The sequence below is a fragment of the Pongo pygmaeus genome, chromosome Y (genome assembly GCF_028885625.2).
Source record: "Pongo pygmaeus isolate AG05252 chromosome Y, NHGRI_mPonPyg2-v2.0_pri, whole genome shotgun sequence".
NCBI lineage: Eukaryota > Metazoa > Chordata > Mammalia > Primates > Hominidae > Pongo > Pongo pygmaeus.
The window spans coordinates 5,369,019-5,441,107 of NC_072397.2; positions in this window are offsets into that span (position 1 = coordinate 5,369,019).

Consider the following 72,089-nt stretch of genomic DNA (forward strand, 5'->3'; position numbering starts at 1 on the left):
CTGTTCAGACAGTTCAAATATCATTTCTGCTGTGAAGGTTTTCCTAAACATCATCTCAAGCACCATGTAGAAGTGACCTCTTCACTGTAACTCCTTGAGGTCAAGGGACATGTCTAGCTTGTCTCTCAGGTCTGAGGGCCTCATGTAGTGTCAGGTCTATAGTAGGCACTCAAGAGATGTCTAATGGATAATATAAATAAAGTTTTGAGTAATTGCGAATCAAATGATAAGGTTCTTATTTGCTCTTCCACAATTAACTCCTTCAGTAAGACCTAAGTGAATATGTTCCACTTTAAATACAAAGCCCATGAGCAGAACTCCCAAAAATAACATAAATAGGAGTTCCCAATAAAGCTGTATTATCTATATCATCTGACACATTTCATATACTAGGACAGAGCATTGTAATCCTGGGACCTTTAGATGAACAATAACTATTCTTAATTTCACTAAGAATAACTAGGCCAGGCGTGGTGGCTCATGCCTGTAATCCCAGCATTTTGGGAAGCCGAGGCAGGTGGATGACAAGGTCAAGAGATTGAGACCATCCTGGCCAACATGGTGAAACCCGGTTTCTACTAAAAATACAAAAATTAGCCAGATGTGGTGGCACGCGCCTGTAGTCCCAGCTACTTGGGAGGCTGAGGCAGAAGAATTGCTTGAGCCCAGGAAGCAGAGGTTGCAGGGAGCCGAGATGGCCCGCTGCTCTCCAGCCTGGTGATAGAGAGAGACTCCGTCTAAATAAATAAATAAATAAATAAATAAATAAATAAATAAATAACTGCTCCACAGCTAGGTGATATTGTTAATTGTTAGGTAACAGTTATTACAGACAAGAAAGCCTAATTTACAGATCCAGGACAAAATTGCATCGTGCCGTTCACGCCTGTAATCCCAGCACTATGGGAGGCTGAGGAGGGTGGATCAGTTGAGCTCAGGAATTCGAAACCAGCCTGGGTTTCAAATACATTTATATTGGAAATGTGTGTATATATATATATATATATATATATATATATATATACACACACACACACACACACACGGAAATTAGCCAGCTGTGGTGGTATGCAACTGTAGTCCCAGCAACCTGGGAGGCTGAGCCTGGAGGATGGCATGAGCCTGCCCAAGAGGTGGAGATTGCAGTGAGCCATAATTGTGCCACTGCCCTCCAGCCTGAGCAACAGAGCAGGACCTAGTCTCAAAACACAAAAACATAACAAAACTGCATTGTCTTCCTACATCATTGAAACTGTTTGAGTTAAAGCTTTGGTCTATTTAGTGAAATGTAACACCGTGGACATTTGGAAAAGAAAATGATCCTACACAGTATCTATTAAAACTTCCTCCCTGAGATTGTTTTTCCAAAAATAAGTAATGTGTGTGGCAAAAAAGTTAAGACAATTTCAGGGTTACAATCTTGTTAACAACAGAATTGGGATTTAAATCTGTTTTGAAACCTAGTTGATATGTCTTGCCCACCTGTCTATGTCATAAACAAAGACAACTATTATTAAAACAACAATACAATGTTTCTTACTTCCAAACACAAATATGTATCCATTCAAAAAACTAGTAATTAAGTATGCACTACACATTAGGCAATGTTCCCCAAATGGCCACTTCCAATTATTGGATTTAATATGTCTGCACCCTATTTTATCCATGTTTAACATTATAACTGTAAGACTGGAAGAAGTGGCTCAGGCCTGTAATCCCAGCACTCTGGGAGGCCAAGGTGGGCAGATCATGAGCTCAAGAGTTCAAGACCATCCTGGCCAGCATGGTGAAACACTACCTCTACTTAAAAAAAAAACAAAAAACAAAGAAACAAAAATTAACTGGGCGTGGTGATGTGCACCTGTAGTCCCAGCTACTTGGGAGGCTGAGGCAGGAGACTCGGTTGAATGTGAGAGGTGGAGGTTGCAGTGAGCTGCGATCATGCCACTGCACTCCAGCCTGGATGACACAGTGAGACTCCGTCTCCAAATAAAGCAATAAATAAATTATAAATGTAGTGCACTGTGGTTATCTGGAAGAATCCAATGAGATAGTACAGCATGTTTTATAAAATGTAAAGCAATATATGCAAATGCAAAGAACTATGTATTTGGAAAACTAAGTGTGAACTGGACCTTGTTCTTTCATAGTCTATGACTGGAACCTGAAACAGATTCAAATATCAGCCAGGACTCTGGCATGAGAGTTGCTGAGTTGCTCAGGATTAACAAGGTCAGATGTAATTGACAAATATTTCACATTGGTTTTTGTTCTAAACCTTTGCAGGAAGGAATTCATGATTAAGTGATGTCATGTGTTTAAACAAGAACAGGAGCGCAAGTTGCTGAAGCTAATAGTTCAGGGGAGGACCTCTGCTGCCTGTGGATAAGATACACATTATTAGTTAATTGGTGCACTGTGGAAAGCCGGAAAACAGGAAATCACCATTCTGTAATACCGTGCTCTGTAAATCAGCTCAAACTCATGGATTTTGGTAACTTTGCTAAGGTCTCACTGTGCTTCTATTTTTTTTTTCTTAGAGGAAGAAATTAAATCTGTATTTGAGATAATATAATTGCCAATGCAAAACAAAACAAACCTAAAGACAAAATAAATCTTTCTATAACTAAGTAAATCTAGCATGATTGCAGAATACAAATTGCATCTATAGTAGCCAGTCTTATCTTTAAATAACAGAAAATAAAAATTAGAATTATATTTGAAATACCGATATGGTTTGCCTGTGCGCCCACCCAATTCTCATCTTGAGTTTATAGCTCCCATAATTCCCATGTGTTGTGGGAGGGAGCCGGTGGCAGATAATTGAATCATGGGGGCAGTTTCCCCATACTGTTCTCATAGTAATAAGTCTCACAAGTTCTGGTGATTTTAAAGTGGTTTCCCCTTTTGCTTGGCTCTCATTCTCTCTTGCCTCATGCCATGTATTAGTGTGTCAGGTTGCCTAGGCTACAGTCTTCTGTCATTCGATCTAGTTGTTGCCGTGAAAGGACTTTGCAGATACAAAGGATGAACAGCTGCTAAAACATTTGCATATTATATCTACCTATCTATGAATTGATTTATTATAAGGAATTCACTTAAGTAATTGTAGACCTTAGTAAGGAGGGGAAGATCACCAACAGGTTTAAACTTCACAGGCACAAGCTGAAACTATTGTCCACAAGTAGAATTTCTTCTTCCTCCTCTTTCTCCTCTTCCCTTTCTCTCTGCTCTCTCATCCTTCTCTCTCTCTTTTTTAGTTTCTTTCCTCAGACTAGCTTTTAAGGCCTTTCAGTGTAAAGTCAGGCCCACCCAGGTTGTACAAGATAATCTCTTTTACTTAAAATATGCTTCTATTTCTAATCAGCTTCCTTTTTTCTTGAATTCAGGTGTCTGTGTTTATTTTCAGAATTTCCTGAGATCCTACAATTAGCAACCACCATATGAATATTTTTGAAACCAGCCCAGCCCACACATTGGGTAAAACTGTACCTGAAAGCATAAATGTTTTCAAAATTGAGTAGAAGATAATCAGGTATTACTATCCTTTTGGAATAAGAAAAGAAGTCATAAAGTGCATTTCTGGCAAGATAAAGCTGTGTGCATAATCCATTGCTATGACCTGTAAAATATTTCATATAGCATAAAATATTCCACTATAGAACGTCCTTACCTAGTTTGGATGTAGCTGTTTTTCCTTAAAGTACAGTTGCTCTTCATGTTTTATTTTGAAGTTCATCTGTCCCCCAAAGTGAAGAATGTTGAACGCTAAAACATCAACTTCTAGTTGTACTTTAAAAAGTGAAAGAAAATAATCCTCTGAGGCACATCAACTGCATAATATTTGCACATTCCAAAATAATTAAATAAAATAAATCCAGCTAGTGTCAATACAAGAGCTGTTTCTGCAACCAATAAGTTAATAATAATTACGCTCAGGCATCTATCTTAGTGGTCTGTGACCCAACATAAGTTTTTAACTTTGCCAAAATCGTGAAGGTCAGAGAAGAGAAAATAAACAGTGAAACAGAGAAAGCTGAATGACAATTGAACAATCTGAATATTGAAAGCATCATAAGTGATCAGTTAAGAAGGTCAGTTTTCCAAAAGCGTTAGGAAACATGAAAAGTACTATACAATGTGAAATGCCTCCAGATACTGCTAAATGCCCCCTGGGAGGGCAAAATCACCTCTGGTTTAGAACCACTAAAGAGTAATCCAGTGGCTGTGAAAATATCACTCATGTAAAACAAAATAGTGATAAGTCAGTTTATCATTAGCATTTATACTTATCCACGTGTATATTTGTTTTCTTTTTTCTTTTTTACTTCCTTGTGTGTTTAAAGACAGATGTTGCTCTGTCACCCATGCTGGAGTACAGTGGTGCAATTAAGACCCACTGCAGCCTTGAACTCCTGGGTTCAAGCAATCCTCCCACTTCAGCCTGTATTGCCCAGGCTGATCTTGAACTCCTACCCTCAAGTGATCCTCCCACCTCAAAGCACTGGGAATACAGGCATGATCCACTTCACCTAGGCTGCTTTCATCGTTTGTTAAGCCATAGTTCCAAAAGGTGGTTATCGATAGCACTTCGGTGAATAATAACTAAATAATGACAGAACAGGTGAACTACTGGCAGAAACTCCATCCCTTGTTCTTTTGCCTCTTGGATCATTAGGCTGCAATAGTAGCCTCACAGAGGTATCAAGAAGGAGAGAAAACAGGCCCTGCACTTTGTACTTTCTATATTCTATTGAAAGCTGCTACATTACCTTTAAGCCACTTGGATTTCAACCTCCTGGCCCTACTCCCACAGAGCTGCTTCCTGACCTCCACGGAAATGGTGCCTTTGGTTAGATTCTTACATAATTATGCTACCTTGGGCAAGTCTCTTTGTCTCTCTAAAAATAAATTTCTTTCCGTATTGGTTCCGTATTTCATACTTTATAACCCTTGGTTTATGTGGCTCAATGAATGTAAACCTCACTTAGAAGTGACTCATTTGCTGTGAGGAGGATAATAGCAGTGATGCAAAGGTCATATTTTGCAAACTTTACTGATGTGCTTCCGTTTTTGCATTTCTGTGAGCATATCCTTCTCGCTAGGCACCCTGAAGCATTCTGAGGTATCCAGAGGCCTAAGGCAGAGAGGGTGGCTTCTGAACTATTGCTACAAAATGCAGAATGTTGAGCTACTGAGTAAAGTGCAAAGGGAAATAAAGAGGCCATGTTGAGCTATTGACAAGCACAGGGTTTTTTTCTTTCTTTGGAGACAACAGCTGTAAAGACCATAATTTGTTGAGAGAGACAAAAGGATTCTTTAAGTCAAAATTTCCCAAATTGAAACCTTTACGATTTAACCTACTATGAGGCCACATGTACAGTTTCTCTCTCTTTCTCTAGATGCACACACATAGACATACACACAGGCACACATATACACAAGATATAACAGATTTCAATTTTATGCCAAGAGTAAAGAGAACTCAGGATACAAGATAACGTTTTGTAATCCTGGCTGCATGTTAGAAATGATTTGCAAAACACTGTTTCATGCACGACATACCCAGAACAGTGACTGAGAATCTGCATGACCCAAACATCAGCATTTTTTAAAAGCTTCCCTGGTACAGTCAAGTTTAAGAATCACTGATGTTGCACAAAAAAACAAGCTGTTCCTTCCAACCCAGGGACACGCAGGGAGAAGATGTGGATGAGAGTAAAGCTGACAGTAGGAGCATATACCTTGATCTCCTCCTTGGGGTACTGCTGAGATGAGTTTACAGGGGTTGAGAGTCACACTGATGGGTGGAGTGCTGCTTGCTCTTTTGGAAAGTGGGAGAAGACATTTGCACAGATGTCCCACAGCAACCAGGGTAGCCACCTGTGGAGGCAGTATGTATGTCTGTGTTAGCAGAAGATTCTACTCCCTGTATCACTGGGGAGAAGTACAGTTGGCAGGCAGTATGTATGTCTGTGTTAGCAGAAGATTCTACTCCCTGTATCACTGGGGAGAAGTACAGTTGGCAGGCAGTACAGATTGGTGGACTTCCCACGGGGTTGCTGCAGGCGGAGTTGCCTGCTAACAACCGGAGGCAGAGTCGAATGCAGGGGCTAGCAATGAAGGAGACCCCACCAGACATCTAGCAGCAGCAAGAGCTCAAGTGGGGCTAAGTCCATAGGGAAGACCATTAGACCTCCAACAAGCTAGAAGAGACAAAACTAAGAAATATTCCAAGGCAAAAACTGCATATCAAATGGAGGAGTTTTGTGGCTGGACGGAGACAAACCCCACACAGTGGGAACAAGCCATGCACATACAGGGACTAGAAAGAGCCCAGGGCCCCCATCCCATTGTACGAAGTGTCACCTTCATAAACTTATCCACCATCTTGGGGAAGAGGAAGGTGACTAGGGCTCTCACCAGCTGAGCATCTACCCAAAGGGTCTAAGGTACCCATGAGTGATTGCTTAAAACAGGGCTGATAAGAAATTCCACTTTACTAGACCAGATATCTAAACTGAAAGGAACTTGCTTAGCAAGAGACTGAAATATTTTAAATTGGAAATTAGGTTTTCTACCTATTGTGTGCTGTTTATAGAGAAGATTTGACTTTCTGCAGCAAACTAAAAGGACATATTTTTAAGATCAGTATGAGTATAACGTAAGTTAAGTGAATGCATTCTATGAGTAGAATGCAAGTTAAGTTTAGCAGGGAGGGTGATGAGCTATTATTGGTACATAAGTATGAATTCCTCTGCTACAAAGAGAAGCAGGAGGATGGATAAATAAATTAGTTACTCTCCTCTTTTGCAAATTTGGAAATAATGTGAATAAATGTTCAACTCTGTTACTGTAACTGTTCTCAAGAAACTTACCAGCACTTTTATTAAAAAGTTTGTCATTATCAAAATGAAAGTGTAATCACAGATATAGCACCTGTGTGGGAACATATTTGCTTCAGATAATCCTCCAACCATTAAAAAAAAAAAAAAAAAGAAAGAAAGAAAAGAAAAGAATGGCAACTGTCACTATGTTAATCTCTGCATTAATGGCATGACAATTAATGAAGTCCAAGGTTGGCCTGCCTGGGGTGAACATGTGATAGCTCAGAATGCTGGCCCCCTTGGCAGTGACCATTGTGTTGTTTAAATGGCAGAAAAAGTCAAAATATGGCAAGGTGAGAACTTGCACGTAATATGATTCCTTCACATCTTGGAACTTTTCTGAGATGCTGAAGCTGAGGTGGCCAGGTCGTTAAACAGCTCCAAAGGCCGAATCAGATTGCTTAGAAGAGCCCAGTGGGAGCCTGGGACATTTATTCACCCACTGAATAAAGGAAGGCACATGGAATCACAAGAGAGGCACTACATTAATCTTGCAAGATACACAAGTGTAAAATCTAGACGAGGCAAGTGAAGGTGAAAAAGTGACAGGAAAAATGTAAAACAGAGACTACCTAAAAAAAAGAGCGAATGCCCAAAATAAAGGATCAATAAATAGTTGGACGGATTCAACAAGAAATAAGCATCAAATAAAAATAAATAATGACAGAAATAGATTATAACCTGTTTAATAAAAAGACCCTATGAGCCCAGGTTATACACTACTGTATAATGTCAACTGATAGAATGTAGAAGAAATGGTGGAATTAGAATATTACTATTTCATAATGATAACTGTAATAATTCATTCAAGAAATATTAATGCCCGGCACTTTGGGAGGCTGAGGTGGGAGAATTGCTTCAGGCCAGGAGTTCAAGAGCAGCCTGGGAAATGCAGCAAGACCTGATCTCTGCAAACACAGTTAAAAATTAGCTGGGCCTGATGACTGTCCCTGTAGTCCCAGCTACTCAGGAGGCTGATGTAGGAGGATCAGTTGATCCTAGGAGTTGGAGGCTGCAATGAGCTATGATTGCACCACCGTACTTCAGCCTGGGCAAGAGAGCAAGACCCTGCCTTAAAAAAAAAGAAAAAGAAATATCAATAGATATTTGGGTACAATATGGGTACAAATTTGACAAGGAATGTAATATTTACACGGATACCAAAGTACCTCTGTACAAAATTCTATTGATTACTATGGAAAAACTTGGAATACTCTGCCCTAATGAAGTGATCAAGATGGACAAGCCAGGAGACAAATCCACCACCAGATGGGATGCAGGGAAAAGAACACAGAACGACATTTGTAGTGTTCCTGCTACATATGCATAACCCAAATTTAATGATGAGCAAACACAAGAAAAAATGACAAGGCAAACTAACAGGCATGAAACCTTCAAAAACATCAAGGTCATGACAGTCCAAGAAAGGCTAAGAGACAATTTCAGATTAAAAGAGACATCCCCCCCGCCCAAAAAACAAAAAAAAAAATTGCAACTAAATACAATGCATGATTCCCTATTGAATCTTTTCCACTGTGAGGGACATTATGAGGACAACTGGCAAATTTTGAAGGGGATCTGTGGCAGTTAACATACCAAGTTTAAGTTTCTGATTTTGGTGCTTTACTGCGATTATGTAAGAGAATGTGCTTCTTTCCAGGAAATACACACACAAGTATGCCCATAACTGTCTTCAAACAGCTTAGGAAAAATAAAAGTTCATGGATTTCTTTGCAATTACTCTTTTCTTTTGAGACGGAGTCTTGCTCTGTCGCCCAGGCTGGGGCGCAGTGGCGCATGTCGGCTCACCGCAAGCTCCGCCTCCCGTGTTTACGCCATTCTCCTGCCTCAGCCTCCAGAGTAGCTGGGACTACAGGCGCCGGCCATCACGCCCGGATAATTTTTTTTTGTATTCTTAGTATAGACAGGGTTTCACCGTGTTAGTCAGGGTGGTCTAGATCTCCCGACCTCGTGATCCACCCGCCTCATCCTCCCAAAGTGCTGGGATTACAGGCTCATTTTTTCTTAAGATTAAGAGTATTTCAAAAATTTTAAAAATATATTATACATGGATTAAATCAATGAGAATTTTAAAAGATGTCAGAAAAATAAGTTTTGAATAACCAGAAATATTCTGTTAATAAATTGTTGAAAATACATATTCACAGTTACTATGAATAACTTAGGAAACAAGTAAACCTTTATGTCTGCGGTAAAAAAAAAATACTTGCTATTCAAAGAAATTGAATTTGTTAAGGAGTGTGAATGAAGAAATATTACATTAGAGGAAAAAGTACCCTTGTTTTTTCACATTATTTTCAAAAAGGCAAGGATAAATAGCTATACTGAAGGGACAATTATCTTCTTTAAAAATATTTTTTCAGAGTGAGACTGTTTAATCTGATTGAGATTTTTAAAAATTGACCTGCATGTATATAGTACACATATTATTCAAGTCCAAATAGCTTTACATCAATGATCAGTGCACAAAGTGGTTTGATCATAACATCTTGAGGCACATTAATTTTGAATGTGTAGTCAGGTAGAGTTCAAACAGCCTAGATAGGTATCTGCAGCAATCCCTGGAGGAATTTTTAACTGGGCAATAAAAGTATGTTAGAGTGATTGTTCTGTGTACATCTTCAATAAATTGTTGTGATATAATTTGCCAAGTCTCCCACACTGTGGAATTAGTACAATCCTTCTATGCAGAAGGCATCAATCTAGCTCAGTGGTTCCCACCCAGGGGTGACGTTGTCCCCCAGGGCACATTAGGCAATGTCTGGAGGCATTTTTAGTTGTCACCAAGGAGGGTGATGTTCCTGGCACTGAGTGGATGGAGGCCAGGGATGCTGTAAAATATTCACAAGGCCCAAGACAATCCCACCACAGAGGATGATCCAGCTCCAAATGTCAGTAGTGCTGTGGCTGAGGGCAACTGACCTCGGTTCTTGTGCAAACCACCCACTTTGGGATAGGTTTAGCATGGGCAGGTCCCAGGGAAGTTAAAAGGAAGAAAGCCAAGTGGGGGTAAACAGATTGTTCTTTCAGTGGATGGAGGGAACAGTCAATCTTGCTTGGGAAACACAAACACACTTGTTTTGGAAACAAAAGTTTACTACTTACGGTTTATGTCTCTCCAGGTTATAAGATGGAAACTTCTCACAGTGGAAGTTTTGTTAATTTTCTGAGTAAAGCTAATAAAATTTACAGGTATCAAGACCCACACTTGGATATAAACTTTTTAGACACCACAAATTGATGCCGAGATGCTGTGAGTGGAAGGTGATCTTAACCTTTTTTTCTTTTTTGAGTCAACTGCATAAGCAATAAAGATTGTTCACAAAATAAAACTTTGTATTTTTCCCCATATCCCTACAATCTGTCTCTAGATGGAATATTTCTTTTACTCCTGGCCTTTGCTGTACTGATTTTTTTACTCCATATGCCTTGATCGTATCATAGGAGAATTTATGTAGCCGCAAGAAACAAGAAATCCAACCCAAATGGAAAACCCTCCTGGTCTTTGTCACTCAGAATTCATCACGCTGTTTTCTTTGTCCTTCAGGGACTACCAACACTTGTATCTTGCTCATAGATTTCAGCTTACTATCCCTTACTTCCTGGCTTTTACATTCAGCTTGCCATATATTGACAGATCGCAATTGCCAAATTTTCTTTTCTCCAGACATGCCACAGAATCTATTAAGTTGATTTTATTCTTGTCTGTAGGACAAATTCTTCTGTATTCATAATGCAGTTCGGCAGAAACTTATATTCATGTCTAACCAACACCTACATCACAAACTTAGCTTCTGACTTTTCATGATAGCTTCTGACAGTAAGGTGGGCCAGAGGAAAAAAATATGGAGTACAGAAACCTAGAACAAAGGGAAATTGCAAATTCCCTTGAATCTGCTTCTGTTGCTTACTTCCATTAGTCTCTATCTGCCTGTAGCTGTCATCCAATTTTTACCTTCAAGCTCTCTGTTTTCTTTTTATTCTTCTTTTTTAAGAATTCTGAACCCTCTGCCAGGAGCTATCCCCTTCCCTGCCAATCAGATGAGCTTATTCTACTCCTTCAGATATTTGATTCCTGAACCATAGCTCCACATTACCCTACAGATTTGTTCTAAGAAAAAAAAAAAAAAAAAAATCTGGGCGCGGTGGCTCACACCTGTAATCACATCACTTTAAGGGGTCACGGTGGGTGGATCATGAGGTCAAGAGATCGAGACAATCCTGGCCAACATGGTAAAACCCGGTTTCTACTAGATATACAAAAATTAGCTGGGCATGATGGCACATGCCTATAGTCCTAGCTACGCAGGAGGCTGGGGCAGGAGAATTGCCTGAACACAGGAGGCAGAGGTTGCAGTGAGTTGAAATCATGCCACTGCCCTCCAGCCTGGCAACAGAGTAAGACTCCATCTCAAAAATAAATAAATAAATAAATAAATAAATACCATCAGGCACCTCTGAAACATTTTTTTCCTCTATTAAGCAAATAATTGAATAATAGCAACCTTAGAAGCCAAGTAAATGTTGCCAAAGCAAAGTGTTTGCTTTGCCAGAAAATATTGATAAAAGCATTTCAATAGCAGTCATAAAACAAATACCTGCAAAATGGGCAAAAAAACACATCAAATATGTTTTGCCATCCTTTCGAAGCACCCGGTATTGCTTATGCTTAATTTTTTGACCTAACCACTAATCCCGTAGATATTGTGTGAAATTATATTTCCTAACTCTCCCTACCACCCACAGAAAATTCAGTAAAAAGATTTTGTTTGCCAAAAATAGGATATTTGTAGTTAATATACACCCATATCAAATTATTTGAAGTTGCTTAGCATTCAATATGCACACTGGCAATCTGATAGAAAAGGATTGAAAAAATATATATGAACTGGGCACATTAAAATATAGCTCTAGCAGGTCTTGATTTGATGTAAGCTGCCTACAGTATTTTATTTATATATATATATAAAATATATATATAAAATATATATATATAAAATATATATATAAAATACATATATAAAATATATATACAAAATATATATATAAAATATATATATATAAAATACATATATAAAATATATATACAAAATATATAATATATATATAATATATATACTATATATAAAATATATATAGTACATATATAATATATATATAAAAAATATATATACATAAAAAAAAATATATATATATATATATATAAACAAAATATATATATTCCCACTGACATTCTTGTCTGGAATGAGTGCTTTTTTGACCAGTTATAACAACTGCAATCTTGATGACTGCAGTTCCATAGAATTCATTCTTGTATTTGACAAGAAATCCTATCAAAATCTATTCATAGATGAGTCAACTTGCTTAACTGACATGAAAAAGGACTTCATTTTGTACAAACTATGATTGAATTTAGCAATAATGCTTAGTCCCATATCATCTATTTTAATATATATTATGCTATAAAATATATCTTCAGAAATATTTAAAATGTAACCCTATCTGATCTTTTCTCCTGACATTTGTAACACCTAACACTTCTAATAATGTAAATGTTGACAATTCTACCCTACTAGAAATCTGTTATAATGTATAATTGCATCTATATTTACTTAATTGGAAATCTTTAAAATTACATAAATATTCTAAAATTTCCTTCAGTTTTTCTTAACCAGGGACAATTTTACACACACACACCCCACCTCCATACCCCAGAAGGGTATTTGACAATGTTTGGAGAAATTTTTCTTCGTCAGGATTGAGGGTGGGGGTGCTACTGGCATTTAGTGGCTAGATGCCAGAGATTCTGCTAACATCCTATGATGTAGAAGACAGCCCTCTCACAACAAAGACAACCCAACACACATTTCAGTACTGCTGAGGTTGAAAACACACAATTTACTTTGAGCGTGTGTCTTCTGTGGATTAAACAAGTTTAGAACATCAGAAAATACCTTGTGAAATATATTCTTTAAAATTAAATATTACTTATTCAGAAATATTCTACATAAATATGAATAAACTCAATGTGGAATAAGAACAACTAGAAAACTAGTAAACTGATCATAGTAGAATTTATGAACGTGAAGGTATACTGTTTATATACTGAATCAGAGTTTTCTAGAAAGTAATATTGTTTATACATTTTTCCAGAATGTGACTTCTATTTTCCAAAACACATAGTCAAGAAGTTCTTGCAAAGACATCTCAGTTTAATGAGTTTTCAGGAAAGAAAAGATTCAAGAGTTCAGCAAAACTTAATCAGAAACATTTGAATTTTATTCAATTTCCTATAAAATGCCATGTGGATTTCAAAATTATAGTGGAATCTACATGACAAATGAGTAAGGGGTCGTTCTACTTTCTAGATATTAGGAGTACTTGTCATATGTTAAAAGAAGAACTGATGTTTCTCATGTCTAAAATTTTGATAGAATTATTTTATCATAGAATCTAGTCTTGGTTGCTAATTGAGCTAGCAAAAAGCAAAGATTTCTTAGGGTTTAAAATAAGAGTGTTAAAATTGGGGAACATTTTAATCAAATCTTCATCAATAATAGGACAAATTGAAAATCATTCGCTTAGAATGTGACAGAATGTGAAGTCAAGAAGAGGGCCTCACTCCTGCACTAACTCTGGCAAATTTTTGCAGTCCAGACATAATCAGGAGGAAATAGCAGACAAACCCAAATGGAGGGACATTCTGTGAAATAACTGGCTGCTACGTTTTAATTGTGCTACGACCAGGAAAGTCAAAGAAAGATGAGAAACCAGACTGAAGGAGACTAAGAGACACGAAAACTCATGGCAATGCATAATTCTAACTGGCTCCTTCTGCCTCAAAGCATTTAAAGGCAGTCTGACCATTAGAAGGTAGAAATACATCAGTGCCCATTTCTTGATTTTTAGGTCTTGACTGTTTCTGTGTATAATAATCCTCTTCTGGGGAAATGCATGCTAAAATATGCAGGATATGAGGTATCCGATTGGAAACTTACCCTCAGATGTCTTAGGAAAAAAGAAAGCTATTTATATTCCATACTTAATTTTTTGGTAACTTTTTGACTGCTTTGAAATAATATATGAGTAGCATGTCATCTCAAAATTATATATATATTTATAAATTATTGTTTCAAAGTTATGCATATATGTTTTTAAGGGGGTACCAAGTCAATCCCAATAAAACCGCATGACTCAAGAAAAAATGATGTTCAATTTATCCACACCATAGAGTTTAGAAACTAATATAAAATATTTTCATTTAAAATTATTACCATAAAAATATCTTACCACTGAATAAGCGAGGTACTTCATAATAGCTAATGATTGAAAACAACCCAAATGCCCATTAACAACATATCATGTAACTATATAATCATCACTTTTTAGCCACAAAAGAATGAACTACTGAGAGATGCTATAACATGGATGGGCCTAAAACCATTATCCGGACTAATAGAAGCAATGCATAAAAATGCCACATAGTATATTATTACGTTCATATGAAATATTTTGAATAGAGAAGTCAATAGAAACAAAGTAAATTAGTGGTTGCCCGGGGCTGGGAGAAGGCTAGGATCACTGGGGATGTTGGCTAAAAGAGATGGGATTTCTTTCTGACATGATAAAAATATTCTACCATTGACCATGGTAATATTCACAATGTCTGTGAATATACCTATTATGATAAGTCTTTGTGTACTCACCAAAATCTCATCTTGAATTGTAATCCCTAGGTGTTGAGGGGAGAACACAGTGGGAGGTGACTGGATCATGGGTACAGTTTCCCCATGCTGGTTGCATGACAGTAAGTTATCACTAGATCTGATGGTTTTATAAGATTTTGGCAGGTTTCTCCTTCACTCACTCTTTTCTCTCCTGTTACCATGCCTTCCACCATAATTTTAAATTTCCTGAGGCCTCCCTAGCCATGCAGAGCTGTGAGTCAATTAAACCTCTTTCTTTTGTAAATTATAATTTTATACATTTCTTTATAAATTATGGTATTTCTTTACAGCAGTGTGAAAACAAGACTAACACAATACGAAACCCACAGAATTGTGCACTTTAAATGAGTGAATTAAGTGGTATACATACTCTATCACAATAAAACCACTGGAGAAAGGAGAGATGGGTATTCTTTTTCTTTTCTTCCCCTTTATTTCTTCAATTTTTGTCAACTACATAATGTACACAGTTAATCATTTGTTCATTTTTTTGAGCGTATGTCTTGCCACTGAATGTTGCTGAACTTACATTCAAGTAGGAACAGACATAGTTACTGGCTATCAAATAACCCTTTCTATGTTATTATCCAAGTTTTCAAAAGTTATGCATCCCAAGCTTCAATAATATGAGTGAATAAATGGAAAAAGAATTATATGTACATGGATTACATGACTCTAACACTTACATTTGTATTTAGATATTTATTGAGGAGGGGAAATACAGTGTATTCTGTTACATAACATGTGCCTTTATATTGCGGTTTACAGCATTTACACATTCTCGGCATATGAATATTTGGAAATCTTGTAAATACTGCTTTGTTCTTGGTTTATGTGACATGTACAAAACATATTTTTGTGATAGTTTGATTATTATCGGAGTCCCCCACTAGCTTGCAGGCTCACTAAGGACAGGGTCTTTGTTGTTCAGTTTCATTAAAACAGCAAGTACTTTAAAATATTTCATGAGTTTTAAACATATTTTTATTTGTTTTCATCTCATTTTTAAAAAATTCCATTGCAAGTTCTTACCAGGCAGAGTATCTTTTGATTCTGACATTGTTCATTTACTCTTGTTTTGTCACCATTTTTGTGAATGAAATTGAACTTGGATTTGATATAACTGGGCACTTGCTCTGTTTTTATAATTCAAACGAAACATCCTTTCATTCAGATAAACACAGGCCTTCAATTAACTAATAGTTTTTGCTAACCCCTACTGCTGCATTTTTCTCAGTAATCCTTAAGTGAGAATCATGGTAACTTCAGCAATCCCTTTATGTTAAAAGCCAGGATGTTCTTATGACTAGTAAGAGGTTGGTGCAAAAGCAATTGAGGTCTGAAAGTAACGGCAAAAACCACAATTACTTTTGCACCAGTTTCATAAAAAGCAATGTATTAAATGGCCATAACAATATACGCCAAAATTGTCATTTAAAGATGTAGTGTCACATATTGAAACATAACTTGGATATTTTCCAGATTCAGTTTCAGAAACAACAAAAATAAAATATAACTGTCCCATGAACCCATTTTCATCTTTTCCAGCTCCTGCCCTCTACAGAGTCAATCCCATGGCTTAAATATTGACCTCTAAACTAGTCAGCCACTTTATCGGATTCACCTTTACAACTTAGGCAATACCTAGTCTTCAAAATAAATATAAAGAAAAGAAAAGAAAGTATCCATTGATGTTCTTAGAGCAACTGACTAAGTCTTCTCATTCTGTCTGCACAGGTCTTTTCTCCAAGTGCAGCAGCATTTGTGTTGTAGAACAGGCACAACTGTTTTGAATTGTCACAACCAGTCACTTCCATCGAACTTGGCAGAGTGGAGTATATTCATAGAGAAAAAACGTAGGGATCTGGTTCTGATTAGTGGGTGCAGTTTTAGAATACATCTGCCATCATATATGCACATACAAGACATGGGTAAAAGCAGCTGGACACTAAGACACAATAATTATATCTAGGGCTAACTTCTGTACAGTGGAAGTTCTGTATAACCAAGAGTTCTTCCAAAAATGTACCCAGGCACACACATCAATACACTGTACAAATTCTTCAGATTTAACCTGGATACAATAAACTTGAAGATGACCAACAGAATTGTGTATTCCTTTGTTATTTAAATATCTGAACGTCTAATATTTCTTGGTCAGTTTCAGGTAAAAAGCTACACTAATCATGTGGTTTAAATATGACATAATAATCTGAGAAAAAACTGTGGCATATTTTAATAAAACTTTCTATTTACAATGCTAATCCATGTAACACTGTAGTGTTCCGCTCCAAAAATTCAGGATCTTTTATTGCTGAAGGGTTAGTCATTACAGGGGAAAATCATGACACCCAGCGGCCAAAGACTTTCAATGCTGTATAAATTCTTGGGTCCTCTGTTCTTTATCACACTTATAAATTAATTTATTGATAAACTAAATCATTTGTGTATTGAAATATGTATTACTGAAATAGGTAATGTGTTCATGAATGCTTTTATATTTTTACATGTGTGCGTGGAAACTATTTCTGAAATTTGAAAACTGCAGATGCTAATGTGGTTTGCGTGGATATGTGGCATCTGCCTCAACATAACCATATAAATGTATTTCTTAAACACATACACTCATTTACAAAGAATCTCCTATTCTGGCCGGGCGCAATGGCTCATGCCTGTAATCCCAGCACTTTGGGAGGCGGAGGCGGGCGGATCACGAGGGCAGGAGATCGAGACCATCCTGGCTAACACGGTGAAACCCTGTCTCTGCTAAAAATACAAAAATATTAGCCGGGTGTGGCGGCGGGTGCCTGTAGTCCCAGCTACTCGGGAAGCTGAGGCAGGAGAATGGTGTGAACCCGGGAGGCAGAGCTTGCAGTGAGCCAAGATCACGCCACGGCACTCCAGCCTGATCGACAGAGCGAGATGCCGTCTCAAACAAAAAACAAAAAACAAAAACTAAAACTAAAACAAATAATCTCCTGGTCTATACTATGATTACAACACATTCTGTGCTAGCTCACTTTTTTTCCTTTTGAAAAAACCGTCAAAGGAAAATAAAATGAATCATTTTACTTGAGCTAATAACGGACATGGACCTTATTTACGTCTACATATTAGGCAGGACATTGCATGATAAGAAGGAGGTCTTTATGAGAGGTAAGTTTATACCTGTGCTGCTTCCCTTTCATTGGCCAATTTTACTTATTTCCCTCCTTGATTTAATTACTACTGTAAATCTGGGAAGCTATACAGTAGTGAGAGGTGACAGCGTGCTGGCAGTCCTCACAGCCCTTGCTCGCTCCCGGCGCCTCCTCTGCCTGGGCTCCCACTTTCGCGGCACTTGAGGAGCCCTTCAGCCCACCGCTGCACTGTGGGAGCCCCTTTCTGGGCTGGCCAAGGCTGGAGCCCACTCCCTCAGCTTGCGGGTAGGTGTGGAGGGAGAGGCGCCAGCGGGAACCCGGGCTGCGTGCGGCGCTTGCGGGCCAGCTGGAGTTCCAGGTGGGCGTGAGCTTGGCGGGCCCCGCACTCGGAGCAGCCCGCCGGCCCTGCCGGCCCCAGGCAATGAGGGACTTTGCACCCGGGCCAGCGGGTGCCGAGGGTGTACCGGGTCCCCCAGCAGTGCCAGCCCACCGGCGCTGCACTCGATTTCTCGCCGGGCCTTAGCTGCCTTCCCGCAGGGCAGGCCTCGGGACTACAGCCCGCCATACCTGAGCCTTCCCCCGCCTCCGTGGGTTCCTGGGCAGCCGGAGCCTCCCCGACAAGCACTGCCCCCTGCTCCACGGCGCCCAGTCCCATCCAACGGCCAAGGGCTGAAGAGTGCGAGCGCATGGCGCAGGACTGGCAGGCAGCTCCACCTGCAGCCCCACTGCGGGATCCACTGGGTGAAGCCAGCTGGGCTCCTGAGTCTGGCGGGGACGTGGAGAGTGTCTATGTCTAGCTGAGGGATTGTAAATACACCAATCAGCACCTGTGTCTAGCTCAGGGTTTGTGAGTACACCAATTGAAACTCTGTATCTAGCTGCTCTGGTGGGGCCTTGGAGAACCTTTATGTCTAGCTCAGGGATTGTAAACACACCAATTGGCAGGCTGTATCTAGCTCAGGGTTTGTAAACACACCAGTCAGCACCCTGTGTCTAGCTCAGGGTTTGTGAGTGCACCAATGGACACTCTGTATCTAGCTACTCTGGTGGGGCCTTGGAGAACCTTTATGTCTAGCTCAGGGATTGTAAACAAACCAATGGGCACTCTATATCTAGCTGAAGGTTTGTAAACACACCAATCAGCACCCTGTGTCTAGCTCAGGGTTTGTGAGTGCACCAGTGGACCCTCTGTATCTAGCTGCTCTGGTGGGGTCTTGGAGAACCAGTGTGTGGATACTCTGTGTCTAATATGATGGGGATGGGGAGAACCTTTGTATCTAGCTCAGGGATTGTAAACGCACCAATCAGCGGGCTGTCAAAACAGGCCACTGGGCTCTACCAATCAGCAGGATGTGGGTGGGGCCAGATAAGATAATAAAAGCAGGCTACCCCAGCCAGCAGTGGCAACCCGCTCAGGTCCCCTTCCACGCTGTGGAAGCTATGTTTTTCCGTTCTTTGCAATAAATCTTGCTACTGCTCACTTTTTGGGTTCACACTGCTTTTATGAGCTGTAACACTCACCGCGAAGGTCTGCAGCTTCACTCCTGAAGCCAGCGAGACCACGAACCCACCAGAAGGAAGAAACTCCGAACACATCCAAACATCAGAAGGAACAAACTCCAGACGCGCCACCTCAAGAGCTGTAACACTCACGGCGAGGGTCCGCGGCTTCATTCTTGAAGTCAGTGAGACCAAGAACCCACCAATTCCGGACACAGTAGTAGTGGTGAAAGATAAGTTCAGATTCCAACCTTGTCACATAATTAATTTGTAGCTTTCAGCAAGTTCTTTAAGCTCCTGAAATTCAAGTATCTTTATGTGAAATGAGATTATTCTTTATATGAAATATAAAAAAATTCCTACCTACTCCCTTGGTTGTGAAGATTCTCCACCCTATGCATATACATTTCTGTATCCATAAAGTGGCTAGCACAGGGCTTGCAGGTTTTTGTTTGTTTGTTTTGACACAAGGTCTCACTCTGCCAACCAGGCTGGAGTGCAGTGGCCTGGTCATAGCTCACTGCAGCTTCTACTTCCTGGGCCCAAGCGACATTCCTGCCTTAGCCTGCCAAGAAGCTGGGACCAAAGGTATGTGCATCATCCACCCGCAGCTTATACTTTTTTTGTAGTGAAGGGGTCTCACTGGGTTGTCCAGGCTGGTCTCAAACTCCTAGCTTCAAGCAGTCCTTCAGTATGTTGATGACCTGCTTATTTGCCATCCATCCAAAAATGTCCCAGACCTAAATACTATTACGACTCTTTAGACATTGGCCCCTTGTGGTTATAAAGTCTCTCCTTCCAAAGCTCAAATCTTCTCTCAGGAGGTTGGATTCTTGAGACTAACATTCATCCCAGGGCCCAAAGATCTCTCAGACCACTGCAAAAATCTTATCCTAAACATGGACATTCCATCCACTAAACATCAGTTGTAGTCCTTTCTTCGAATGGTAGGTTTCTGTCACATTTCGATCACCCAGTTAGGTCTTATAGCAAAACCTCTTTATGAGGCACTGAAAGGATCAGGGGAGGAACTCTTAGATTGGAGCCTTGAAATGGACAATGTTCTAAAAACCCTCAAACGAGCCCCCGCCCTGGCCTTGCCAGATCTTACAAAGCATCTTTACTTGTTTGTAGTTGAGAGAAGGCATACAGCCCTTGGAGTCCTCACTCAGCCACTGGGACCCTCCCAGTGGCCAGTTAGTTACTTGTCAAAAACCCTGGACCCAGTGGCATGGGGATGGTAACCATGCCTCTGAGTGCTAGTGTGTGTGGCTCTCCTGGTTGTGGAGGCCTCCGAGCTAACTCTGGGCCAAGGAATAACTGTCTACACCCCACATCAAGTAATGAATGTCATAAACTCAAAGGCCTTTCACTGGATCTCACAGAGCCATATAAGCAAATTTCCGACACTCCTTCTACAGGTACCAGAATTGAGTATTAGGCTCTGCCAAACTTTAATCCTGGCATACTGTTACCAAACTCAAATGTGGGGGAACCACTTGAACATTCTTGCTTGGAAACCATAGATCTAACCTGCAATGTTAGACCAGACCTCCAGGATACTCGCCTTATAGATTCAGAGGCCACAGGGTACACAGATGGCAGTGTCTTTATGATAGGTGGAACCCAACTGTCAGGGTATGCTACTGTTAACCCAACTGAAATCACAGAATCTGGACCTCTGCCAGGAAGTAGCACCTCAGCCCAAAAGGCTGAGCTCATTGCTCTTACCTGTGCCTTACAATTAGGGGCAGGTGTGAGGCTTAATATTTACACAGACTCAGCCTATGTCTTTCATGCAGTGCATGCCCATGCAGCCATTTGGCAGGAAAGAGGACGTTTAATGGCCTGAAATACTTCAATTAAACGTGTTTCTGAAATCATGGCCCTGTTGCAGGCAGTTACGCTTCCCCTACAGGTAACTATCATTCACTGCAAAGCCCAGCAGAGAAGCAATGATGAAATCTCTATCGGGAACACCTGGGCTGACAAATAAGTAAAAGTGGCTGTCAGGCTGTCTTCGTTCCTAGCCTAACTTCCCTGTCTCCACACTATACAGGGGCGGAAGCCCAAAAATCTCTAGAAAGAGGTTTCTCCCATACCTCAGAGGGCTGGCTAAAAAGTCCTAATGGCAAACTCTTGCTCCGGGGAGCCTCACAATGGAAGTTTCTAAATAGCATACACCAATCAACTCATCTAGGGGCTAAGGCCCTCCAAGATCTAATAAAGTCGCTGTTCACCAGCACGGGGATAGCCCAAGCTCTACGGGCCATCTCACAGGCATGTCCCACCTGAGGCCAAATAAACCCAGAGGGAGCACACAAACCTCCCGAAATCCTTCAACCCATTCTAAGACAAGGAATCCTATCACGAGAAGACTGGCAAATATATTTTACACACATGCATCATGCAATGTGTGTATTTGTTAGTCAGGTATTTGTTAGTCTTTGTAGACACCTTCACTGGATGGATAAAGGCCCTTCCCACCAAAACTGAACCAGCCTCAGAAGTCACCTCAGCCCTTTTAGACCACATTCTTCCTTGTTTTAGACTCCCTCATGCCCTACAGTCAGACAATGGCCCCACATTCATTTCTTAAAATGAGGGACCCTAGGTCCCTCCCATAACATGCCAGAATTCTGGCAGATACAAGTCAAGTTGACATTTCAGTGGGGACACAGCCAAACCATATCAAGCTACATGAAGTTAAAACCAGGTACTATGGGTGTTCACTTGATTTTTGGTTCTCATGAAATTTCATTTCATTTTGTCTCTATGAAAACTACAAAACTTAGCCAGCTGTGGTGGTGCACATTTGTAATCCCAGCTACTCAGGAGGCTGGGGCAAGAGAAGCACTTGAACCGAGGAGGTGGATGTTATAGTGAACCCAGATGGTGACGCTGCACTCCAGCCTGGGCCTGAACAACAGAGTGAGATGAGAATCTGTCAAAAAAAATTTTTTTTTTTTTTTCAGAGAATCAGTGAAGCTCTCCATATCAAATATGATCTGCATGCGTCTTGGTGTCAACAGTCTTCTGGGAAGGTGGAGACAGCCAATGAAACCACAAAAAGCACTTTGCAAAGTTAATACATGAAACCTAACATTTATGGTCACTTTGCCCCCCATTGTACTCTTAAGAGCCTGTATCACCCCAAAATCTGAAGCCCATTTAGCCCTTTTGAGATTCTGTGCGGAAGATCTTTCTTCCAAACAGACCTTTTGTTAGACCCAAAGAGACATTATCTCATGCAATATGTTATCTCCCTGGGACAAACCATCAAGGCCGTCAATCATTATCAAAGTCTTCGTAGCCCAACACCTGGCCCCTCTTTTTCAGGAAACACTCACCCTAACCTTATGCCTGAAGACTAGGTATATCTTAAAACTCTCCCACAGGACAAAAAGCCACTGGAGCCAGTTTGGACTGGACCATGCCAAGTTCTCCTTATGACCCTGACAGTTGTTCAACTCAAAAGCCTCTCCAAGTGGATTTACTGCTCCAGGGTCAAGGTGGCACCAGCGCCCGACAAAGAACGCACCACCTACACCTGCAAACCAGTTGGAGACGTTTGTCTATTGTTCAGGAGGGACTCAAACTCAGGCAATATCCGCCTTAATACTTAGAAGAAGCAAAAGCAGAAACCCCTGATAAACCCATCAGATCTCATGAGACCTGTTCACTATCACGAGATTAGCACAGGAAAGACCGGCCCCCATGATTCAATTACCTCCCCCTAAGTCCCTCCCATAACACCTCGGAATTCTGGGAGATACAAGTCAAGTTGAGATTTTGGTGGGGACACAGCCAAACCATATCAAGCCACATGAAGTTAAAACCAGGTACTATTGGTGTTCACTTGATTTTTGGTTCTCATGAAGATGTTTTTTTCTGTGTAGATAGTTATTAAATTGGTGTCCTTGGTGGGGGGTCAGGGGACAATCAGTGAAGCATTCTATTCTGCCACCTTTCTCCTCCGGTAGATCTGTAGTATATTTTGAAATATACCTTTGCAGTATATTTTGAAGTCAGGTAGTGCGATGCCTCCTTGTGTGTTCTTCTATGGGCCCAGTTTCTGGAGTCCTAAAGCAATTACAATAATAACATCAAAGATCACTGATGAGAAATCATCGTAACAGATATAATCATGATGGAAAAGTTAGAAATATTGTGCGAATTACCAAAATGTGGCACAGGGACATGAAGTGGGCACATGCTGTTGGAAGAATGACACTGACATGCTTGACAGTTGCCAGAAAACTTCAATTTATAAAAAACACACAATATCTATAAACACAAAAATGTGCATCACAATAAAACAAGGTCGACCTGTACCTGCCAGTATCCAGGTAATTAGTTTACTAGGAATAAGTAATAATAGCTAGGAAAACTAGTTAAATACGGAAATTTGAAAAACACTGACTTCTCAGGACACAAAAACATGGAAAGATAGTCCAGGCTCATCGACTGACAAGATTAATATTGTATAAATCACAATACTCACCAAAGCAATTAACAAATTAAATGCAAGTCCTATCAAACTACCAAAGACATTCTTCACAGAAACAGGAAAAAACTTATAATATTCATAGGAAACCATAAAATACCTCAAAGAGCCAAAGCAATCCCGAGCAAAAAGTGAAAAGCTGGAAGCAGCACACTACCTGACTTCAAAATTTACTGCAAAGCTATAGTGAACCAAGCAGCATGGTACTGGCTTAAAAACAAACACAGAGACAAATGGAGCAGAATAGAGAACCCAGATGTAAAGCCACATGCTTACAACCAACTCAACTTCAACAAAGACAAAAAGAACATATGATGCTGAAAAGACCGACATTTCAATAAATAGTACTAGGAAAGCTGGATAAGTATATGCAGAAGAATGAAACTAGATTCCTATCTTTCACCACACACAAAAAGCAAATGAAAAATGGGTTAAAGACTTGAATCTGGCTGGAAGTGGTGGCTCACGCCTGTAATCCTAGCACTTTGGGAGGCCGAGGTGAGTGGGTCACTTGAGGTCAGGGGTTCGAGACCAGCCTGGCCAGTATGGTGAAACCTCATCTCTACGAAAACTACAAAACTTAGCCAGCTGTGGTGGTGCACACTTGTAATCCCAGCTACTCGGGAGGCTGGGGCACGAGAATCGCTTGAACCGAGGAGGTGGATGTTATAGTGAACGGAGATGGTGACACTGCACTCCAGCCTGGGCCTGAACAACAGAGTGAAATGAGACTCTGTCAAAAAAACAAACAAACAAAACAAAACAAACAAAAAAAGACTTGAATTTATGACCTGTAACTGAAACCACCAAAAAACACTGGGGAAATGCTCCAAGACATTGGTCTGGGCATAGACTTCTTGAGAAAGACCTCAAAAGCACAGGAACCAAAGCAAAAGTAAACCACTGGGATTACATCAAGTTAAAAAGCTTCTGCGTAGCAAAGGGAATTATCAACCAAGTGAAGAGACAACCCACAGAATGGCAGAAAATATTTGCAAACTATCCATCTGATATGGGATTCATAACCAGAATACCTAAGGAGCTCAAAAAAGTTAATAACAAACAATCTGACTTAAAAATGGACAAATAATCTGAATAGATGTTTCTCAGAAGCAGACACAAAAATGGCCAGCAGGCATATGAAAATATGCTTATTATGAATCATCAGAGAAATACCAATCAAAACCACAATGCAATATCATCTCACCCCAGTTAAAATGACTTTTATCAAAAGACAGGCATGAACAGATGTGAGCAGGGAGGTGGAGAAAGGGGAAACTGTGTACACTGTTGGTGGGAATGTAAGTTACTACAGCCCCAATGGAGAACAGTATGGAGTTCCTCAAAATCCTAAAAATAGAACCAGTAGATGATCCAAGTATTCCGCTGCAGGGAGGAGAGAGAGAGAGAGAGAGAGAGAGAGATGGATAGATAGATAGATAAATTTATCTGTACATCAAAGAGATATATCTGCATACTCGTGTATTGCAGCACAAGTCACGATAGGCAAAATATGGATTTAGCCTAGGTACCCATCAACGGATGAATGGATTAGGCAAATGTGGCATATGTACACAATGGAATATTATCCAGGCATGAAAAGAATGACTGGATATTATGTTAAATGAAATAAGCCAGGCACAGAAAAACAAATATTGCATGTTTTCACTCATATATGGAACTAAAAACGTGGTTCTCATGAAGATAGCGACTATAGTTACCATAGCACCATAGTTACCATAGTGATGGTCACCAGAGGCCAGAAGGGGAGGCGGGGATGAAGAGGAAATAAAAGAATATAAATGTATTTATTACCACTGAACTGCAGAGTTACAAGTGTAAAGAGGATACATTATATATGTATAATTTACTTCAATAAATATATATTTTAAAAATAAAATCACGTCCTTCTCACCGCTTACTGCTGAGTTATTGTTGGAATAATGAATTACTACTACAGATAAGTCATGTACCTAAGTAAGTAGTAAAATAGAGACATCGAGAATGTAGGACATAGGGAATCTAGTCAGGTCAGATACAATTTTGTTGGTGTTGAGTTAATATGTAAGTTCTACTTAACTGGGCTTTCCCATGAAACACATTACATAGAAACAGCTAACAATCATTGCAACACCAAGTGAACCCGATCCTGAAAATCATGTTCTTTGCAAATCTCAATTATTGATTTTAGTTGGGATAAGAACTTAGAAGGATAGGTGCTGAGTGTTACCCAGGAGAAAAAGGTACAAAGGATAACAAGAGATAATTTGAATATCTATGGGATGCCTGGAAAAAGCAAAATCCTTCCTAATCATTCTACTATTTTTTGGTGGAATAATAAATTACCACAAACATCTGGTGGTAAACATGTAATTAGCAACCTAAAGATAGCTAGAATTAGCCACAACAGGTAATTGATCCCAGGAAGCTGAAGATAACTGGCCTATACCAGGCAGTACAATAACCATTTTCCTCAATGCAAAATTCCAACCTCATGTTAGAAATATTACCTAATACACTAGCTTTCTACTTCATCAAAGTCAGTAACTAACTAGAGATAACTACTAGTTATCTCTGGGGAGGGAGGGAAGAAGAGGTGGTATGTGGGGAGCGAGGGAGGAAGACGTGGTGTGTAGGGAGGGAGGGAGGAAGGAAGAGGTGATGTGTGGGGAGAGAGGGAGCAAGAGGTGGTGTGTGCGGAGGGAGGGAGGGAGGTGGTGTGTGGGGAGGGAGGGAGGGAGGAAGAGGTGGTGTGTACGGAGGGAGGGAGGGAGGAAGAGGTGGTGTGTGGGGAGGGAGGGAGGAAGAGGTGGTGTGTGGAGAGGCAGGGAGGGAGGAAGAGGTGGTGTGTGGGGAGGGACAGAGGAAGAGGACGTGTGTGCGGAGGGCGGGAGGGAGAAAGAGGTGATGTGTGGGGAGGGAGGGAGGAAGATGAGGTGTGTAGGGACGGAGTGAGGGAGGAAGAGGAGGTGTGTGGGGAGGGAGGGAGGAAGAGGTGGTGTGTGGGGAGGGAGGGAGGGAGGACGAGAAGGTGTGTGGGGAGGGAGGGAGGAAGAGGTGGTGTGTGGGGAGGGAGGGAGGAAGAGGTGGTGTGAGGGGAGGGAGGGAGGGAGGAAGAGGTGGTGTATGGGGAGGGAGGGAGGGAGGAAGAAGTGGTGGGTGGGAAGGGAGGGAGGAAGAGGTGGTGTGTGTGGAGGGAGGGAGAGAGGGAGGAAGGTTTGTGGGGAGGGAGGGATGAAGATGAGGTGTGTGTGTAGGCAGGGAGGGAGGAAGATGAGGTGTGTGGGAAGGGAGAGAGGGAGGAAGAGGTGGTGTGTGGGGAGGGAGGGAGGAAGAGGAGGTTTGTGGGGAGGGAGGGTGGAAGAGGTGGTGTGTGTGGAGGGAGGGAGGGAGGAAAAGGTGGTGTGTGGGGAGGGAGGGAGGAAGAGGTGGTGTGTGGGGAGGGAGGGAGGAAGAGGTGGTGTATGGGGAGGGAGGGAGGAAGAGGTGGTGTGTGGGGAGGGAGGGAGGAAGATGAGGTGTGTGTGTAGGCAGGGAGGGAGGAAGACGAGGTGTGTGGGAAGGGAGAGAGGGAGGAAGAGGTGGTGTGTGGGGAGGAAGGGAGGAAGAGGAGGTTTGTGGGGAGGGAGGGAGGAAGAGGTGGTGTGTGTGGAGGGAGGGAGGGAGGAAAAGGTGGTGTGTGGGGAGGGAGGAAGAGGTGGTGTGTGGGGAGGGAGGGAGGAAGAGGTGGTGTGTGTGGAGGGAGGGAGAGAGGGAGGAAGTTGAGGTGTGTGGCGATGGAGAGAGGGAGGAAGAGGTGGTGTGTGGGGAGGGAGGGAGGAAGAGGTGGTGTCTGTGTAGGGACGGAGGGAGGAAGTGGTGGTGTGTGGGGAGGGAGGGAGGAAGAGGTGGTGTGTGGGCAGGGAGGGAGAAAGAGGTGGTGTGTGGGGAGGGAGGGAGGTAGAGGTGGTGTGTGTGGAGGGAGGGAGAGAGGGAGGAAGTTGAGGTGTGTGGCAATGGAGAGAGGGAGGAAGAGGTGGTGTGTGGGGAGGGAGGGAGGAAGAGGTGGTGTGTGGGGAGGGAGGGAGAAAGAGGTCGTGTGTGGGGAGGGAGGGAGGAAGTGATGTTGTGTGTGGAGGGAGGGAGGGAGGGAGGAAGAGGTGGTGTGTGGGAAGGGAGGGAGGAAGAGGTGGTGTGTGGGGAGGGAGGGAGGAAGAGGTGGTGTGTGGGAAGGGAGGGAGGAAGAGGTGGTGTGTGTGGAGGGAGGGAGAGAGGGAGGAAGATGAGTTGTGTGGCGACGGAGAGATGGAGGAAGAAGAGGTGTGTGGGGAGGCAGGGAGGAAGAGGTGGTGTGTGGGAAGGGAGGGAGGAATAGGTGGTGTGTGGGGAGGGAGGGAGGAAGTGGTGGTGTGTGGGGAGGGAGGGAGGAAGAGGTGGTGTGTGTGGGGGGAGGGAGGGAGGGAGGAAGAGGTGGTGTATGGGAAGGGAGAGAGGAAGAGGTGGTGTGTGTGGAGGGAGGGAGAGAGGGAGGAAGATGAGGTGTGTGGTGGTGGAGAGAGGGAGGAAGAGGTGGTGTGTGGGGAGGCAGGGAGGAAGAGGTGGTGTGTGGGGAGGGAGGGAGGAAGAGGTTGCGTGTGGGGAGGGAGGGAGGAAGTGGTGGTGTGTGGGGAGGGAGGGAGGAAGAGGTGGTGTGTGTGGAGGGAGGGAGCGAGGAAGAGGTGGTGTATGGGAAGGGAGGGAGGAAGAGGTGGTGTGTTTGGAGGGAGGGAGAGAGGGAGGAAGATGAGGTGTGTGGTGATGGAGAGAGGGAGGAAGCAGTGGTGTGTGGGGAGGCAGGGAGGAAGACGTGGTGTGTGGGGAGGGAGGGAGGAATAGGTGGTGTGTGGGGAGGGAGGGAGGAAGAGGTTGTGTTTAGGGAGGGAGGGAGGAAGAGGTGGTGTGTGTGGAGGGACGGAGAGAAGGAGGAAGAGGTGTTGTGTGGGGAGGCAGGGAGGAAGAGGTGGTGTGTGTGGAGGGACAGAGGGAGGAAGATGAGGTGTGTGGCGATGGAGAGAGGGAGGAAGAGGTGGTGTGTGGGGAGGCAGGGAGGAAGAGGTGGTGTGTGGGGAGGGAGGGAGGGAGGAAGAGGTGGTGTGTGGGTAGGCAGGGATTGAGGGAGGAAGAGGTGATGTGTGGGTAGTCAGGGAGGGAGGGAGGAAGAGGTGGTGTGTGGGAAGGGAGGGAGGAAGATGAGGTGTGTGGGGAGGGAGAGAGGGAGGAAGAGGTGGTGTGTGGGGAGGAGGGAGGAAGAGGTGGTGTGTGGGGAGGGAAGGAGGAAGAGGTGGTGTGTGGGGAGTGAGGGAGGGAGGAAGAGGTTGTGTGTGGGGAGGGAGAGAGGGAGGAAGAGGTGGTGTGTGGGGAGGGAGGAAGAGGTGGTGTGTGGGGAGGGAGGAAGAGGTGGTGTGTGGGGACGGAGGGAGGGGGAAAGAGGTGGTGTGTGGGGACAGAGGGAGGGGGGAAGAGGTGGTGTGTGGGGAGGGAGAGAGGGAGGAAGAGGTGGTGTGTTGGGAGGGAGAGAGGGAGGAAGAGGTGGTGTGTTGGGAGAGAGGGAGCAAGGGGTGGTGTCGAGAGGGAGGGAGGGAGGAAGAAGTGGTGTGTGGGGAGGGAGGGAGGAAGAAGTGGTGTGTGGGGAGGGAGGGAGGAAGAGGTGGTGTGTGGGAAGGGAAAGAGGGAGGAAGAGGTGGTGTGTGGTGAGGGAGGGAGGAAGAAGTGGTGTTTTGGGGACGGAGGGAAGGGGGAAGAGGTGGTGTGTGTGGAGGGAGGGAAGAAGAGGAGGTGTCTGGGGAGGGAAGGAGGAAGAGGAGGTGTGTGGGTGGGAGGTAGCGAGGAAGAGGTGGTGTGTGGGAAGGGACGGAGGGAGGAAGATGTGGTGTTTGGGGAGGGAGGGAGGAAGGCAGAGGTGGTGTGTCTGGAGGGAGGGAGGGAGGAAGAGGTGATGTGTGGGGAGGGAGGGAGGGAGGAAGTGGTGGTGTGTGAGGAGGGAGAGAGGGAGGAAGAGGTGGTGTGTGGGGTGGGAGGGAGGGAGGAAGAGGTCGTGTGTGGGGAGGGAAGGAGGGAGGACGAGGAGGTGTGTGGGGAGGGAGGGAGGAAGAGGTGGTGTGTGTGGAGGCAGGGAGAAAGAGGTGGTGTGTGGGGAGGGAGGGAGGAAGAGGTTGTGTTTGGGGAGGGAGGGAGGGAGGAAGAGGTGGTGTGTACGGAGGGAAGGAGGGAGGAAGAGGTTGTGTGTGGGGAGGGAGGGAGGGAGGAAGAGGTTGTGTGTGGGGAGAGAGGGAGGGAGGAAGAGGTGGTGTGTGGGGAGGGAGGGAGGGAGGAAGAGGTGGTGTGTGGGGAGGGAGGGAGGAAGAGGTGGTGTGTGGGAAGGGAGGGAGGAAGAGGTGGTGTGTGTGGAGGGAGGGAGAGAGGGAGGAAGATGAGTTGTGTGGCGATGGAAAGATGGAGGAAGAAGTGTTGTGTGGGGAGGCAGGGAGGAAGAGGTGGTGTGTGGGAAGGGAGGGAGGAATAGGTGGTGTGTGGGGAGGGAGGGAGGAAGTGGTGGTGTGTGGGGAGGGAGGGAGGAAGAGGTGGTGTGTGTGGAGGAAGGGAGGGAGGGAGGAAGAGGTGGTGTATGGGAAGGGAGGGAGGAAGAGGTGGTGTGTGTGGAGGGAGGGAGAGAGGGAGGAAGATGAGGTGTGTGGTGATGGAGAGAGGGAGCAAGAGGTGGTGTGTGGGGAGGCAGGGAGGAAGAGGTGGTGTGTGGGGATGGTGGGAGGAAGAGGTTGTGTGTGGGGAGGGAGGGAGGAAGTGGTGTTGTGTGTGGAGGGAGGGAGGGAGGGAGGAAGTTGTGGTGTGTGGGAAGGGAGGGAGGAAGAGGTGGTGTGTGGGGAGAGAGGGAGGAAGAGGTGGTGTGTGGGAAGGGAGGGAGGAAGAGGTGGTGTGTGTGGAGGGAGGGAGGGAGGAAGAGGTGGTGTATGGGAAGGGAGGGAGGAAGAGGTGGTGTGTGTGGAGGGAGGGAGAGAGGGAGGAAGATGAGGTGTGTGGTGACGGAGAGAGGGAGGAAGAGGTGGTGTGTGGGGAGGCAGGGAGGAAGAGGTGGTGTGTGGGGAGTGAGGGGGGAATAGGTGGTGTGTGGGGAGGGAGGGAGGAAGAGGTGGTGTGTGGGGAGGGAGGGAGGAAGAGGTGGTGTGTGTGGAGGGACGGAGAGAAGGAGGAAGAGGTGTTGTGTGGGGAGGCAGGGAGGAAGAGGTGGTGTGTGGGGAGGGAGGGAGGAAGAGGTGGTGTGTGTGGAGGGAGAGAGGGAGGAAGATGAGGTGTGTGGCGATGGAGAGAAGGAGGAAGAGGTGGTGTGTGGGGATGCAGGGAGGAAGAGGTGGTGTGTGGGGAGGGAGGGAGGGAGGAAGAGGTGGTGTGTGGGTAGCCAGGGAGGGAGGGAGGAAGAGGAGGTGTGTGGGGATGGAGGGAGGAAGATGAGGTGTGTGGGGAGGGAGAGAGGGAGGAAGAGGTGGTGTGTGGGGACGGAGGGAGGAAGAGGTGGTGTGTGGGGAGGGAAGGAGGAACAGGTAGTGTGTGGGGAGTGAGGGAGGGAGGAAGAGGTTGTGTGTGGGGAGGGAGAGAGGGAGGAAGAGGTGGTGTGTGGGGAGGGAGGAAGAGGTGGTGTGTGGGGATGGAGGGAGGGGGGAAGAGGTGGTGTGTGGGGAAGGAGGGAGGGAGGAAGAGGTGGTGTGTGGGGACCGAGGGATGGGGGAAGAGGTGTTGTGTGGGGAGGAAGAGAGGGAGGAAGAGGTGGTGTGTTGGGAGGCAGGGAGGAAGAGGTGGTGTGTGGGGAGGGAGGGAGGGAGGAAGAAGTGGTGTGTGGGGAGGGAGGGAGAAAGATGAAGTGTGTTGGGAGGGAGGGAGGGATGAAGAGGTGATGTATGGGGAGGGAGGGACGGAGGAAGAGGGGGTGTTTTGGGAGGGAGGGGAAAGAGGTGGTGTGTGGGGAGGGAGGGAGCAAGAGGTGGTGTGTGGGGAGGGAGGGAGGAAGAGGTGGTGTGTGGGGAGGGAGGGAGAAAGAGGTGGTGTGTGGTGAGGGAGGGAGGAACTACTGGTGTGTGGGGAGGGAGGGAGGGAGGAAGAGGTGGTGTGTGGGGAGGGAGGGAGGAAGAGGTGCTGTGTGGGGTGGGAGGGAGGGAGGAAGAGGTGGTGTGTGGGTAAGCAGGGAGGGAGGGAGGAAGAGGTGGTGTGTGGGGAGGGGGGGAGGAAGATGAGGTGTGTGGGGAGGGAGAGAAGGAGGAAGAGGTGGTGTGTGGGGAAGGAGGGAGGAAGAGGTGGTGTGTGTGGAGAGGGAGGGTGGGAGGAAGAGGTGGTGTCTGGGGAGGGAGAGAGGGAGGAATAAGTGGTGTGTTGGGAGGGAGGGAGCAAGAGGTGGTGTTGGGAGGGAGAGAGGGAGGAAGAAGTGGTGTGTGGGGAGGGAGGGAGGGAGGGCGAAGTTGTTTGTGGGGAGGGAGGGAGGAAGAGGTAGTGTGTGGGAATCGAGGGAGGGAGGAAGAGGTGGTGTGTGGAGAGGGAGGGAGGAAGAAGTGGTGTTTTGGGGACCGAGGGAGGGGGGAAGAGGTGGTGTGTGTGGAGGGAGGGAAGAAGAGGAGGGGTCTGGGGAGGGAAGGAGGAAGAGGAGGTGTGTGGGTGGGAGGTAGGGAGGAAGAGGTGGTGTGTGGGAAGGTACGGAGGGAGGAAGATATGGTGTTTTGGGAGGGAGGGAGGAAGGCAGATGTGGTGTGTCGGGAGGGAGGGATGGAGGAAGAGGTGATGTGTGGGGAGAGAGGCAGGGAGGAAGTGGTGGTGTGTGAGGAGGTAGAGAGGGAGGAAGAGGTGGTGTGTGGGGTGGGAGGGAGGGAGGAAGAGGTGGTGTGTGTGGAGGGAAGGAGGGAGGACGAGGAGGTGTGTGGGGAGGGAGGGAGGAAGAGGTGGTGTGTGTGGAGGCAGGAAGCAAGAGGTGGTGTTTGGGGAGGGAGGGAGGAAGTGGTTGTGTTTGGGGAGGGAGGGAGGGAGGAAGAGGTTGTGTGTGGGGAGGGAGGGAGGGGGGAAGACGTGGTGTGTGGGGAGGGAGGGAGGAAGAGGTGGTGTGTGGGGAGGGAGGGAGGGAGGAAGAGGTTGTGTGTGGGGAGGGACAGAGGAAGAGGAGGTGTGTGGGGAGGAAGGGAGGGAGGAAGAGGTGATGTGTGGGGAGGGAGGGAGGAAGAAGAGGTTTGTGGGTAGGGAGGGAGGAAGAGGTGGTGTGTGTGGAGGGAGGGAGGTAGGAAGTGGTGGTGTGTGGGAAGGGAGGGAGGAAGAGGTGGTGTGTGGGGAGGGAGGGAGGAAGAGGTGGTGTGTGGGGAGGGAGGGAAGAAGAGGTGGTGTGTCGGGAGGGAGGGAGGAAGAGGTGGTGTGTGTGGAGGGACGAAGAGAGGGAGGAAGAGGTTTTGTGTGGAGAGGCAGGAACGAAGAGGTGGTGTGTGGGGAGGGAGGGAGGAAGAGGTGGTATGTGGGGAGGGAGGGAGGAAGAGGTGGTGTGTTGGGAGGGAGGGAGGAAGAGGTGGTGTGTGTGGAGGGAGGGAGGAAGAGGAGGTGTGTGGGGAGGGAGAGAGGGAGGAAGAGGTGGTGTGTGGGGAGGAAGGGGGGAAAAGGTTGTGTGTGGAGAGGGAGGGAGGAAGAAGTGGTGTGTGGGGAGGAAGGAAGAGGTGGTGTTTGGGGAAGGAGGGAGGGAGGAAGAGGAGGTGTGTGGGGAGTGCGGAAGTGGTGGTTTGTCGGGAGGGAGGGAGGAAGAGGTGGTGTGTTGGGAAGGAGGCAGGAAGAAGTGTTGTGTGGGGAGGGAGGGGGGAAGAAGTGGTGTGTGGGGAGGGAGTGAGGGAGGAAGAAGTGGTGTGTGCGTAGGGAGGCAGGTAGGGAGGAAGAGGTGGTGTGTGGGGAGGGAGGGAGGAAGAGGAGGTCTGTGGGGAGGGAGACAGTGAGGAAGAGGTGGTGTGTGGGGCAGGAGGATGAGGTGGTGTGTGGGGAGGGAGGGAGGGAGAGTTGGTGTATGTGAAGGGAGGGAGGGAGGAAGAGATGCTGTGTGGGTAGGGAGGGAGGAAGAGGTGGTTTGTGGGGAGGGAGGCAGGAAGATGTGGTGTGTTTGGAGGAAGGGAAAAAGAGGTGGCCTGTGGGGATAGAGGAAGGGGGGAAGAGGTGGTGTGTGGGAAGGGAGAAAGGAAAGAAAGAAGGAAGAGGTGTTTTTTGGGGATGGAGGGAGGGAAGAAGAGGATGTGTGTGGGGAGGGAGGGAGGAAGATGTGGTGTGTGGGGAGGAAGGAAGGAAGAGGTGTTGTGTGGGGAGGGAGGGAAGTGGGGTCCTGTGGGCTTGAGGGCAGTTGGACAGGTCCGAGTTTGCCAGACAGGAGCATAAGGATTGTCATGGCTCAGCACTGGAGACAAATTTCCCCTTCACAGGATGACTCTGCTTCATTTTGGGTTTGTTTCTTTGTGCAATCCTGCTAGCACATACACCACGTACCAAGATCTGGATTCTACCTCCTTAAGTTTCATTGTTAAAATACTTTTTCCTTGATAGAAACTGATGGAAGAATCATTTCCATCTCTTTCCTTTCAGAGTCCCCTACCTACAATCTAATATAATTAAGAAGAAAAATTCAAAGTACAGCAATATCTATTTACTTGAAAAAGCCTTTTTGCATCTGAGGAGACAAAGAGTACATTTCATATTTCCATATATTAGAAATACACAGGTCCTTTCTATATATAGTAGAATTGACTGTATATAAATATATAGAAACATATGTAAATAAAGTGTAATATACAACTACATTTACTATATACAAACCTATAATATATTATATATATTTATATATAAAATATAAATACAAATATAGAAATATGGATTCTGTATTTATATATAATGTAAATATAAATATATTTACATATAGATTTTATATATATATACCTGTTAGAAATACACAGTTCTTTTCTATGTATACTAGAACCTAGTATATATGTATATATTAATATATGTATTTTCATGTGATTTGTAGATTATATATAGAAATATTTATATATTTTTTTATTTATAAATACATATATAAAACAGTTATTTATATTTGTATAGTATACATAGTCATTCATTTTAGAGGGTAAGACGTTAATATTGTTCAAGCATGGTTCTCAGGCAAGAGGAGAAAGGAAATTATCATTTTAAGAAGAAAAGAGTACAAAGTTATCATGATTTAATTTCCAGTTGTTAATAATTACAAGGGCTGAATAACTCATGCTCTTTAATCTTATAATGAATGGCACGTTAAACTTTTATGTGATTTCGATAATATGAATGTCCATATAATAAGGGTTTGAGATATAAAGCACTAATTTTATAGGCTGTTTTCACTTGTTACATAGATTGTTCTTATAGCTTTAAAGGTGTTAAAATTAATGGTGGCTTTGAAGAGATGGTAGCATCATTTGAGAAACAATAAATGAGTTCTGTTTCATCCTTTCCTTGGTGCAGTCATGGCTTCACTGCATTAGCTTAGGAAGGGATTTCAGAGCTTTGCAAGTTGAACTTGTAGCTGCCTCGTATGGAACCTGACGAAACCTAAGACGCTATACCACAGAAACAGGGCGTTGCCCCATGTCCTGAACACCATCATTTTGTGGTATGTTTCTTCTGTATTTCTTATATGGAAATACCATATAAGAATGAGCATGCCTGGTAAGCTTGTTTATTTGCAAGGCTGTATTGACCCTGAACGATAAATATTTGTATGTTATGGATAGGAAACAAGTCCGCATGAAAAGCTCCTGCTGTCTTTTAGGAAAGCCTGTTGGCTGTGGTTGTATATCTCTTTCCAAAGGGAAATTGGTGAACTTTCTGCTGTAGTTTTTTCCATAATGACAGCATAAAAACAGAAATAAACTGATCTCGTCAGTGGTCACTTTTGGGTTTGGTGTATATTAGGGAGCAATTTTGTAATGTGTTTCAAAATTACATTCAAGAATTAATTTTGTCCACCTTATTTTAATGCCATATTTCCATTCAAGCTCTGCAAGCCCAAACAGTCAGTGATGATTCTTTTGGCATTGAAAAAATTATCCATGGCACTTAAACCATGTTTCTTTCATCATTTCATGGCAGTAGGAGCTTCAACTGTTATTTGTTGGGAACGCATCCTGACTAGCTCTTTCCCTAGGGCTTCGTGTTTTATTGTGATGATTGGCAGACTTGTGTTTCAGGCATTTTCAGATTTGGAATGTTACTATGATTTTCAAATTATAAATGCAAAAATATGAATGAATTTATTTTCACAAACTATTTTAATTCATTGTAGACAATAAGTGGTTTAATTGGAAATCAATAATTTAAATAATATTTTAATTTGTTGCAGCATTCACAAATACTACATCTTCCTTTAAGTCTTTCTTTATTCTACATGTTATATACACAGTTAAATTAGTTAGTAAGGGTGTTACATATTTTCCCTCCTTCTCCAGTTATCCACAAGCTCAGGCTTAAAATAAACAGTGGGATGAGTAAAGACCTGAAGTAATGTATCAGCAAAGCTGTAGTTGAGTTTTATAATAAAATAATAGATATCAAAGCTTCCTGACATTTTTAGGCAAATCTTCCTGTGTCCCTAAAGGGAGGATCCCTTTGACAACAGTCATGAACAACAGGTGATCTTGAAATTCTCAGCTGTCAAAGACAGTTGGTGGGAAAATTTGAAAACACTTTGTACATACTAAAGAGCTAAGCATGAGATGATGTATATATACGTATGTCTCTGTCTCATTAGACCACAGGAAATAGGACACATGGCAGGAAGGCTCACATTGATTCCCCTTGACCGTGCAGCTTCCTCTCCTCCTGACTCCTAAGAACTTACCGTTCTTTCAGTTACAAAATTTCGCTTGCCTTAGGACATTGGGCTTCATGATATTTGAGAGTAAATAGAGCTTCTGCCCAAACAAGAGCAGCAATCAAGTCAGAATTCATCTCAGATAGCAAATGCTGTCAGCTGCATAGAGTATGGGCAGAAACTCTCTGATCTGAAGAGACAGTGATGATTTCCTGACAGTTTGAACAAGGACAAGCCGTAGCCCCAGCGAGTCAGCAATACTGCAATAAGTTTTATTAGGCATTGTCTGAAATCTTAAACTAAGCAGAGCAGGCACGTCTATAAAATACAAAAGGATATTCATGATTATTGCAGAAAGATCATGAAGCAGACACAAGCATTCTGGGTCATTTACAGTTAGTTCTGTAGGACTGAGAAGCTGCATCTCTCCACTACAACTGTTTTAAAAGGCTGAAAATATAAAAGGATTTCTGGGTCTTGCATTCACCCTAGATCCCTTATCGAGCCATTTTTTTTAAATTTATTATTATTATACTTTAGGTTTTAGGGTACATGTGCGCAATGTGCAGGTTAGTTACATATGTATACATGTGCCATGCTGGGGCGCTGCACCCACTAACTCGTCATCTAGCATTAGGTATATCTCCCAATGCTATCCCTCCCCTCTCCCCCAACTCCACAACAGTCCCCAGAGTGTGATGTTCCCCTTCCTGTGTCCATGTGTTCTCATTGTTCAATTCCCACCTATAAGTGAGAATATGCGGTGTTTGGTTTTTTGTTCTTGCGATAGTTTACTGAGAATGATGATTTCCAATTTCATCCATTTCCCTACAAAGGACATGAACTCATCATTTTTTATGGCTGCATAGTATTCCATGGTGTATATGTGCCACATTTTCTTAATCTAGTCTATCATTGTTGGACATTTGGGTTGGTTCCAAGTCTTTGCTATTGTGAATAAGCCATTTTAAAAATGGATTCTAAACTCCACTGCAGGAAGAGTTTGCACAGTTTGCATTAATACAGCAGCAGGCAGTTCAAATAGTAACACCTTTAGAAATTAATTGATTATGCTGATTTCCTCATAGTTTTGAAAACTGGAATTGATACTATCATGACTATAGAGTGTAGATTTTATTGAAAAAATGTTTTATTCCTGGGAGGAGTAATTCAATTGCTTATGAAAATGCCAAAAAACTATCATTTACTTCATAATCTTCAGAAATATATGTCTTGAATGTTAGAAATACAGTCATATAGTTCTAAAATACACAATTTTATTAGATTAAAAAAATGAAGAACTGAAGAACAGAAATAAGACAAACAATGTTCATATGAATATATAAGGTAATTATTATTTCACAGCAACTTATGTATAATATATTCCTGTAAAAAGTAATACTGTTGCCCAAGGTTATTATAATTTAACATCTCTCCTGTTTTTTAGAAAAATAGAAATGTAATTACTTTTATCCAAGTCATATGAAATAGTTTATGTCATCAGTAAATTGTGTAGTTAATTATTTCGCAGGATTTTCTTTAAGGCAGCTGTTGGTTAGCAGTAACTGTCAACTACTTTTCCCAAGCAAACAGGCAAACAAAGGATTAGGCTTCGGCCTAAATATTACAGCTCCCTGAGTGTGTGTGGGAGGACTCCGAGGTCACATGGCTTGACTGGATACTCAAGGTGCTCTTCATCTTTTGGGCAGTTATTAATTCACTCAGCATTTTTGAATATCCGCTGTGTTCCAATTTTCTTGCTAAGTGTAGGGGATGCAAATATGTCTGTCCTGATTTCTGCTCTCCAGTCTAGTAATAAAGAAAGACTCACAAAAAAATTATTACAGTACACTGTGCTATGAATCATGATAAAGGGATGTGCATGCTGCACTAGGAATTCAGAGAAGAAGCACTCAACAAGGCTTGAATGATGCAGGAAAAACACTTACAAGTGTCCCATGTCTTCTATGTCTAGGGAAACCTTTCTTTTTTAAAGTAGGTAATTATAAGAATATAGATTTCCTAGATTCTAAATCTCAATATTAGAAAACACACTCGCAAATAACAGGAGTTTGCTGAGGGGCCATACACACAGCCATAACACAGTGTGTATGGCCCCTCACTGTGAGGGCCATAGTGAGGCCATGGAACCATTTAAATCAAAGGAAGTCCCAGTATACTTTCCAAGGGTTTACTAGAGACTTTGTAATAGAAAGAATCTCTGCTACCCATCCATTTCTGACACTCACCCACAGTCATTGATGAGAAGATAGGCTAATACTTGTCTCCAGTCAGGTGAGGCATTGAATCCTTGGAATATCATGCAATCTCTGAATTCCCAAAGTAGGTCAAATTATTAATGCTGGGTGACAGGAACATATGCTGTCCTTAGTTTCATTCTAACGGATTTCAACTGCAACATCTCCGGTGGCAAACCTTCACTTTTCAAGATCTACATTTCTGATTGGGTCAAACTGGAAAAATATGCCCTGTGATGAACAGAAACCCATACTATTACTGTAGAAATATGCCCATATCAATAGATTTCTATATGTACAGAATACAAACTTCCTGTACACTACCTTAAAATAATCTTCATTGTTCTGGAACATGCACATAATGAATTACGGTGACCTAAATGCTGAAATTAAATTTGACATTGGCTGCAAAAGTCTCAACTGAGAAGAGTGCATCACCACATATTAGAGGAAATGTACCCCAAATCACGTGTTCAAGTCTTTTCATTAGAGGTTTCATTAAATGTCATCATTACACATGTCACATATAGCAGGATCCACATCACCATGCATAATGATTTTCAGAAAGCCAGTGTTGCGGCAGTTTAGATAAAGCTCTTGGTTTGTTTTCTAAAGAGAATATCCTAAAGAAGAATTGACAGCATGCATGAGAAGACCTTTATTCACAATTGTAAGCAATGATCAAATGTCCTTATAAACGAATCAGGTCAGATGACAGACCTCAGCACTGCATTGCTTAGTTGGGTGACAGGGAAACACAGCATATTTTTATTTTTAAGAGTTTTATTGTTACAGAAAAATTGATAAGTTCTCTCAACTTAAGAGTATCAAGAAGGATCCTCCATACCCACATGGTATTCAATATAGTTTCTGAAAGCTCAGGTCAGAAATTACATTCAGTTTCTTTTTCTTTTCTTTCTTTTTTTTTTTTTGAGATAGTATTTTGCCCTTGTCACCCAGGCTGGAGTGCAATCACGTGATCTTGGCTTATTGCAACTTCTGCCTCCCCGGTTCAAGCGATTCTCCTGCCTCAACCTCTCAAGTAGCTGGGATTATAGGTGCTTACCACCACGCCCAGCTAATTTTTTGTATTTTTAGTACAGACAGGTTTCACTACGTTGGCCAGACTGGTCTTGAATTCCTGACCTTAGGCAATCCACCCGCCTTTGCCTCCCAAAGTGCTGGGATTACAGGCTTCAGCCACGGAACCCAGCCTCAGGCAAACAGCCTTTCTAAGCCTCAGTTCCTTATTAGCAGAGGGACTACACAATTTCTCATCCAACTTGTGACACCTGGGAGTAAAAGAAGGCAGGATCATTAGCCGGTACACTGAGCAACAAGTGTCAACTAAAATTTCTCTCGGTAAATGTACAGTTACCCTAATTATCAGAAAGAAGTGTGTTGGTCCAATTCAGTCACTTTTGTTCCCTGAGTATACATTAGAATCTTCTTGGGAGAATCCATGGACACACACACACACACACACACACACACACACACATGCACTAAACTGGATCATCTCCAAAAACTTTTCAGGCTTTCAAATTCAGAGATCATAATTTCTGAGCATAAACTTATGCCATTGCTATTGGCAAAGTTGTGTAACTGCAAACTATTTTCATATCTAGAACAGAGAAATACTGAATAACAGTAAGATAATGACCAATATTCATTTAGGAAGAATTTGCAGTTTACAAAACACTTTCTCAATGTCATCCTTTAAAAAAAAAAATCTAACCTTAAGCTTGTGAGAAGTCAGGTTGATTTATTATTATCAACTTTTTGTAGGAGAGGCAATCATTGCTTACAAAGTGCAAATACACAGATTTAAATTATACAAAGAGCAAATAAAATAATTAAGCCCATGTCTTAATTCAAAATGGTGGCAGATAAGAGAAGTGACCTGGCCCTCCTTCTGCGTGGGTTTGAATTCTACTTCTGTTTCTTTATTAGCTCAATAAATTGGTTCAAGTCATTTAACCTTGCTAAATGTTATCGCTATTAGAATAATATTAATCCTTGCTTCACAGTGATGCCAGTATTTCAGGAGGTATTACATGAAAGGTCTTAGTATTATGTGCAATAAATATTAACAATCACTGCTATTAGTACTACTATTACTCTTTCTCCACTCTTTCTCCCTCTTTTTACCAGTCTAGTTACTATACTACTATCATTACTACTAATACTAGAACTCATAACATAATCCCTGTATGCTATGATCTGAATGTTTGTGTCCCTATCTCTTCTAAATTCCTGTGTTGAAATCCTCACTCCTAAGGTGATGGCATTAGGAGGTGGGGTGTTTGGGAGGTGATGACATAATGAGGGTGGGGCCTCATGAATGGGATCAGTGCCCTTATAAAAGGGACCTCAGAGAGCTCCCTTTCCCTTTCTACCATGTGAGGACACAGCAAGAAAGGGTTGTCTTCGAGCCCAGGAACCGGCCCTCACTGGACACCAAACCTGCTGGCCCCTCAACCTTGGACTTGCAGCCTCCAAAACCCCAAGAAATACATTTCTGTTGTTTATAAGCTACCTACCTTATGGTATTTTTTACAGCAGTTTGAACAGGCTAAGACAGTATTATAGGCAGAATAAATGTATCAGTCTTTTTTCACACTGCTATGAGTACCTGACTCCTGCAATCACAGCACTTTGGGAGGCTGAGGTAGGCAGATCACCTGAGTCCAGGAGTTCAACACCAGCCTGGCCAATATGACGAAACCCCATCTGTACTAAAAATACAAAAATTAGCTAGGCCTGGTGTCTCACACCAGTAGTCCCAACTCCTCAGCAGGCTGAGGTAGGAGAACTGCTTGATTCCAGGAAGCAGACGTTGCAGTGCACCAAGATTGCATCACTGAACCCCAGCCTGGGTGAGAGAATGGGACTCTGTCTCCAAAGAAAAAGAATTACCCAAGACTCTGGTAATTTATAAAGAAAAGAGGTTTAATTGACTCACAGTTCCATATGGCTGGGAAGGCCTCAGGAAACTTACAATCATGGCAGAAGGAGAAAGAGAATTGGAAGCAAATACCTTCTTCACAAGGTGGCGGGAAAGAGAGAGAGTGAAGGGAGAACAGCCCCTTCTAAAGCCATCAGATCTCATAAGAGCTCACTCATTATGATGAGAACAAACTAGGAAAAAAAATCCCATGATCCAATCACCTTCCACACCAGGTCGCTCCCTTAATACCTGGGGATTACTGTTCGACATGAGATTTGTGTGGGGAAACAAAGCTGAGGCATATCAGTAAGTGTTCTTCAACAAAACAAGCTTAATTACAATGAAGCCCTTTGTGCCCATCTTTAACGTCTTCCCACACAGTCTTGAATAAAACAAACCACACGTGAACAGTCTCCAGGGAAGACACTGCAGAAAAGCAGACAACCAGAAATGTAGCAATAACAAACTCTGGCTATCCTTGGTATTTATAGCACAAAAACAGACTTTATATAGACACTCAAATGGATTTACAAACATAGGTGACTGTCAGCCTTAGAGGTGTGCCACCAGAAGCTCTCAAGTCACTGACTAGCTTCAAGGGCTACAGTTGGCTGGTAGCCTCCAACTGCAATGCCTCAAGATCAGCTGTTGAGTTTATATAGAAGTCATACACTTCTTGGCGGAGCTCCTAGCCAAGGTGGAGTATGGTTACCAACACTAGGGCTTGTCCATTTCTGTCTTCTGTGTTGCTGCCCTATGAACAATCTTTATGCTGAAGACCTCTGGGCTGGCTGAACATTCCTCAGAGACACAATGTCACCTGAGGATCTTCCTATTGAATCGTCCTCCACTCCCACTTCCCTTCACAGATTTCAGACTGCACTGTGGTCAAGAAGCCCCCAGGTCCAAAATAACAGCCCCAAACATCTCCATACATCTTAAACAACCTTATCCAAGTTGTCCTGTACTTACTTGAGACACAATAATAATTAAAAAAAAATTGTAGGGAAATACTTTGTTCCAAAATTCTGTTATTTTCCTGGTTTTCTAATAGTTTATTTATTTGAACAGTTATATGGAGTTACAAGGTATGACTTGCTTGTCTTTTTAATGGAATACCTATCACATATGGCTTAGGAAAAAGTGATTACAGATCATGCTCTTTTCATGCCATATTTGTTTAGCAAATTAAATTTGTTAAGCCACATTAGCTCAATGATATGAAAATTTTAATAATGCTAGGTCTATAAATTGTAGGAAAAATAAATTAGAATTTTAAAATGTGCTTAGTTCCAAGGAATTGGATTACTTGTATATTTTTCATGTGGAGAGATAAATGATGTTCTAAATTACTGCCCATATTAGCCATTTAATTTCATTCTTGTTTTAGTAATTTTTATTTTTCAACATATTTAAAACATTAAAGATAATCAAAAAGTTTCATGCAGAGTATTTCAAAATATTAGTTTGATCTGGTGATCTATATGTTTTAGATATAAATATTGTTAAGATTAAGGATAATAACAAAATATTTACTCTATGACAAACAGCAGTCTATACTCTTTGCATATATTAACTTATTTAGCCTTAGACACATTTTAAAGTTTAAGTATAATCATTATCCTCTTAACACACATTTTATTGATTATTCTGATCTAGACAGTTAAATGTTTTTAATGTTAATCTTGTCATGATTTAGGATAACAATACAATAGTTAAACTGTTCTGAACACTTGACAAATAGTAGCCCATGCTCCTTCTATATATTAACTCATTTAGCCTCATACACATTATATAATTTAGGCATAATCATTATCCACAAGGTAAAGATTAAGAAACTGAGAGAGGTATGTTGCCGGTGTGACTAGCTGGAGCCAGTGTGGTGCGATGTAAAGGAATTGACCCAAGACAGTTGTAAATAATGAAAGACAGATTTACTAGAGAAAGTATGAAAATACATTGCAAGTGTGCAACAGGCAGTACAGCAGAGAAGGGGCTGTCTGTCAAGAGGCAGGGGCTGGAGGTAAATTTTATAGGAGTGTGCTGGAGGAGGCTATGGGTGCAATGAAGCCATGCGGTTGGGGTTATGTGCACAGGGAGGTAGTTGTCTCAGTGGGATGTTTGTGATTGGCTGTCTCTCAATACAGTTCTTCACTGTTCTCCCTCACCAGGCCAGGGGCCTTCACTCATCTTGAACCCTTCCCAACTTGGGGCTCATTCTTTGTTGTTGCTTATCAGGAATCCACAAGGTGAAACAAGAGGACAGAATAGAAAGCTCTACAGATTGTTCCCGCAGCAAAGACACCAATTTAACAAATATTTACACAGAAAAAAACACCTGCATAGAACAAAAAATCAGGTGAGCTCTCAAAGGACCTGGTTTTAACTTCATATAATTCAAAGAGGCACTGAAGAGATTGCAAAAGCAGTCTTGAGTTACCAATGCTGTCCACCCCATGTCACACAGTGGTAGCGCTGAACTCAGTGCTATTCTATTAGAGCAGAAAAGAAAATCAGACTGCTGTCACCACTGTCAACTCAACATAATACTGGAAGTCCTAGCTAGAGCAACCAGACAAAAGAAAGATATAAAAGGCATCCAAATTGGAAAGGACAAAGTCAAATCATCCGTATTTGTAGATGATATAATCTTGTATTTAGAAAAACCTAAAGACTGTACAAAAAACCTATTAGAACTCAAACAAATTCAATAAAGTTGAAGGATACAAAATCAACCTGCAAAAATCAGTACGATTTTTATATGCCAACAGTGAACAAAGTAAAAAAGAAATTTAAGAAGTAATCCCCTTATAATAGCCACACATAAAATATAATATCTAGGAATTAAAGAAAGAAGTGAAAGATCTCTATAATAAAAACTATAAAACATTGATGAAAGAAATTGAACATGACACCAAAAAATTGAAAACTGTTTCATGTATATGGATTGGAAGAACCCATGTAAAACCCCCTCCTTCCCTCAAACAACACCTACAACTTACAGCCCTAAGTGTAACTATTCTAGGATTCTTAATGGCCTTAGAACTGAGCCTTATAGCCAACAAACTTAAAACTCCCATTACACACAATTAACTTCTTTAACAAATTAGGATTTTACTCGAATCAAAGCAACCTGCAGATTCAATGAAATTCATACCAAAATACCAATGAAATTCTTCACAGAATTGAAAAACAATCTTAAAATCTAAAATTTATATGGAACCATGAAAGACACAGCACAGCCAAAGCTATCATAAGCAAAATGAACAAAACTGGAGTAATCACATTTCCTGACTTCACATTATACTACATATACAGCTATGGTAACCAAAACAGCATGGTATTGGTATGAAAGCAGAAACATAGACCAGTGGAACAGAGTAGAGAACCCAGAAACAAATCCATACACCTACAGTGAACTCATTTTTGACAATGGTGCCAAGAATATACACTGGGGAAAAGACAGTCTCTTCCATAAATGTTGCCGGGAAAACTGACATCCTTATTTAGAAGGATAAAACTAGACCCCTATATCTAGACCATATACAAAATTCAAATCAAAATGGATTAAAAACGTGACCATAAGACTTCAAATAATTAAACTCCTACAAGAAAACATTGGGAAACGTGTCCAGGACACGGTCTGGGCAAAAATTTTTTGAGCAATACTCCACAAGCATAGGCAACAAAAGCAAAATTGAACAAATGGGATCACATCAAGGTTAAAACCTGCTGCACAGAAAAGGATGCAATCAACAAAGTGAAGAGACAACCCACCAAATGGGAGAAAATACTTGCAAACTATCCATCTGAGAAGGGATTAATAACGAGAATAGATAAGGAGCTCAAACAACTCTCTAGAAAAAAAATCTAATAATCCAATCAAAATGTGGCCAAAAATTTTGAATAGACGTTTCCCAAAAGCAGACATATAAATGGCATATAGGCATATGAAAAGGTGCTCAACATCACTGATCATCAGACAAATGCAAATTAAAACTACAATGAGATATCATCTCACACCAATTAAAATAGCTTGTATCCAGAAAACAGGCAATAACAAATGCTGGTGAGGATGTGGAGAAAAGGAAACTGCATATTGTTGGCAGACCTGAAATCAGTACACCCACTATGGAGAACAGTTTGAAAGTTTCTGGCTGGGCGTGGTGGCTCACACCTGTAATCCCAGCACTTTGGGAGATGGAGGCGGACAGATCACGAGGTCAGGTGATCGAGACTATCCTGGCTAACATGGGTGAAACCCCGTCTCTACTAAAAACACAAAAAAATTAGCCAGGCCTGGTGGCGGGCACCTATAGTCCCAACTACTTAAGAGGCTGAGGCAGGAGAATGGTGTGAACCCGGGAGGTGGAGCTTGCAGTGAGCCAAGATAGTGCCACTGCACTCCAGCCTAGGCGATAGAGCAAGGCTACCTCTCAAAAAAAAAAAAAAAGTTTCTAATAAAACTAAATTTTGGGCTACTGTATGATCCAGCAATCCCACTGCTGATATATACCCAAAAGAAAGGAAATCAGTATATCGAAAACATGTCGTCATTCAATGTATGTTGCAGCACTGTTTACTAACATATGGAAATAAGCTAAATGTCCACCAACACCACCTGATGAGTGGATAAAGAAAATGTGGTGCACATGCACAATGGAGTACTATTCAACCATAAAAGGGATGAGATTCAGTTGTATGTAACATTATGGATTGAACTGAAGATCATTAAGGTACGTGGCGATAGTTAAGGCGTACAAGAAAATAGTTAGAATGAGTAATGTCTCCTGTTTGATGGCACAACAGGGTGACTACAGTCAATAATAATGATACATTTTAAAATAAAGAGTGTAACTGGATTGTTTACAATTCAGTGGATAATTGCTTAAGGGGATGGATGCCCCATGTTTCCTGATGTGTTACTACACATTACATGCCTGTATCAAAACATCTCAGGTACCCCATAAATATATACACCTACTATGTACCCACAAAAATTGAAAATAAAATTGAAAAGAAAGAAACTGAGGCAAAAAGGGGTTAAGTAACCTTCCCAAAGTAACACAGCCATAGGTGGTAGAGCCTGGATTTAAACCAGGTAATATGCATGAATTAAGAAAAGCAAATGCCCACTTATCTTAAGCCACATCAATTAAACATGCAGTCTGTGAATGTGTGTACATATGTAAATGTATCATCACACTTGCAAATTGAGTAATTTTAAAGTGAACATATATATATGTTTAATTGTTTTATTTAAATAAATGTATCAGAATATTAAAATCCAAATGCTTAGAGCCCTTGTCAAACTACTCAACTTGAATAATCAAGGGACATTCAGGCTACCAACACTCAGATTGGCAAACTGCCCTCACTTGTTCAAATGATTCTCTGATTGTAGGAGAGTTTCTGGAAGCAATATAATCAGTTAGCAAGCTACACAAGCAAGTCTGTCTCAGCAGTCACTTCTATCTGGTTTTAGACAATTTTTTTTCTTTTTTCTTTTTCTTTTTTTTTTTTTTTTAAGATAGTCTTGCTCTGTCACCAGGCTGGAGTGCAGTGGCGTAATCTTGGCTCACTGCAAGCTCTGCCTCCTGGGTTCAAGCGATTCTCTTACCTCAGCCTCCTGAGTAGCTGGGATTACAGGCACCTGCCACCACGCAGGCTAATTTTTATATTTTTAGTAGAGATAGGCCTTCACCATGTTTGCCAGGATGGTCTCGATCTCCTGACCTCTTGATCCGCCTGCCTCATTCTCTCACAGTGTTGAGATTACAGGCATGAGCCAGAATTTTCCAGTTATGCTTCAATCATTTTGTCAGCTGTCTTGTAGTATGTTATTGATAAGCATCTATTAAGCATAGAATCACATATATTGTAATTATGTGTCCCTCTGTCAAACCCTGGACCTATTAAAATATCAGTGTGACTCTAACACTACACTGACCTAGCAAGTATTACATGTTAGACTATACCTTGGAGAAAAAAATACAAATTACACGAAATGTTGATCATTTACTTCCCTATAGGATATTCAACAAAATACCCTAAACCTTTGAAGGCAATTCCAAAATAGCTATCTCTTTCATTTTCTGGAACTATGATAGAGTCCTTATTAAGGTACCTTCTCAACTCTTCAGCCATGCCTTGGAATTCCACTAGCCAAGACTGAGAACAGAAATCATGTTGTTGTCACATGTTACCTGACCCTCCGGACTGGAGTGGATATTATTCCACATTGTCTTGTACAACCTACTACTTAACAGTTTAGATACCTGTATTGCATTGGTTATCATCTTCCCCACTCCTTAGACTGCAGACTACCTGGGTTATTCATCATGTCCACAATGTCTATGAAAATATCAACACACAGAGCTCTCTCAGTTGATATTGATGAACAAATACATTCATGGAAACACATTCACCAATTATGCAAACAGTTGGTAACTTCTTAACCTATGTTGAAGAAAACACTTGCCTGAAAGAAGGACTACTGATAGGTGTGTTAAAAAATAAATCCTATTACTTTATAGACATCCTTGCCATTCATGCATTTAACATTTCTAATATTGAAGCCCCTGGCATGTCATAATTTATAAATTTATTAATACACAGATTTCACCTCAGCATGGTTGATAAAAATAGTGGGTGAGAAGAAGTCATTTCAGTAAACAACCTAATATCAATATCTAGTAAATAACCAAACACCAATATCTAATATAATCTTTGGTCTCTTATCTATAGCTATTATGTGCAGAAATGATACTCGAGTCTAGATTGTTGATAAGATGTCTGGAAACAAAATATGTAAAAAGGAGTCATGTATATTTCATAATATTGGGTAACTTACTATGTATGCCCTTAAATTATTGGAAGCTCTTTTATTAGGTTATAACTTACATCGATAGGTTTTGATATAATGTTTTGTATTAAAATTTGAGAAAGAAATTTCTACGAAGTAAATTATGAAATGCTTTTACCTACGTGTGTGAACATATATATAATTTTATATAGGTAGTCAATTTTTAAATCCTGTTTGTATTTAAATTTTAATTCATATTTGTATTTAAATTGTCTATGATGACCATGTATTTCTTTGGAAATCAGAATTTTTTTTTTTTGAGACAGAGTCTCACTCTGTCACCCAGGCTGGAGTGCAGTGGTGTGATCCCAGCTCACTGCAACCTCCACCTCCTGGGTTCAAGGGATTCCCCTGCCTCAGCCTCCCAAGTAGCTGAGACTACAGGCACGTGCCACCATGCCCGATTAATTTTTTGTATTTTAGTAGAGATGGAGTTTCATCATGTTGGCCAGGATGGTCTCAATCTCCTGACATCATGATCTGTGAGCCTTGACCTCCCAAAGTGCTGGAATTACAGGCATGAGCCACTGTGCCCCACCAAAACTTTTTTTTTCTTAAAAAACTAAATTCTAACCAGAATAGAAAGAACTTATATTTGCTGTGTGAAATGAACAGTCCATGGGGAGTGTGTGTATATCCACACACAAACCTAATTCTAAAGCCTACCTTCCTACCCTAAAAGTTACATTAGTAGTAGCTTTAATTTTAATATCTAATGAATGGATTATTATACTACCTAATGTAGAAATGGTCTTGTGTTCATTTTTAACCTTTAGTTTGCTTCACTAAAAAATAAAATGAATCCATAATGTCGGCTTAATAAAGTAATGACTATTTGGTAATCCAGTGAACATTTTAAATAAAAATTAAAAACAGTCTAAAAAAGTAGCTATATGACTGTTTGATTTTTCAAATTTTGGACAAATTCAAATTCATCTATGTTTAAAATCAATAAGAGCTCTGCAGAATCAAGGTAAAAGATGCATGAGACAAGAGAGACAAAAATGACAAACACTAATCTAAGTTATTCTCTTTTCAATCTTTATCAATTTAATTTTGCACTGAGATTTCAATCATGACTCAGATAAGTAAGAAGCCCTTGCCACGCAACACAGGTAGATGCAAGCAGATGATAACATTTGACCTGAAAACTTTCTGACACCTTCCTGGTTTTGGTTTGGGAAAGGGTAAAATACAGGTAGGTGGGAGAATCAGCTGGTTTCTCAATGGAGTAAGGCCACATGAAATTGAGACCTCCTTGGCTCTTTCAACCCAGGGAGTTGTGGCTTCTAGCTGGCAATTACTTACCTGGGTCTGTGATTTGCAATATCCAAATCTCATCAGTCTCCAGGGGGCAGACTGGAAACAGTTATAGAAAAACATCTTGAAGACAAGACATCTACTTGCAACCCACCTGGCATCAAATTTTTGGGGGGATTATGAATGTAATTTTGGAGGACACATGAGTCCTATTCTGAAAATCATTCATAAAACTAAAGGCAAAAATTTCTAAAAATCTGCTGTGCTTAACTGCTACTCTCTGAGGTTATTTAACCTTCAGAGCTGAGGGCTGCCAGGTTAGGTCATGATATGAACACTAAGGAGGAGAGAAAGTAGATCTGGAATGGAAGTAAGAGATGCTAAGTGAGAATCCACAAGACCTTGGAAATCCAAAGTGGACACATGGTTTCTGGCAGCTTTCCACTTCCTAGTGCCAATTCCCTAGACATCCCTCCCCCTTCCTCAGGTTCTGTATTATTAGTTTTTAAATTGACAAGTAAAATTTTATGTATCTATTATATATAATATGATGTTTTGAAATATGTTTACATTGTGGAATGCTACTTTGACTTAATTAACATGCATTATCTCACATACCTAACATTTTTTGTGATGAGAACACTTAAAATCTACTTTTTTAGCAAGTATACTCTAATAATATTTTTCTTTATCCATATATAATTTCTGCTTTTTCTCTCAGCAACCAAAGCAGTCGTAAATAAGTCAATGAATCTCAGGAATAAAACATTTTTTAAAAAGCCAATAATTAATTATTTGTTCTTTCATGTTTTGAGTCGTATCTAATAATCACAACAGTCTCATTTCATGCAGAGCAGAAAGTTTCTTTTCTCCCCATTTTCTGTGGGATGTTAACTGGGAATATCGGAAAGCATCCCTGAGCAGGGCCGGCTTCATAGGTCGTAGCTGACCCAAACAGGGCCCCATACTCAGAAGGACCCCATACATGGACCCCAGTATCTGCTCTGCTCATTTTATATATCAGTGTCCCCACTGGATGTCCCTTAGAAAACGCAAGTTCAGGCTGGGCGTGGTGGCTCACGCCTGTAATCCCAGCACTTTGGGAGGCCGAGGCGGGTGGATCACGAGGTCAGGAGATCTAGACCATCCTGGCTAACACGGTGAAACCCCGTCTCTACTAAAAATACAAAAAATTAGCCGGGCGTGGTGGCGGGCGCCTGTAGTCCCAGCTACTCGGGAGGCTGAGGCAGGAGAATGGCGTGAACCCGGGAGGCGGAGCTTGCAGTGAGCCGAGATCGCGCCACTGCACTCCAGCCTGGGCGACAGAGCGAGACTCCGTCTCAAAAAAAAAAAAAAAGAAAGAAAAAAAGAAAATACAAATTCAAACATAAAATTGCTACAGATTTCAAGATGGCCGCAGGAGAGCCATGTATCCTTTCAGAATTTCGCTATGGCTTCTAGCTTAGACTGCTGACCCACTTTTACCTATTCTTTTTGTGATTTTCCAAATACGGAATGCATCTGTATACTTTTGGGATATTATGTTATTTTTGTTAGAAATTTAGTGAAGATGTTGTAAGGAACATGTTTGAACGTTTATGTCAATGGTATATTTATTTACGGCTTTAAAGAAAATATGATCCTTAGAGGATGTCCACTAAATGGTGATTATACTCTTTCAGAGATTACTTTTGGAACCCTTCACATATTAAATTAAAATGAAGCTTATAAAATCAATGTCACATTTTTAAAATGTTTCTCTTTAATAGAAATAATTTGATACTTAGTTTCAACACCATGTTAAAAGACCTAAAGATCATCATGTATTATCAGATACATTGCGTCGTAAATAAATTATATTTCTAAAGGATGTCTGCTTTGAATTATCTTTTCAGACTGCTAAGGTCTGAATGTTTGTGTCCCATTCTAAAAATGTATTTGTTGAATCTTATCCCCCGGAGTGATGGCATGAGGAGCTGGTGCCTTTGAGATGCAGGAGGTCCTGAGGGTGGAGCCTTATGAATGTGATGTCTGCCCTTATCAAAGAGGCCCCAGAGAGCTCCCTCACCCCTTCCACCATGTGAGGACAGGGCAAAAAGGTTCTGTCTCTAAACTAGGAAATAGGGCCACACAAAACACTATCTGCTAGTGACTTATCTTGGAATGCTTGCTTATCTTCCAGAACTGTGAGAAACACATTTCTATTGTTTATAAGCCACCCAGTTTTGGGTATTTTGTTATAGCAGCCTGGACAGACTAAAACAAATAAAGTCTTTTCTGTTATCAAAGAAAAATCTTATTTTGTTTTACATAACATAAACATATATGTTTTTATATATATATTTGTAATATATATAATATGGTATATATATGTAATTCATAATTTTTGAAAATATATTACTGCTTTTAGAAAGAATTTGCCCTGTGTTCCTTTAAGTAGTCAGTTCTTGTAGCTTATATCTAATAGAGGGAAAACGGCTATGTGCAATGTAAAAAGCATTTACATTAGTAAGACGGGTTTGGCTTGGAAGCTTTAGAAACTCAATTCCAACTAGCCTAAGTAAAACAAATAGAAAAAGGTAGGTGTAGTGAGGAAAGGTAAAATATAAAACATATTGTTTGAAGACTTTGAAAGCTAACCTGCTATATCTTACACTTATCTAGAATGCCAGTTGCAAGCACTGCAATCAAATAATTCTAAAACAATAACAGAAACACTCAGGACATCTTTATTATGTCTCTTTTTCAGTTCAATATATAATATTATATTTGCATCCACAGGCTCAAGAATTGCAACTACACCTAGACGCCTCGCTCTTTCTTTCTTTTTTCTTTTTCTCTCTATCTCATTCTCAGCTCTGGATCCCTCTAAGCCACCTCTGTTTTCAGACTGGCTCTCTTCACATAGTGGCATTCACACATGACCTTTTTCATCTCTTCCATCATTTTGTCCTTAGAGATGGAGATCTGTGGGAAGGAAGTAGTCCCTCTTCCTATGGTTTCGGATGGGGAGTTCTACTCCAAGACTGCAAAAGTTCCTTTCTCTGAACTCCATGGTGGTCTCAAGACAAGATCCTTTGTAGGGACATGGATGAAATTGGAAATCATCATTCTCAGTAAACTATCGCAAGAACAAAAAACCAAACACCGCATATTCTCACTCATAGGTGGGAATTCAACAGTGAGAACACATGGACACAGGAAGGGGAACATCACACTTCGGGGACTGTTGTGGGGTGGGGGGAGGGGGAAGGGATAGCATTGGGAGATATACCTAATGCTAGATGACGAGTTGGTGGGTGCAGCGCACCAGCATGGCACATGTATACATATGTAACTTACCTGCACATTGCGCACATGTACCATAAAACCTAAAGTATAATAATAATAATAATAATAATAATAATAAAAAAAGAAATGCAGGAAGACAAAAAAAAAAAAGAAAAGTAATTGTGCTTTTTGCCATATGTATAGATTGCATTTTGCTTATCCATTCATCTGTCAATAAACACGGGAGTTGCTTGAAAAAAAAAAAAAAAAAAAAGATATTGCTTAAACTAGGCACGGAGGGCATGTTATCATGAGTTATTACCTTAAAGCCCCCATGGAAAGGGCAGTGATCTAGCAGTGTGGCCACATTCCCCTGAAATTAAAGTGCATGCATCTAATCTCCACAGTTCATTGAGAGCGGTTTGCAGGATTTTTGGAGGAGGTGACAAGAGGAGTTATCAAGCAGGAGGGAGAATAAGCATATTGAATACACATGACAAGAGATTTGTTGTGTTTTTTTTAAAAAACAAAGCATTTGTAATGTTGACCACAAGAGTTATTGAGGTGCTAAGCTGAGAAGACTGGAAAGTGAAATAACACCACAAGGAGAGTAGACTGGAAGAAATGATTAGACTCAAAGATTCTGAAATACAATTTTATCCCTGGAGCAGAGGTGTGGACAAGCATCCCTTATCCATGTTGATTTCTCCTCCCTTATGGGATACAGGATAAAATCTCCTGGGAGGGAGCACTGGAAAGGAAAAAGAGCCATCAAGCTGAGGCACTTTGTTTCTGTGCTGGGTGCTACTGTAGGCACCTCCCAGAGCTAAAGGTTTCCTACTCCATAGCTGGTGAGCACAACCAAGGCATCTATGTGTGGCTTTGCAATACCACATCATCACACTTCTGTAATTACATGTCAGATGTCTTTCTACTCACTGGCCTCTGCATCCTGGATGATAAGGGCTGAACTCAATTCTTTCAACTGTGTATGCCCTGTGTCAATGCAACACTTGCTATGTCAGAGATGTTTAATAATTATATGATAAATGGCTAAATAAACCAGTTTGAAACTAATTACTAAGGAAAATAGAAAAGCAAAAATTAGCAAATTACCGAAAACATGTTTTAAACGGTAATTAAATTACTATATATTCAGAATCACAATGGTAATTTACCTAAATCCAACATCCAAAACAAATATTTACTGATCATATACTATGTGCCAAGTGCTATGCTTGGTAATGAGATAACAAAGACAAATGTGAATGAATATGATATTCTTCCTTACATTAGAAAGCTGAACTATTTTGTTTTTTGTTTTATTTTTAGAGATGAGGTCTCACTATGTTGTTCAAGCTGAAGATGAACTCCTAGGCTCAAGAGATCCTCCCAGCTCAGCCTCTTGAGTGACTGAGACTACAGCCACATGCCTCCTCACCCAGCTGGGAGCTGAACTTTTAATTAGTTACATGGAGATATGATATGAGGCAGACAGGAATAAGGAGAAAACAAGTTTAAAATTTTAAGAGTTAAATTGGGCCAGGTGCAGTGGCTCACGCCTGTAATCCCAGCACTTTGGAGGGCTGAGAAGGGAGGATCACGAGGTCAAGAGATCGAGACCATCCTGGCCACTACGCCCAGCTAATTTATGTATTTTTAGTAGAGACCGAGTTTCACCACATTTCCATAACTATGTTTACTTTTTGAAGAAGAGGACTCCTAGAAGGTCACTTCTTCCTTTTTATGCAATCTCCCCTTGAGCTGCGGCAAATCCTAAGCTTTGGAATTAGGTACACTTGGTTTACAAGTCTGAGCAAATTTAAAAATGTCTTGTGTGATTTATAACTAACCTGATTTGGAAATACTGCAATAATACAGTCATTTATACTTAACAAATTCTGCCATGTTAAGACATTAAATAACTGACCTGAATTGGAGACTTGATGTCATCATATTCTCGGATTAGTTTACCGGCTATTATATATTTTTTTGCACTAAATGAGAGAGTGGGTTGTTTTGTCTGATTGTGTTGGCATAATGAAAAGATGCCTTTATCTGATGCTTCCATGGGAAGAGAGAAAATAATTATCTTTGTTTACTTAGGGCATCCTCATTTGTTCTTCTTCAAAATAAATTTTCAGTGAAAGTAACCTTTGACTTACATTTGTTTGATTTACTTTATTTTTAGCATTTGAAATAACCCACCTGTAGGATAGCCTTGAGATATATTTTTTTTGGCTTTTATTTTATTTTATTTTTTTTAATTATTATTATTATTATATTTTAGGTTTTATGGTACATGTGCGCAATGTGCAGGTAAGTTACATATGTATACATGTGCCATGCTGGTGCGCTGCACCCACTAACTCGTCATCTAGCATTAGGTATATCTCCCATTGCTATCCCTCCCCCCTCCCCCCCCCACAACAGTCCCCGAAGTGTGATGTTCCCCTTCCTGTGTCCATGTGTTCTCATTGTTCAATTCCCACCTATGAGTGAGAATATGCGGTATTTGGTTTTTTGTTCTTGCGATAGTTTACTGAGAATGATGATTTCCAGTTTCATCCATGTCCCTACAAAGGACATGAACTCATCATTTTTTATGGCTGCCTAGTATTCCACGGTGTATATGTGCCACATTTTCTTAATCCAGTCTATCATTGTTGGACATTTGGGTTGGTTCCAAGTCTTTGCTATTGTGAATAATGCCGCAATAAACATATGTGTGCATGTGTCTTTATAGCAGCATGATTTATAGTCCTTTGGGTATATACCCAGTAATGGGATGGCTGGGTCGAATGGAATTTCTAGTTCTGGATCCCTGAGGAATCGCCACACTGACTTCCACAAGGGTTGAACTAGTTTACAGTCCCACCAACAGTGTAAAAATGTTCCTATTTCTCCACATCCTCTCCAGCACCTGTTGTTTCCTGACTTTTTAATGATTGCCATTCTAATTGGTGTGAGATGGTATCTCATTGTGGTTTTGATTTGCATTTCTCTGATGGCCAGTGATGGTGAGCATTTTTTCATGTGTTTTTTGGCTGCATAAATGTCTTCTTTTGAGAAGTGTCTGTTCATGTCCTTCGCCTACTTTTTGATTGGGTTGTTTGTTTTTTTCTTGGAAATTTGTTGGAGTTCATTGTAGATTCTGGATATTAGCCCTTTGTCAGATGAGTAGGTTGCGAAAACTTTCTCCCATTTTGTAGGTTGCCTGTTCACTCTGATGGTAGTTTCCTTTGCTGTGCAGAAGCTCTTTAGTTTAATTAGATCTCATTTGTCAATTTTGGCTTTTGTTGCCATTGCTTTTGGTGTTTTAGACATGAAGTCCTTGCCCATGCCTATGTCCTGAATGGTAATGCCTAGGTTTTCTTCTAGGGTTTTTATGGTTTTAGGTCTAACATTTAAGTCTTTAATCCATCTTGAATTGATTTTTGTATAAGGTGTAAGGAAGGGATCCAGTTTCAGCTTTCTACATAGGGCTAGCCAGTTTTCCCAACACAATTTATTAAATAGGGAATCCTTTCCCCATTTCTTGTTTTTGTCAGGTTTGTCAAAGATCAGATAGTTGTAGATATGTGGCATTATTTCTGATGGCTCTGTTCTCTTCCATTGATCTGTATGTCTGTTTTGGTACCAGTACCATGCTGTTTTGATTACTGTAGCCTTGTAGTATAGTTTGAAGTCAGGTAGTGTGATGCCTCCAGCTTTGTTTGGCTTAGGATTGACTTGGTGATGTGGGCTCTTTTTTGGTTCCATATGAACTTTAAAGTAGTTTTTTCCAATTCTGTGAAGAAAGTCATTGGTAGCTTGATGGGGATGGCATTGAATCTGTAAATTACCTTTACAGATAATAGGATAGCCATTTTCATGATATTGATTCTTCCTACCCATGAGCATGGAATGTTCTTCCATTTGTTTGTATCCTTTTTTATTTCCTTGAGCAGTGGTTTGTAGTTCTCCTTGAAGAGGTCCTTCACATCCCTTGTAAGTTGGATTCCTGGGTATTTTATTCTCTTTGAAGCAATTGTGAATGGGAGTTCACTCATGATTTGGCTCTCTGTTTGTCTGTTATTGATGTATAAGAATGCTTGTGATTTTTGTACACTGATTTTGTATCCTGAGACTTTGCTGAAGTTGCTTATCAGCTTAAGGAGATTTTGGGATGAGACAATGGGGTTTTCTAGATATACAATCATGTCATCTGCAAACAGGGACAATTTGACTTCTTCTTTTCCTAATTGAATACCCTTGATTTCCTTCTCCTGCCTAATTGCCCTGGCCAGAACTTCCAACACTATGTTGAATAGAAGTGGTGAGAGAGGGCATCCCTGTCTTGTGCCAGTTTTCAAAGGGAATGCTTCCAGTTTTTGCCCATTCAGTATGATATTGGCTGTGGGTTTGTCATAAATAGCTCTTATTATTTTGAGATACGACCCATCAATACCTAATTTATTGAGAGTTTTTAGCATGAAGGTTGTTGAATTTTGTCAAAGGCCTTTTCTGCATTTATTGAGATAATCATGTGGTTTTTGTCTTTGGTTCTGTTTATATGCTGGATTACATTTATTGATTTGCATATATTGAACCAGCCTTGCATCCCAGGGATGAAGCCCACTTCATCATGGTGGATAAGCTTTTTGATGTGCTGCTGGATTCTGTTTGCCAGTATTTTATTGAGGATTTTTGCATCAATGTTCATCAAGGATATTGGTCTAAAATTCTCTTTTTTTTTGTTGTGTCTCTGCCAGGCTTTGGTATCAGGATGATGCTGGCTTCATAAAATGAGTTAGGGAGGATTCCCTCTTTTTCTATTGATTGGAATAGTTTCAGAAGGAATGGTACCAGCTCCTCCTTATATCTCTGGTAGAATTTGGCTGTGAACCCATCTGGTCCTGGACTTTTTTTGGTTGGTAAGCTATTGATTATTGCCACAATTTCAGCTCCTGTTATTAGTATATTCAGAGATTCAACTTCTTCCTGGTTTAGTCTTGGGAGGGTGTATGTGTTGAGGAATGTATCCATTTCTTCTAGATTTTCTAGTTTATTTGCGTAGAGGTGTTTGTAATATTCTCTGATGGTAGTTTGTATTTCTGTGTGATCGGAGGTGATATCCCCTTTATCATTTTTTATTGCATCTATTTGATTCTTCTCTCTTTTTTTCTTTATTAGTCTTGCTAGCGGTCTATCAATTTTGTTGATCCTTTCAAAAAACCAGCTCCTGGATTCATTGATTTTTTGAAGGGTTTTTTGTGTCTCTATTTCCTTCAGTTCTGCTCTGATTTTAGTTATTTCTTTCCTTCTGTTAGCTTTTGAATGTGTTTGCTCTTGCTTTTCTAGATCTTTTAATTGTGATGTTATGGTGTCAATTTTGGATCTTTCCTGCTTTCTGTTGTGGGCATTTAGTGCTATAAATTTCCCTCTACACACTGCTTTGAATGTGTCCCAGAGATTCTGGTATGTTGTGTCTTGGTTCTCGTTGGTTTCAAAGAACATCTTTATTTCTGCCTTCATTTCGTTATGTACCCAGTAGTCATTCAGGAGCAGGTTGTTCAGTTTCCATGTAGTTGAGCGATTTTGAGTGAGATTCGTGATCCTGAGTTCTAGCTTGATTGCACTGTGATCTGAGAGATAGTTTGTTATAATTTCTGTTCTTTTACATTTATTGAGGAGAGCTTTACTTCCAAGTATATGGTCAATTTTGGAATAAGTGTGGTGTGGTGCTGAAAACAATGTACATTCTGTTGATTTGGGGTGGAGAGTTCTGTAGATGTCTATTAGGTCCGCTTGGTGCAGAGCTGAGTTCAATTCCTGGGTATCCTTGTTGACTTTCTGTCTCGTTGATCTGTCTAATGTTGACAGTGGGGTGTTAAAGTTTCCCATTATTAATGTGTGGGAGTCTAAGTCTCTTTGTAGGTCACTCAGGACTTGCTTTATGAATCTAGGTGCTCCTGTATTGGGTGCATATATATTTAGGATAGTTAGCTCTTCTTGTTGAATTAATCCCTTTACCATTATGTAATGGCCTTCTTTGTCTCTTTTGATCTTTGTTGGTTTAAAGTCTGTTTTATCAGAGACTAGGATTGCAACCCCGGCCTTTTTTTGCTTTCCATTTGCTTGGTAGATCTTCCTCCCTCCTTTTATTTTGAGCCTATGTGTATGTCTGCACATGAGTTGGGTTTCCTGAATACAGCACACTGATGGGTCTTGGGTCTTTATCCAATTTGCCAGTCTGTGTCTTTTAATTGGAGCATTTAGTCCATTTACATTTAAAGTTAATATTGTTATGTGTGAATCTGATCATGTCATTATGATGTTAGCTGGTTATTTTGCTCGTTAGTTGATGCAGTCTCTTCCTAGTCTCGATGGTCTTCACATTGTGGTATGATTTTGCAGTGGCTGGTACCAGTTGTGCCTTTCCATGTTTAGCACTTCCTTCAGGAGCTCTTTTAGGGCAGGCCTGGTGGTGACGAAATCTCTCAGCATTGGCTTGTCTGTAAAGTATTTTATTTCTCCTTCACTTATGAAGTTTAGTTTGGCTTGATATGAAATTCTGGGTTAAAAATTCTTTTCTTTAAGAATGTTGAATATTGGCCCCCACTCTCTTCTGGCTTGTAGGGTTTCTGCCGAGTGATCCGCTGTTAGTCTGATGGGCTTCCCTTTGATGGTAACCCGACCTTTCTCTCTGGCTGCCCTTAACATGTTTTCCTTCATTTCAACTTTGGTGAATCTGACAATTATGTGTCTTGGAGTTGCTCTTCTCGAGGAGTATCTTTGTGGTGTTCTCTGTATTTCCTGAATCTGAATGTTGGCCTGCCTTGCTAGATTGGGGAAGTTCTCCTGGATAATATCCTGCAGAGTGTTTTCCAACTTCGTTCCATTCTCCCTGTCACTTTAGGTACACCAATCAGACGTAGATTTGGTCTTTTCACATAGTCCCACATTTCTTGAAGGCTTTGCTCGTTTCTTTTTATTCTTTTTTCTCTAAACTTCCCTTCTCACTTCATTTCATTCATTTCATCTTCCAGGGCTGATACTCTTTCTTCCATTTGATAGCCTCGGCTCCTGAGGCTTCTGCATTCTTCACGTAGTTCTCGAGCCTTGGTTTTCAGCTCCATCAGCTCCTTTAAGCACTTCTCTGTATTGGTTATTCTAGTTATACATTCTTCTAAATTTTTTTCAAAGTTTTCAACTTCTTTGCCTTTGGTTTGAATATCCTCCCGTAGCTCGGAGTAATTTGATCGTCTGAAGCCTTCTTCTCTCAGCTCGTCAAAGTCATTCTCCATCCAGCTTTGTTCCGTTGCTGGTGAGGAACTGCGTTCCTTTGGAGGAGGAGAGGTACTCTGCTTTTTAGAGTTTCCAGTTTTTCTGCTCTGTTTTTTCCCCATCTTTGTGGTTTTATCTACTTTTGGTCTTTGATGATGGTGATGTACAGATGGGTTTTTGGTGTGGATGTTCTTTCTGTTAGTTTTCCTTCTAATAGACAGGACCCTCAGCTGCAGGTCTGTTGGAGTACCTGGCCGGCCGTGGGAGGTGTCAGTCTGCCCCTGCTGGGGGGTCCCTCCCAGTTAGGCTGCTCGGGGGTCAGGGGTCAGGGACCCACTTGAGGAGGCAGGCTGCCCGTTCTCAGATCTCCAGCTGTGTGCTGGGAGAACCACTGCTCTCCTCAAAGCTGTCAGACAGGGATATTTAAGTCTGCAGAGGTTACTGCTGTCTTTTTGTTTGTCTGTGCCCTGCCCCCAGAGGTGGAGCCTACAGAGGCAGGCGGGCCTCCTTGAGCTGTGGTGGGCTCCATCCAGTTCAAGCTTCCTGGCTGCTTTGCTTACCTAGGCGAGCCTGGGCAATGGCGGGCGCCCCTCCCCCAGCCTGGCTACTGACTTGCTGTTTGATCTCAGACTGCTGTTCTAGCAATCAGCGAGACTCCGTGGGCATAGGACCCTCTGAGCCAGGTGCGGGCTATACTCTCCTGGGGCACCGTTTCCTAAGCCCGTCGGAAAAGTACAGTATTCGGGTGGGAGTGGCCCAATTTTCCAGGTGCTGTCTGTCACCCCTGGAAAGGGAACTCCCTGACCCCTTGCACTTCCCGAGTGAGGCAATGTGTCGCCCCTGCTTCGGCTGGCGCACGGTGCACTCACCCACTGACCTGCGCCCACTGTCTGGCACTCCCTAGTGAGATGAACACGGTACCTCAGATGGAAATGCAGAAATCACCCGTCTTCTGCGTCGCTCATCCTGGGAGGTGTAGACCGGAGCTGTTCCTATTCGGCCATCTTGGCTCCTCCTTTCCACCTTGAGATATTTTTATCAAATGTTTCTACCTACTCAGATTCAACGTTTGCTCTGTTCTCACTGATAGTATAAGTTCCTCAAGCTTTTTACTGTTGTGACAAATACATGTGTAATTAATCTTGCTCTGAGCTTTTGCATTCATAATTAAGAGGAGCACCTGATGTTGGGCATATTTTAGGTGGTAGGCAAATTTAGACATTAATATGGAAGAGCTCAATGCTGCAGTTCTTTTTCTGAGCTCTCACAATTTGCAAGGAAGCCATGGTGCTAGACTATGTGGGGAACTCAAAGATGGATGTCTGGGCTATGGAGAATATTGAATATAATTAAAATTAGTACGAGGAAATCGGATAAATGGACAGTCTAGCTCAATAGAATGAACAAACATTTTGTAGGGCTACCCTGATTTCTCAACTAGAAGCTTCCAGCGGCCTATATCCACTCAAGCTCCCTACAATGCACCCACCTCATAGCACTCAGAGTGATGTCACCCGAAGGCACATCTGATCACCTCATTTCCCCCTGGGGCAAGGACTCTCTGTTGACTCAGGATAATATGGCCCAAGTTTCTCAGCATGCATTACAAGGTCCCATTTGACTTAGCCCTACTTGTGGCACACCATGGGGACACATTTCAACTCTGTGTCCGTCTCTGAATTGTTCTTGCTGTTGTTTTTACTATCCTCTGCTTTCACCTTTATTCTTTTTCCAACTCCTGTTTATATTTAAGTCTCAGCATGAATATCAAATTGGAGAGAAAACTTTGGGAACCCAGGAGGTTAGAGGTTGACACCCACTGTATTGATTTCATGTTACTACTTTGACAAAGGACCTTCAAGTTAGTGGCTTAAAATAGCATGTGTTTATCATCTTCCAACTCTGGAGGTCCTAAGGGTTTCTCTGGTCTAAAATCAATATGTCCATGCTCACTCTCTCCACAGATTCCAGGGGAGAATCCCTTTTTGGGATTCTTACCTTTTTGGGTTTCTGGAGGGTGCCCAGACTTCTTGGTTCCTGATCCCTTCCTTGATTTCTAAAGCCATAAGCACAACATGTTCAAATCTCTCTAACTGTGGCTCTCCTACCTCTCTCCTTCCCTTACATGAACACTTGTGATGACCCTGGGCCTTGTGATGTCATCCAGGATTATTTCCTCATCTCAAGGTCCTCAATTGCACCTACAAAGTTCCTTTTGACATAGAGGATCTCCTAGTCACAGTTTTCAGGGACTAGAATGTGGGCATCTTTGTGGGGAGTGGAGAGACTGCTGCAATAATACAGTCACTTAACTGAAATTCTGCAATGTTAAGACATTGAATAATTTACCTGAATTTAAGATTTGATGTCATCATATTCTCAAAGGAGTTTACCTGTTGTTATTTATTTTTTGCACTAAATGAGAGCCAAACACACCCTTATGGGGGCTCTCATGGCCCTCTGTGACCTGCTCTTGGAGGCACTTATGAATCTCATGAGCACAGGTTCTTTGTATCTTGTCCTCTCCAAGTCCCAATGCCTAGCCAAGTACCTGGTGTCCAGTTAGTTGCTAAATCAATTCATTGTTTAATAAAAAACAGACGGGTGCAAATCCTGGCTCTGAGATGCATTTTTAATGAGATACTGGGACACAAATGTGAACTCTCCAATCCTCTGTTTTCTTATCTGTCAAGTGGGATGGTTATACCCACCTTGCAGGGTGATGTGAAGATGAACTGACTGTGTCACCTCTGTAGATCCCAGTACAGGGTAGACACAAACACTCCTGAAAGACTTATAAAATACCAGTGCCCAGCATGAATCTCCGAAGACTGATTCAGTCTGTGCAAACCGTAGGAATCACCATTCTTATTTGTCACTGGTGCTGTTATTTGTAATCAGGCCAGTTGCAGGATGGTAATCAAACTGCTACTGAGACCACAAAATTGGAGTGGGAGAGAAGGTTAATTGCGCTGAAGAAACCTTTTGAGAAAAATGTGCTCAATTAAAATTCTGATTAAGTCTTCAAGTATTTTTCAGATGGGGGCAAAGTCCATTTAAGGTGCTTTACAAAGGAAAAAACAAACAAAAAAAATGATTAGGATTGTGAGAATGTATAACTTGCAAAGGGCCTGAGAGAATGGTGGATGAGGCCCTGCCAGGTGGAGAATTTGCAAACCTTTAATAGTGTGACACCCTACATTTGCTGTTGGGTCCATAGAATCCCAAGTTTTAGAAGTAGAATGATTTCTTTCTTTACAGTATATAGGGACACCTTTAAATTTTATTTTTAATTTTATTTGTAATTTTTATTTATTTATTTATTTTTTAACTGGAGTCTCACTCTGTCACCCAGGCTGGAGTGCAGTGGCGCAATCTTGGCTCACTGCAAGCTCTACCTCCTGGGTTAACGCCATTCTCCTGCCTCAGCCTCCCGAGTAGCTGGGACTACGGGCGCCCACCACTACACCCGGCTAATTTTTTGTATTTTTAGTAGAGATGGGGTTTCACCGTGTTAGCCAGGATGGTCTCAACCTCCTGACCTCATGATCTGCCTGCCTCAGCCTCCCAAAGTGCTGGGATTACAGGCATGAGCCAGCACACCCAGGCTTAATCTTCTTTTTTTAAGAATGTAACCAATTTACCTACAAGTTTGCCGAAGAAATCAGAAGGCAGTCATTCGGGGCAGTAACACTCGGTTATGACTTCATGGCCCAACTAAGGTATACAGAGTACATTTTTCCCAAAAGTACATGAAAACAGAGTGTTGAGGACTGTCTGTACAAACTGTGGCAAGGTCAGCATTCTCTCCTGTAAAATATTTACAAGGCATTCAATAATTAAAGGTGAATAATGCAGATTGCTTTTGCTTCTTTAGAAGTGGATTCTTCATTTCAGTGTTCATGAGCTGGCCCAGAACCTACTTCAAGTATCCATCACCAGCAGCAAAACCAGAGAACATCACTTAGTCTCCAATTTTTCCTCCAGGGAAGACCTCATTAATGTAGCAAAGCCACATTTCCTGTTTGAAGAAATCAGCAAGTGCTGATTTCAATACTTCCTATAATATAATGAGCATTACCATGTTCTTTAGATCCTGTCTCTCTTGTCAGCCAGATAGATGGTTAAGTGCTCTGTAAATTATGTGTTTGATGAAAGCATTGACCAGGATCCCTCCTGATGTGGCCTCACAATGCACTGTGATCCAAAAGCTCCCTGTACTTGTTCAGTGTTTTCCTGCAATGTTCAGATCTCACGTTATGTGAAGCAAGTCGCTGATGCAGTTTAGTAGCAATAATAATTCCTGAAATTTATGTGGCTAATAATTTGGAGTGTATGTAAGGTTTTTAACATGTACTCTCTTATTCTATCCTTCAAGTCTTTTTGTGAATTAGGTAGGACTGGTTTTATTGTGACCCTTTCATGTTTTTGTTTTTCTTGAGATGGCGTCTCACTCTGTTGCCCAGGCTGGAGGGCAGTGGTATGATATTGGCTCACTGCAACCTTCCAGCTCCCAGGTTCAAACAATTCTCCTGCCTCAGCCTCCTGAGTAGCTGGGATTAGAGGTGTGCACCATCATGACTACCTAATTTTTGTATTTTTAGTAGTGATGGGGTTTTGCTTTGTTGGTCAGGCTGGTCTTGAACTGCTGACCTCAAATGATCTGCCTGCCTTGGCCTCCAAGGTGCTAGAATTACAAGCATGAGCCACCATGTCTGGTCCCTTTTATGTTTTTATCAGAGAAGTGAATGGAAAGATTTTATGTGGTGTACACACCTATGTGACCAAGATTATCCTTTATGGTAGTGGGAACCAATTCTGGTACCCAAGTCTCTTAACTTTTCAATCTAATGTTCCATTTTGTTTCTTCCATTTTGTTCTGATGTCTTTCTATCCAAATACATTTGAAAGTTGGTTGGTTGAGAATTCGTTATCTCTGGGAAATACTTCAGCTGATTGATTTCCAAATGCCAATGTGCCTGCTGTGCTAATGCACTGAATATTTGTAGGATGGAAAGGGTGTACTTCTCTTGGAATTTTTTCTTGTTTTTCCCTCTAGTGCAAATATTAAGCTTCAGGTAATATGGAGGATGTATGTTTTCATACAGCAGAAGGTACTTTTCTATAATCTTATTACAATATTATGTAGACTTGACAATGTAAAGGGAACAGATGGCCACCCATGCAAAGTGGTCTTAAATTGTCAAAGTCCGTACAGACAGAAACGGCTTGCAATAGGTAGACATGCATCTTCTGGTTTAGCTAGGAACAGATTGTGTAAGCTCCCAGAGGCAGGGAATTCTCTGGTTTGCTCACTGCTGTGGCCCAGTACCTGCCACACAGCCAGCCTTTGTGTAGGCACTCTGTCATATGTGTGAAATGAATGGATATAATGCGAGGTGGCATCTGTTGCACTGACCCTAAATTGGGGCCAGTGTAACAGTGATTTTTTTTTAAATCAATCAAAAAGAAAAATAAGAAGCTGGGCCTTTCATACTCAGTAACCTCAGCAAAATCACATAGCTGTTTGGGGCCCAGTTGTGACTGGTCCACATGTCTAGCACTCTCCCCTAACTATACCCTATGCTGGATAAAATGCTCATCCTCCCTATCCATCCCTTTTATGTGGCAGACAGAAGAATGACACCCAAAGCTGTCCTTACCCTAATTCCCAGAACCTGTCCAGGTGTAACCTTACCTGGCAAAAGGGATTCTGTAGATGTGATTAAGTTAAAGGTCTGAGATAGGAGGATGATCCCATATTATCCAAGTGGACCCTAACTAAGTACATGAATATTGAAAAATGGACACCTTTCCTGGATTCTGTGTACCATGGCTGGTTTGGAGATGTAGCAACCACATTTCAGGGGAGCACAGAGGCTTCTAGGAAAGCAGCTCCCCACTGACAGCCAGCAAAGAAAAGGGGGCGTCTGCCCTGTAACCTGTGGAAATGAATTCTCCTAACTCCTGAATGAGCAAGGAGACACATTCTCCCCTAGATCCTCCAGAAAGAGACGCAGCCCTGCTGAAACCTGGATTTTCCCCAGTGAGACCCATACCAGACTTTGGACTGTCAGACTGTATGACAATACATTTGCCTTGTTTGAAGTGGTTAAAGTTGTAGCAATTTATTATAACAGCAATAGCAAACTATTGCTGTTAAGTAAACATGGCATATTTCTAGTTTCTTTGTTTTGGATAATAACTATTCAGAAAATTGGGGTAATTATTTGAGTTCATTGAGGAGCAGAGAAATTGTTGACACAAACATGTAATACTTTGTAAGGAGAATATTGAATAACTGACATTTATTATAGGTTCTACAGGAAACATTCTACATGTTTAGGAGGATATTTTAACCTTTTTCAGAACTAAAAAGAAGGAAGGATGAATATTTCCTTGATACCAGATGGTGACTGTCAAGCCATACGAAATCTATGACTGAAATGCTTTTGAAGCATTTAGCAGAAAAGAGTGAGAGTGCGGGAAGATTAGGGATGATGTAGCAAAGGAAGAAGCATGAAGGGGCATTAAAATAAACCCCCTGCAAGGTAGGGACATGATCAAGTATATATGTTCTGATGAAAGAAGAGGCTGGTGGGAGAATGTTGTTTGAGGTAGTACCATGGGGGATGGTGGTTCTGACCTTTCAGTTGGGATTGGGCTGCCTGAAGGTCACCCTTAGATGGAGACACGAGGATCTGAATTCCTGAAGCCATGTGTTGAAGCAGCTCAATGATATAGAGCTGTGGGTCACCCAGGGCTTGGCACACCTGGCTGTGAACACATGGCCTGGGGTCTTGATATGGTTTGGCAGTGTCCATGTTATGGGAGGGACCTGGTGGCAGATAATTGAATCATGGGGGCAGTTTCCCCCATCCCATACTGTTCTTGTTGTAGTGAATAAGTATCATGACATATGACATCTGATGGTTTTATAAGAGTCTTTTATAGAATACCAGTGCCCAAGATGAATCTCCAAAGACTGATTCAGTCTGTGCAAACCATAGACATTACTATTCCTATTTCTGTCACTGGTGCTGTCATTTGTAATCATGCCTGTTGCAGGGTTGTAATCAAACTGCTACTGAGACCACAAAATTGAGGTGGGAGAGAAGTATTTCAATAAACAAGTGATTGAGATAGACGTCCATAAAAGTGACCAAAAGATGAAAAAAAAGACCCATAGCGAGAAATCTGACATATGTATGCTGGCTCTGGTAAAAATATACATTTTATATTAAAATAAATTGGTTCCAGGGGCAATCTGAACCACTTATTAGCACACAGATCTTTGGGCAACTTTGTCTTTCTGAGAGAAGGTTATGAGAGAATTAAATGAGACACTGTATTTGAGGCAAGGTCTGCTTCATGAGCGTATGGCCTGTGCATTTGCATGTGGCTGCACTATCCAAGCGGCCTCACCATTGGTTTAATGCTCTGCTGTCAACATCTTAATATTCTCCATACTTTCTGAACAAGAGGCCCTGCATTTTTATTTTGCACAGGACCCAGTAATTATATAGCTAGTTCGGGCACCTCGCACCAGCACGGCACAACAGAACCATTTCACACATGGCTATTTCTTGCCTTCTTTCCTGCTGGAATCCCTGTGATATGCTGTTATGCTTGCATTTGCCACTGCTGAAAACTGAGCCCCCAGAAGCTTCTTTGGGCATTTGTCAGGAGCCTGTTGCTATAGGAAGTGTTAAAAACAGGCCCTGTGCCTTTGTAACCAATATGCTACCAACAGCATTGGACAACCTTCTTTAGTCCCACTATTGAGGTAGGTGGAGGAGTATTGGGTCCATTCCCAGCACAGAGAAGGGAGAGAGATATACAACAGATGTTTGTTGAGTATTAGCTCTGATAAGGGCGGGACATGCCAGGAGAGACACAAGTCCCTGTCCTTTCCATGGGTTTTTTGGTAATGAGGAAACAGGAGACATGACCAAGGAAGAACCACTGCATAAGAAAGCTATGAAAGTTCCCTCTACCTGGTGCAGAAATAAACATGGCAAGAGTGGGTTCCAGCTGTGTCAGGTCACAGCTCAAAAGAGGATTTTCCTATGGAAATTGTTATATGGATGACTGAGTCAGTAATTTAGTTGCAGTTCAGAATAAATAGGCTCTTGAGAGCTGACCCAAATTAATGTAGTTGCATGCATTTTTATAATCAAATACAGTAGCTATTTATTCAAAGCCTATTTATTCTGAGTTCTAAATAATTGTAAATGGATGATCCAGAAGTCAGGATTTGAGCAATAATTCATTTCTGAATAATGTATGATGAAAACAAATCTCATGAAATCCTTGACAGCAAACTGTCATAGAGTCCTTCACTTATCGGTTGAAAGATTATAGCCTCGAAAATATTCAGTATCTAATGCTGCATGTTTTCAAATAGAACACTAGTGATTTGGAAACTACATGGCAAAATAAAACACTTACATTTCATAAAAGCTATCAGAGCCCAGGTTCTAATGATGTAAGGAATGAAAGTTCCCTAAATGACAATCTTTTTCAATTTTTTAAGTCAGAGATAAAGCATAATTTGTGTCACTGCTTGCCAGAGCTCCATTACATATCCTGACTACACATCATTGGAAAATAAAATATGTCATTCCCTTTGCAAATCCTGGTGACATAAATGAGAACATCTGTGAGCTGTGGGCTAACCTCCCCTATCATAATCAGAGGGCTTTGTTCCTCCAGAACATAGGAGTGCAAGTGTCACATGATTTTTATGGTATATGATGGAACATTGCAAATAATTTATTTGTAACCTTTACATACTCAGGAATTTAGACCTAACTTAAATTTCATTTTGTAATAACTTGTGTGTCTAATATTAAAATGCTGATTTTTACCCAGGGTAAGTTGACTGATTTAGAGTATGTCAAGTTGTACCTATCTGTTTAGAGTCTTTTCAGGTATTAAAAATATTATCTTTTAAGTAATTGTGTGCAGCTTGAAGTCTGTGAGACTTATTTACTGAGACTTTGATAGTCAATAGTACATCAAATATATTGTCTGAATGTTAATGCCTATAGTTACTTCTTCTACATAAAGCTGCTTCTTTATGTTATCCATCTAGGTCCTCCTAGCCAGCAGTTTCATGCCCATTCTTGCACGATTGAAGCCAGTGGAATACAAAGGGCAGGTAAAGTTATTGTAACTGAGGAATTACCCTCCTCTGATACTAATATGTTTCTTTTAAAACATTCAATTTTATAATTATTTTAATGGCTCCAAAATGTACGTTTTTTTCCTCATAAATAGCTTTGTTTCTCTTTAAGAGGGAAAAATACAGAGACAGTGGTAACTTATGAAGATCTTGTGAATGAGAATGATTGGACTGTGATGCTCTTGTTTTCATCTTTAAAATATATATTTCTTTTTGTTGTTGTTGTTAGCAGTGAAGGATTTTTTTTTTCCACCTAGTAAAGTCGTACTCACAGCCCCTCTTAAGTAGAGTTGCACCACTGTAAGAGTGAGAAAAAGCTTCAGGGCTCCACACCCTTGTCTTCCTCCAGACAATGCAGCATAGTTTCCTTCCAGCCAGCCCTTGGCACACTCTCTTTGAAGGCTCTCCACTTACCCAGATACATTGATCACCAGAATGCCAAAACCTGTTTTGTTTAAGGAGAGCGCTCCTCACTTGGGGCTGGCACTTAAGGCAGGATGCCAATTCTTTTAGGGAAATTTAGACATGGACATCCACCTAAAGTCTGCACTATGTGACCCAGCTTCCTTCTGTGATCTACACATGGTTTGTTCTGAGCGTCCACCATTCTGTTCAAGGCAGCTCCTCTGCAGCATAGACACATGTTCAACATGAACATTTTATACTCAAATATGGTGTCTAATTCACAAATGCCACAGATATATATTTTATAACCAAATATACTATCTAATATATACCAAAACCATACATTTTATAATCAAATACAGTAGCTATTTAACAGACACAAGAGATACGTATTTTATAGTCACATAGAATATCTGTTTGGCTCATACCAGAGATATGCATTTTATAATCAAATGTAGTAACTATTTAATACATTACTAGAAATATGCATCTTATAATCAAATGGAATAGCTGTTTAGCACATACCAGAGATATATATTTTAAAATCAAGGAAAATATCTGTTAGCACATACTAGAGGTATGTATTTTATAATCAGAGTATCTGTCTAACACATACCAGAGATACGTATTTTTTAATCAAATGTAGTACCTATTTAACACGTACCAGAGATATATATTTTATAATCAAATAAGCACATACTGGAGATATGCATTTTATAATAAAGTATCTGTTTAGCATATATCTAATAAAGTATTTCACATAAATCAGAGATCATACATATATTCAGGATGAATAAATTACATATATTTTATAAATATATAGTTATTAATAATGAGTACACACAAAGTGCTTTAAGATTCATTCATTCGTTCATTCATTCACCCACTCACTTTTAGGGCCCAGGACCTGGACATAGAATGGTTTTTCTCCATGTCCCTATTATCCCAGCTCAAGGAATTGATGTTCTCACAACAAAAGAACTGTGTTTTACGAACTCCTTGGCTAATAGAATCGAGGCGGTGTCACTGTTCTGATCTCATCTGTCCTTATGATTGTCTTTTCTTGAGCTTTCCTGAGCTTTGAAATTCTTTCTTTTCTCCCTGGTGCAAATCATAACAGGCTTCAGGTAATACAAGAATGTATGTTTTGATACAACAGAAGGTAATGGGTTGAAAGTGGTAAAATTCCACATATTTGGGTGCTGTCATTTGAAATACTAATGAAATGTTGAATTGACAAGTACAATTACTTTGCCACTTAATAAATTAGAATATTTTTCCTCGATGTCCCTATTACACCAGTCTTTCACTTGCAAATTAAGAACCTTTCTGTCTTAGAAGGGGAAGCAAGTGGTAGAGGCTCCAGGTTCTCTTCCAATATACACTTTCTTCTTCCTTAGTAACGGAATCCCAATTTTTATCTGGACCTATGGCTGTGCAGCTAGGTTATATTTCCCAGCTTCCCTTGGAGTTAGGTGTGGCCATTTATTTCATTGTTGGGCAATGACATGTGAGCTGAATAACTGTGGGACTCACAGTACAAGGAAGGTTGTATACTTTTCCATTTTTCCTGTTACCCAAAACTTAGATATGATTACTGGAGCTCCAGCAGCGATTGTTCCTCATGAGGTCAAGGATAACAACCTAAAGATGGCCAAATAGTGAGCTGGAAATACCCAAGCCCTAAATGATTTGAGGAGTCTACCTTACCAGCCAGCCCACTATATTCCTGTTACCAGAAAAAAGAAGTAAAACTTTTGTTATTATTGTATACACCAGAATTCAATCCTATCTGCTGTAGGGGTTCTTACTTCCAATTTTCCATGTGAGGAAATGGAGATATAGAGATGTCAATCTACTTCACTCAAGTCACCGAGCTTGGAAGGGTGCAACTTCCCCAGGATGGTCCTTAATGTTTCTGTTTTTCCTGTGCCTGTTGCTGCATTTTGCCCTTTAGTTCTTTTCAATGCATTTCAATTGCCCTTTAGTTGTT